This window comes from Triticum aestivum, chromosome 1A, assembly GCF_018294505.1.
Source record: "Triticum aestivum cultivar Chinese Spring chromosome 1A, IWGSC CS RefSeq v2.1, whole genome shotgun sequence".
Taxonomy (NCBI): domain Eukaryota; kingdom Viridiplantae; phylum Streptophyta; class Magnoliopsida; order Poales; family Poaceae; genus Triticum; species Triticum aestivum.
The window spans coordinates 565,945,323-566,015,292 of NC_057794.1; the positions used below are offsets into that span (position 1 = coordinate 565,945,323).

The 69,970-nt window shown below is 45.1% G+C and overlaps 6 protein-coding genes, 1 long non-coding RNA gene and 1 pseudogene across 8 annotated transcripts; 6 read left to right on the forward strand and 2 right to left on the reverse strand.

Moving 5' to 3' along the window:
- Window positions 1-6,633: 6,633 nt before the first annotated feature.
- On the forward strand, window positions 6,634-12,558 carry LOC123068380 (putative protein Brevis radix-like 5). The gene is made up of 6 exons (XM_044490955.1): window positions 6,634-7,804; window positions 7,878-8,094; window positions 9,533-10,929; window positions 11,012-11,530; window positions 11,633-11,946; window positions 12,040-12,558. Exons 3-6 carry the CDS (start codon window positions 10,756-10,758, stop codon window positions 12,119-12,121), a joined length of 1,089 nt encoding a protein of 362 aa, XP_044346890.1. The 5' UTR covers window positions 6,634-7,804; window positions 7,878-8,094; window positions 9,533-10,755; the 3' UTR covers window positions 12,122-12,558.
- A 4,260-nt stretch (window positions 12,559-16,818) lies between these two features.
- LOC123068386 (F-box protein SKIP23) lies at window positions 16,819-19,246 on the forward strand. Its single transcript, XM_044490968.1, has 3 exons — window positions 16,819-16,934; window positions 17,332-17,478; window positions 17,677-19,246. The coding sequence occupies exons 2-3, from the start codon at window positions 17,337-17,339 to the stop codon at window positions 18,900-18,902; spliced, it is 1,368 nt and encodes a 455-aa protein (XP_044346903.1). The 5' UTR covers window positions 16,819-16,934; window positions 17,332-17,336; the 3' UTR covers window positions 18,903-19,246.
- A 2,339-nt stretch (window positions 19,247-21,585) lies between these two features.
- LOC123181488 (F-box protein At2g26160) lies at window positions 21,586-23,487 on the forward strand. Its single transcript, XM_044593758.1, has 2 exons — window positions 21,586-21,736; window positions 21,924-23,487. Exon 2 carries the CDS (start codon window positions 21,929-21,931, stop codon window positions 22,790-22,792), a length of 864 nt encoding a protein of 287 aa, XP_044449693.1. The 5' UTR covers window positions 21,586-21,736; window positions 21,924-21,928; the 3' UTR covers window positions 22,793-23,487.
- A 2,498-nt stretch (window positions 23,488-25,985) lies between these two features.
- LOC123181496 (F-box protein At2g26160) lies at window positions 25,986-27,851 on the forward strand. Its single transcript, XM_044593771.1, has 2 exons — window positions 25,986-26,166; window positions 26,346-27,851. The coding sequence occupies exon 2, from the start codon at window positions 26,351-26,353 to the stop codon at window positions 27,566-27,568; it is 1,218 nt and encodes a 405-aa protein (XP_044449706.1). The 5' UTR covers window positions 25,986-26,166; window positions 26,346-26,350; the 3' UTR covers window positions 27,569-27,851.
- A 3,005-nt stretch (window positions 27,852-30,856) lies between these two features.
- On the reverse strand, window positions 30,857-35,081 carry LOC123068394 (uncharacterized). Of its 2 annotated transcripts, none has more exons than XR_006431704.1 (3): window positions 32,320-32,972; window positions 31,784-31,884; window positions 30,857-31,500 (listed from the first exon to the last, which is right to left on the reverse strand). XR_006431704.1 is itself a non-coding variant. In XM_044490982.1 (3 exons), the coding sequence occupies exons 1-3, from the start codon at window positions 34,891-34,893 to the stop codon at window positions 31,338-31,340; spliced, it is 717 nt and encodes a 238-aa protein (XP_044346917.1). In that variant the 5' UTR covers window positions 34,894-35,081; the 3' UTR covers window positions 30,857-31,337. The 2 variants fall into 2 exon arrangements, 1 of the variants encoding a protein (XP_044346917.1); XM_044490982.1 differs by lacking the exon at window positions 32,320-32,972 and adding an exon at window positions 34,441-35,081.
- Window positions 35,082-35,444: 363 nt separating this feature from the next.
- Window positions 35,445-37,104, forward strand: LOC123181503 (uncharacterized; annotated as a pseudogene).
- A 14,817-nt stretch (window positions 37,105-51,921) lies between these two features.
- On the forward strand, window positions 51,922-53,197 carry LOC123051878 (BTB/POZ and MATH domain-containing protein 3-like). The gene is made up of 2 exons (XM_044474898.1): window positions 51,922-51,972; window positions 52,394-53,197. Exons 1-2 carry the CDS (start codon window positions 51,922-51,924, stop codon window positions 53,195-53,197), a joined length of 855 nt encoding a protein of 284 aa, XP_044330833.1.
- A 721-nt stretch (window positions 53,198-53,918) lies between these two features.
- On the reverse strand, window positions 53,919-57,477 carry LOC123068403 (uncharacterized). The gene is made up of 6 exons (XR_006431710.1): window positions 57,169-57,477; window positions 56,956-57,027; window positions 56,544-56,779; window positions 56,312-56,420; window positions 54,666-54,946; window positions 53,919-54,547 (listed from the first exon to the last, which is right to left on the reverse strand). It is a non-coding gene; the product is annotated as an uncharacterized lncRNA (long non-coding RNA).
- Window positions 57,478-69,970: the final 12,493 nt, after the last annotated feature.

Genomic DNA, 69,970 nt, shown 5'->3' on the forward strand with positions numbered 1-69,970 from the left:
TGTGGCCTTCACAAGTGGGTCTGGTTCGTAATAGCAGTGGCTAATAATAGGAAATCATTAAACATGTTACTTTGAGATATGCATGCCAAATAATGCCTGCTCAGGTGATAACTTTTCTTGGGAGTGTACTTTTGTGATAATTTGGTAAATTTGCATAAATTCAAATCAAAGCAATTGATTCTGCATAAGCTAATTATATGCCACACCACAATCTAAGATAGTTTAACCTCCATTGGTTCATGACTTGTTTTCTGAACATCTTAGGGTATTTGATAACATAGTTTTTAGATAATGTGCAAGAGCTATGCGCTTCTTATTTTAATCCGAAAGCATTACCGATGATAAGAAACTGACCAAGAAAGGATTTCTCAGAAAGTTAAGTAAAAACATACACCAAACCTAGCAACAGGTGCATGAAAGGCGCACAGCTGTACCCCTTCTATAAAAGGTCAATGTCTTCTGTTATCCGTCATGCACAGCAAGACGGTCTGCAACATATTGAAAAAGAATGCTCAAAGTTGTAGCAAACATCTGCACAAACCCTATAATAATGCTCAAGGTTCTAGCAAACATCTCCAAAAACCCTAGCAAACATCTAGCAAACATCAGCAGAAACCCTAGCTAACATCTAGCAAGCATCTACACAAACATATGGAAACTAAAATGCTCAATATTCAGTTCAACATCTGCACAAAACCTATAAAATAGATCTAAGGATGCAGAGATGCTGCCACAGATTAAGGATTAATTTGCTTACCATCAGATAAGCGGGATCCGGAGTTGCTGCCGAGGGGTGCAACAGCATGACGCGGGCACAGAGCGATGTCCTGTGGCCGGCTGGCTGGAGCGGTGGGGATGTGGAGGGGTGGTCAGAAGCGCAGTTGGTTGAGGTGGTTGTGTCCCCGCGGCGCGTCGGTCGGTGCACAACGTGCTGAGTTCTTGTGCATGTCATCCCTCCTCGCCGAGGGCGGCGGCGTCGGCAAGCAGTCGTCGTCCTCGCCGTGCATGCGAGGTTTGGTCACCGCCCCGCGCCACAGATAGAATAGAGAACCACATCAGCACGCTAGAAACATTCGAAGAAGACTAGGAGGGGGCGGATCTGCCATGGGGAGTGTCGTACCGGAGCTGTGGCGTTGCAGATCTGGACGCAACTCCTCGGATCCACCGGCGACATCGCCGGAGAGGAGCACCGTCGTGGATCCGTGCTGAGTGCATGTGCATGTCATCCCTCCTTGCCGAGGGCGTCGGCGTCGGCAAGCAGTCGTCGTCCTCGCCGTGCATGTGAGGTTTTCTCATGGCGCTGCGGCACAGAGAGAACAAAGAATGAGTTCAGTGGCTAAGAAGACGAGGAGGGGCAGATCTAAGCAGCCCGCGTTGAATGGATTTGTGAAGCATGGGTAGTGGCTTACCGGAGTTGTGTCGTTGCAGATAGTGACACGTCGCTGCGGATCTAGCTGCGACATCGCCGGAGAGTAGCGCCGCCGCGGATCCGACCAGAACGGGACCGCATCCATCACCCGCAGGTGCTCCAGGAAGCGCGCCCCGTCCGTCGCGCTCGGTTGCGCAGTCCACAGCAGGCAGCCCCAAGGTCAGTGGATGCAGGAGACCGATGTGGTGGCCGGCGGGCGGGAGAGTGGGTCTTCCTGCTCGTCGACGCGGGCGGCGATGCGGCGGGGGGAGGGGAAAGGGCGAGAGGGTTTGTGTGAGTGAGACAAGAGGAGATGAGAGAGTGAGCGAGACGAGAGGATAAGGTATGTTAGGTAGAATGCGGCGGGGGGAGGGGAACGGGCGACGGTGCGTCGTTTTAGTTCTGCTGCCGCCCTAGAGGCATGCGTGCCAGGTGGGCCGTGCTGGCGGGCCGCGCAATAGGCCCGTCGTGACGAGCATGGTGTTTTTTTTGCTGTTTTCTTTTCCTTTTTCTCTTTATTTTTTTGGGTTTCTGTTTATATTTTATTTCCTATTCTTTTTTATTTTTTAGTTAAACTAATTTGTTTTAATTATAATATACAGCGTTCGTTGCATGTCACAAAAGTGTTCAATAGTATTAATGAAATGTTCATGGTTTTTTAAAACAGTTCATCATCCATTACAAAATTGTTCAACATTTGTTATAAAATGTTCAACGAATATATAATCATTGTGTTTCTTAAATTTGGTAACTGTATATTACAAAAATTCGAAATATGTATTAAAAATTTGTTCAACTTATATTACAAAAATATATAATCATTATATTTAGGAAGATTTTATTTTCTTTTTTCTCTTTTTTTATTTTTGTTATGTTTAAATTTTTTCCCTATACTCTTTTATTCTTTATTTATAATGTTTGGTTTTTATTATAATATACAGAGTTCACTGCATGTCACAAAAGTGTTCAACGGTATTAAGGAAATGTTCATGTTTTTTTGAAAAGTTCATCGTCCATTACAAAATTGTTCAACATTTATTGTAAAATGTTAAGTGAATATATAAACACTGTGTTTTTTAAATTTGTTAATTGTATAAAACAAAAAATTGAAATATATATTAAAAAATTGTTCAACTTATATTACACAAATATATAATTGATTTGTTTTTTGTTTATTTTCTTTTCCTTTATCTCTGATTTTTTTTGTTTATATTTTTTTCCTAAACTTTTTATTCTTTATTTAGATTGTTTCATTTTTTATTATATGATGCATACAAAAATCATATTTATATTTCAGCATAGATATAAAGTGATGGGTTCCGACATACGCACTGATGTAATGGTGACAGTCCACACTGAAACACCACGAGAAGAGGTGCATATAGCTAACCTTACTCTGTATGTATATTATAGATGATAATATGAATGGTCTATTTATATTCTTGTTTAATCAGAATATAGGAGACATGGATATGGACATTGGAGATGCACAGAAAGAATACATGGAGGTTTCAGATGCAACGTCGAAGGAAGGGGCCGGATATTCACAACATAATAACGTCGAAGAGGTTATATCTCATAACAAACCAAAAAAGATGCTAATTTACGTGTTATCCCACTAGGTATATGTTTATATTATTATCGATCTTATTTTTGTGATATTGTCTTTTGTATTCAACTAATTTGGCTCATTTTTTTAACTAAGTTGTCTCACTTTTTATGAATTTGACAGACTATGTTTGTACCCCTAGAGATATTACAGTCATCGAATCAATAAAGTCTGCCCGCAAGGATACCCAGTTCGTGGACATTGGAGATGCCTTGTTAGCTACCGACGATTTGAAATGCCTTATAAAAAATGATATTCTTACATGACGGTGTAAAACCAATTGCACAAACTTTGTAATCAATAATATGAACAATATATAATATCATAAAATATAAATATATCCTAAATGTTGTTTACAGGTGATAAATGCTTACATATATTGCATCCTTGCTCACGACCATCTACAAGACAGGGCGGGTGAAAAGGTACACATTATTAGCACGTTTGTATCTGGCCAGATAAAAGAAGACGGTGAAAGAAACATCGACCCATCAAAATATCATCGCATTGTGCGTCATGTTAATAATTATCTACAGCAAGATATGGTTAGTTGTTGTCTTCATATCCATGCATATATTTATGGATTTTTTATTTAGTTCTTATGTCTAATGATTTATTAATAATTATGTCTAATTGTGATTGTGATTTGTATGATATTTACACCGGTTATTCATTCCGATAAACATGTCGGGCTACCATTGGTATCTAGCAGTCGCCAATGCCAAAAAACGAGAGATCCAAGTATTGGACTCACTTGGTGAGAATGTCAAACGCAATGACCTTGCTACTACGGTAACTATCTATTTTTTTACTCATCTTAACATATGTTTTGTTTGACTTCATCCCTAACATTTCTCATATGATAGTTACGGGGGCTCGAGAAATGGCTGAAACTTGCAGAGCAGAGTCCGGAGTTTATCAGAGGTGATAAGTGGCCCAATCTCAATGTTACAGAATGGACGGTTGAAGAGCAAATTCAGGAGGCAATACAAACCGATGGGTAAGCAATTGTTAAAATGGTTTGTTTATTTGATTCATCTGTGTGATATTCTAAAGCACACTTACCAAATATTATAGCGTATCATGTGGGTTGTTTATGCTGAATTACATGGAATATTGGACATCACATGGACTGTCAGACCAGTTCACCCAGGTATTTCATTTTTATACATTATTTCGTTATTTTATCTGAAAATATTATATAACTTTTTTGTATAATTTTTTTTAGGAGGATATGAAACATTTTCGTCAAAAATTAGCAGTCATTTTGCTTGATTCAGAGCTTAATTTGCTAAAAGGATGTCCCATATACCATAAACCTGTCAGCGAAGAAACTTTAGCTAATTCTGATTTCGAGATCCTGGATAATCCTCCTGACGTAGTCGAAGAAAAACGTCCTGTCCCAGTCACTATCATTCCCACGGACCAACGTCAAATACTTGCCGACCTCTGCAAGTACATCATGTCGATCGATGATGCCGGGTGTTTGGAGTAAACATCATGTATCAATATTTAATATGCGGATGTATATTATTGTTCTTCTTACCATCCAAATTACAGGAAGGTATGGGTCCGGAGCTGCACACCCAATCCAATGAGCTTAAGTTTTAAAAAACTTCAGTGCATACTTAAGATAGAGCAGCCTATGGACAATGATTGCTTCAACACTGCCGTGCATATGCTGGCATGTGATGAGGGAGTATTGTTCACAGACCCTCCTATACACTACATGGATCTACGATTTTGTGTAAGTTATCGTAACTCTTCATTCTATGTGCCATTAGTATCAACATGTTTAAACAATATTTCTTTTTTTACTTAGTCCATGATGCTAGAGTCAACACGAGGTCAGAAGTTTTGTGAGAAGGAAACTATCCAGACATTGGCAACATTATTTGATAGTTGGCCTGGAATGGAGAACGACATCTCATCTTGCAATAAGGTAATAAAATATTTTGTCCATTGTTATGATGGTTTGTTGTTGTTTCTAATAACTCCACTTGTAGATTTATCTTCCCTATGCATCCATCGGCCGATACATATTGTACGTCATCGATAAAGAGGCACATCGTCTATATATTATGGGTCCTATTCAAACATCACAATCGTCAGAGGATAAAAACTTGAGGCATTCACTGAAATTAAAAAGTTTTGCAAGGGATTTCAAAGAAGCACTCGAAATAAAGATGCCTGATTGGAATTATGATATATCTAAATGGCAACGTTTATTTCCGTTTGGTGTTCCAACGAGTGTAGATGGGTAATGAATTCATAACAAGAGTATTTACTTTTGTTATCACTATATTTTTTATATTATTAAATTAAATTTTTTCAGGAATGTGTCTGGCTATTTTATTTTTCATTTTATGCTCTGGTGGAACGGTAAAGAATTGGTGAAGCCGATTTGCGCGGTGAGTATTGTGCGTTACATGTTTTAAGACCTTCGGCGTGAAATTGTCATACTAACTACATGTCTTGTTTCTGCAGGATGAGAATGAATTGAGGAAGCATTTTTTATTATACTTACTAAAACATCGTGGGAATGAAGCTAGAGGAAACTTTCCTGATATTGTGAAAGAATTTCTTAAGCGCATCATCTAGATATTAATAGTTTTATAATAGATGTTCATTTGGAACATCACTCAGTTGTTACATGGACATCTCGTTATTTTTTCTTTTATGTTATCCAATTACATTGCAATAATAGACTTCCGCTATTAAATAATTGTGTTTGTGTTATATTGTTTGTATGTGTGAAATATTTCAAAAGCCCGTGACAACGCACGGGCATTCTACTAGTAGATCTAATTAACCAGCTTACAAAGGAACGAACAAGGCGTTCCAGTTCTTCCATTCCATCTACTCATATAACACTTTTACAGGTACTCCTAAAACACTTCACGCAATTCAAATAAAAAGGAGGGCGCACTAACAGGTCATTTATCTGGTTTTGCCTTTTGATTGTGATTTTCCTTAGAACAAAGTAAAAATTTAGCATGTAGTAGTTTTTAATATTGAAACCAGTTTTCGAAGTCGAGTGAACATTTATTTAACATAGCGAATATTTTATTATGACCAAACATGAATGTTGCCTCGTAGACAGTGGTTGAAACACTTCACAAAGTTACGAGAACATTTTATCTTTGATGCATAATTAAAAATAAAATTAAAAAATGTTTTTTTTGTGTGCTTCCATGAGAAGCACATATGTATTTGTTGTGAAGGCATAGATTTGTTTTCGCGAGAAGCACATCTGTGCTTTGCCGAAAGAACAAAAAAAGTCATGTTTTTTGCTTCCATGAGAAACACAAATTTGTGTCGCACGTCTGTGCTTCTTAAAAAGAAAAAGAAAAACATGATATCTTTGCTTCTCTAAGAAACACAAATTTACTTCTCGTGGAGGCACTGGCTTTGGTTTACTTCCGCGCGCGCTGTGCTTCTTCTATACTACTATTAAAAGAGCAAACATGATTCCTCCTAACTCCACACAGTAAATTGTACACAGGATAACCGCAACCCTTTGATCAAATCAACTTAAACCCATCCAACTGTTCATATTGCATCAACAGTCAGCCATCCAAATCAACGTCCCAGATCAAATGTTCTGCCGAGCAGACGCGCCGTGGTCTGCCAGTTTTAGTCCTCCACGTCCTGATCCTCGCATGCCGCTCCCTGAATCTCCGGATCGATAAGGACCGATTCCTCCTCCCGAGCCGCTCGCGCGGGCGGCTCCGGACGCGCTAACCCTAGCTAGCCCCGCGAGTGCCTCCCTCCCCGAGCTCCCTTGGCCGTCGACGCCGGCGGCGATGGCAGCGCGCTCCGACGGGCCTCCCACGCGCGGGCGAGTGGCGTCATGTGGGCGACGCGGTGGTCTCTCCGGTGTGGAGGTGTGCGATGAGGTGCGTACAGGGAGGCGGAGCACGGTCGCGGGATTTTGGAGGAGGTGCTGGTGTGCGGCGGTTCTCCTGAGAGCGCCCGGCGGTTGTCGGAGGGGGCGGCGCGCCCGGTCATGGAGGCAGCGAATCTCGGCCAGGTGGGCTGCAAAAGCGGCGGTCGGGAGCTGCTGCAGTAGACGGGGCGTGCTTTGCCTCCTGTTGCTGCCGGAGTGGGTGCTGCAGGTGGAGTTGTGGATGGAGATGGTGTTGGAGCGGGTTGGATCTGAGATGGCGCTCGGACCAGCGGCCTTGAGCGGAGAGCTCCATGTGGTGGCGTTGGTTGTTTTCTGTTCGTGGGTTTCAGGTGGCGATGGTTTCAGGTGGCGATGGGTTTCTGTGCGTGGCTGTCCAAAAGGAGTGGGGCGTTCAGCCATCGCTTTGAGGCGCCGGCGCCCATGGCCGTGTTGGTTTTGGATGGTGGTTTGGAGCTGCTTTTCCTCTGGCCGTGCGGAAGGCGGATGTTGGTCTGTGTGCCCATGGCCGTGCAAGGCGCAGTTGTTCTGCAATGTCAGGTTCACGATGGCAAGGTGCTGCTGCGGCGGCGGTGCGATCCTTCACAGATGAGTGGCCACAATTCTTCTCCAGGGATAGGAGATGGACGACGTTACGGATGAAAAGCCTGCCCGTCTCCAGTCTATTTTTGCTCCGGATAAGTGATTCTTCCGTCATAACATGACGAGGTTCTTCAGTTACACACCTGCAACTTATTTTTTTTTCCTTTCTATTTTTGCAGATTTTGAATTCAGTGCAGTAGAGAACACCTACAAAATAATCACAAGGATTCATGAACTCACTTTCGAATGGCAGAAATGTGATGTTCAATTGGCATTAACCCGATTGATTTCTTGCCTGGTAAATCTCCGTTCGTCTGAATCTGGTTCCTCTGCGGATTAATCTAATGTCTACGGCGTCGGATTTGGTGCAGGGAAGGGGAGACCGAGGAGGAAATGGCGACCAAGAGGAGCGTGGGCACCCTGGGCGACAAGGACCTCAGGGGGAAGAAGGTGTTCCTCCATGCCGATCTGAACGTTTTGCTGGACGACAGCCAGAACATCACCGACGACAATGGCATCCGCGCCTCCATGCCGTCCATCAATTTCCTCATGGGGAAGGGTGCCAAGGTCATCCTGGCCAACCATCTGGTGAGCACACGCTTCTCGATCTGTGCCTGTGGTGTTTTACCAAGAGATTTGTGTTGCTTTAGCTGAGAGTGTTAGATCGGGGACTCGGTGTCAGTCTTCTGTTCATCCACTAATCTCTTGGGAGTGAAGGGATGAAAAATCAAATTCTTTCAGCTAATAGCTGTATGTGCGGTAGCCTGTTAGCATTGTGCTTAAAAATCATACTAACAAAAATAGTGAGAATTAACTTAATTTCATTTTCTTAGATTGTTTGTTACCTTTCTACTCAGAAACATACAGAACAGAGTCCTCTGTCCAGTTCATGTGAATTGCTTTTGTATATGTCGATTAGTCATTACAGTAATTTGTAAAACAATTTGTTCAAGTGGCTCCTGCCGCTTGCCATGCCTCACCCGCCGGCCCGTTCTCCATCGGCCCCCGCCCGCCGCCTCTCCTGTGGCACACGGTGCCTGACCCGGCTCTGTTTGTCTGCCTCCCACGTGCTGCTCGTCAGTCGCCCCCGCCATTCAGCCTCTCTGTGTGGCGCGCGGCTGTAGCTGCTTGATGTCGGGAGCAACACCACAGGATGGCCCTGCCGAACCTTCATCGCAAACCTCACCTATAAATTCCTTGCTTGACGTTAGGAGGAAGGCAATTTCAAATCTTCTGGGTTTTTTATTTGATACGCCGTGTGCTGAAGACTGAATTCTAAGTGGTACGACTGGAATTCCCTTTAAGTTCATATGTTGCAATGCTAAAACTGGATTTTGTGTATGTAGTTATTCTAATGTCCCTTGGTTCAACTTTGTATATTTACTTCTCATGTTTAAATGATGTGTGATACTGGCAAGTAGGCGGCTCTACATCTTGCCAATTTAATTTTTAACAGGCATGAGCCCCCTGTGTTCTGGACAAGTAAGGATACATGCATAATTACGTGTTCATGTAGCAATTCTGAGCTAATAGGCATGAGCCCCCTGTGTTCTGGACAAGTAAGGATACATGCATAATTACTTGTTCATGTAGCAATTCTGAGTGAGTCGCATGCATTTAGATTGGATGTTGAAGGGAGCCTGCCATTTTAATACCCTGGAAGAACTATGCAGTGATATTTGGCTATTGCTTTTAGTATTAGAGAACCAATATTAGAGAATCATAGAACCTGAACTGCGGGCTTACTATAGTTTTATGTGACATTCCTCTATGCCATCATGCCATACTGTTCATTTTCAGCAGCCTTTCTATGTTATTTTGTTGGACAATTTTTAGTGTAATGTATAGCACCTCAGTATACGGTAAATAAGTGCAAGCGCGGTTATATATTTTATTTTTCATGTTGTATTCATTTTATTTGCTATGCTACTTTAGCAGTCAAATAGAATTATGCACAAGCTCCAGTTAGTCCTGTGCAGAACTGATGTAGAAGTGTATTCTATTGACTCCTTATTGACTGTTTCAGACTTAGGATCGTAGGGAAAGTGTGGACTGTGGATTCATACCAGAACTGGATTGGCGGCGTCAACAACAATATTCAAGATTTCATGTTTCGTTCATTTTCAAGCATCTCTCTTAAAAGGCAATATATGCAGGTTCATCATTCATGCGAGGGATATGAAAGATGAAACAAAAGTAAAAGGTGTTTATGCCTATGGAGCATCATAATTGTGAAATTGTGTCGTGTTGATTTTATAAATCCAGTATCCTACTACTTGCAGTTTTTGTAGTTCAATCAAATAGTACAATTTTCTAATGATATTTGTTATGGTTAGATATAAAAATTTCAACATTTCAAGGTTCCGTGAGATGAGATGATGGCTCATATGTGTCATTTTGACAAAAGTCCCACTACGGTCAGATCTTTTGGTTCAATTAGATAATGCAATTTTCAAAATGATATGGTGATATGTTCCTTGTCACCTGAATTTGTGCATGAATTGGCTACATATCTGCAAAGCTAACTAAATAAGAATGAGATGAATTACATGTCTGCAACGCTAATGAAATATGAACGAGATGAATTTCCTAACCGCAGTTTTTGCCGGAGCTTACTATGAAAGAAAAGCTCTATGCCAAAATCACCACTCTCCTATTGTTTTTATTTTCATCGGTTTCATTCTTCACCAAGCCATGGAAAATCTCTATGAATAGCATCAACTAGGAGTAACTATGTTTGGTTCTAGGCCGCCCTGCTCCATGTAAGTCGACAAGTCTTCTGCAGTATCAGTCTGCTAACAAATACTCCCTCCGTAAAGAAATATAAGAGCATTTAGATCACTACTTTAGTGATCTAAGCGCTCTTATATTTTTTTACAGAGGGAATATAATTCATCAACATGTTAATTAGTCTACATGTCAGAATCCATTCTCTCCATGCCCTACTTAACTTGCTCTTTGCAGAATTCATATACTATGTATCGCATGTAAAAAAATATGTTTATGCAGAAGATTTTTTTTCCTGATGGTTATACGTGCATTGCACGTGCACGCTTACTAGTGGAAAGAAAGAAAACATAATTCTATATGGGCCGGCCCATTCCTACCCTGGCCGTTCGAAATCCGAAATCCAACCTCTCGACCGCAGCATGCAGCAGGGATTCGAAATCCGAAACGCCCGCGCCGCCCGTATAGCTCGCGCACGAACGTAGCCAAGAAATACGCCGTCTGCATTAACTGCGCCTGCCTATGCGCACAAGCCTGCCTGGTTTCAAAATTTCATCTTCTTCCCGATCCAACTTCAACTCGTCCCGGCCAGGAGAGGAGAGGCCGGCGATCGAGATGCACGCGTGCTTCCGTGGCGGCGCCGGCGACAGCAGGGCCGCCAGGTCCATCAGCGTCGTCAGGGGCTTGGCCAAGAACGTACGTACCCCGTGCCTGCATCTGCGTGCGCGCATTGCTTGCTTCGTGCCTGCTGATCAGTCTGTCTCTCTTGTGTTTTCAGATGAAGGCCATGTCTCTCAAGGCGAAGGCGGCCGGGGGTGTCGGTCATGCGCGGCCGCGGCGGAGGCAGCAGAAGGAGGCGGACCGTGAGCGTTACATGGATGGTTCAGGGCTGACGTCGGCCAAGATCACGCCGGCGCATCTGCAGGACGAAGCGGACGACCGCCGGCATGATCATCTGCTGCACACGGAGGACCGGGACAAGTGCTGCTCTCCTTCGCTGGACGCCGACGACGATGCGGCTGAGAAGGGCGACGACGGCGCCGACGAGTGGGTGGCGGAGCCGGAGCCGGGCGTGCTGATGACGCTGGCGCCGCGCCCCGACGGCACCAACCGCCTCCGGAAGGTGCGGTTCCGGGACGAGCTGTTCGACGACTGGGCGGCGCAGAGCTGGTGGGCGGACAACCACGACCGCATCGTCGAGCTCTACAGCCTTGTAACCCAGTCCGACGGCGATGGCAACGACGACACACCTGCCACCCCGTGCCAGTCCGAGTCCGACGAAGAAGAAGCGCTGCCGGTATGCACGCACGGCTGCGCCTGATCTGATCGATCATTTGCTTGATTCGATTCGACCGACTGAATTGCAATGCTTGTGTTGTGGTGGATTTGGTTGGCACAGGATGATGCGATGGCGGCCGGCGAGCCGTCCAGCGGGAGCAGGTCGAGCGGCACGGCGGGGTCGCCGATACTGGGCCTGGTCACCGCGCCCGACACCCTCAGAGGATGCAAAACGCCACCAACAGTGACCTCGACACCTAAAGCGGTGGCGCCGGCGGCCCAAGAAGACGAGGAGGAGGAGGAGGGCGACATCAGCGACCACCACCAGAGGAACACGCCGTGGAGCGAGTGGGTCGAGGAGTACGAGCCCGGCGTGTTCATCACCGTCCGGGCCTACCCCGATCACCCCCTGCAGCTCCGGCACGTCGAACTCAGGTACCAATGTCCAAGATGAAGAGATTGAGGTGTGAAGCTAGCTAGTAGGTATTGGACTGAGAATGATTGAATTGGTGTTGCATTTCATTGCAGCCGTGAGAAGTTCGGCGAGGTAAAGGCGAGGGTGTGGTGGCAGGAGAACAAGGACAGGCTGCGCAGCTTCTACTCCTTCTGAAGCTCTGCCCGCATCCATGTCCTCGGTCTGGTTACAGATAAACATACCATGCTCATAATCAGCATTGCAAGGTGAAGAAAAGGGAATAATGGAATTATGCTAGTACATGCTACTGCACTAAAAAAGGATTCATACAAATCAACAAATACAGTACACGTTCTAATTCTCTTTTTTTTTTTTGCGAGAAACCTAATACTTGTTCCGGACACTTGGCGAAATTGTGTCTGCGATTCCTGTAATGTTCTTCAGTTGTACTAGTACTTAGTACATTAGTTCTCCCCTCCCATTGATCGACTGGTGATGTGCATATGGTTTCTTTTCTTATAAGGCTAGCCATGGCATAAATTCTGTCCACACTCTTGTTCGCCTAGGTTCAGAGTTTCAGACATAGTGCATAGAGTTTCAGGCATACATACGTTCACTGGTAAAGTGAGTCGCTGGCCTACACTACACGTGGCTCTACGATGCCTATGCAAATACCCAACACATTCAGATTGCCCCGGGCGTCGCCGATAGCGACACCGTCACGATCCTAGAGCGTCTTCAAGGGCTATGCAACAAATGTTTATGTCCGGTTTTGCCGACATGTTAGTGCGTGTTCATGAATATTTTCATATTTATCTGCAAAATCAAGGGCATTTCTACTTCTCCGCCTTAGCGGATTTTAATCCAACAGTTTATATGCGCCATGGAGTTTCAACCGGAACAAGAAGCCGTCGCGGCCGATGTGAGTACTGAAGACTCTGCAACACTGCATGCCACCATGGCAAACCACCGTGCACGCCGAACAACACTAGGCACCGATGACCTGTCAGTAATGGAGGAACTATACCGTGGCGATTTGATTTCAGATACCCCGAATTGATAATCTGATACAAGTTCCCTAGGATTTTAGAGCCAGGCTACAACGACTTGGAGAAGAAGAAGAAGATGACTCGATCCACGAAATGCGCTATAAGGGAAAGGTATTATGTGCGGTAAAGAAATGGTCAGTTAACAAAAGCGTGGTGAAAGTAAGCTCCACGAAATGCGCTATAACGAAGAGAACGGTCGAGTAAAAGTGGATTCTATCGTCGCCGTGAGCTATTGATCTCTTCACACGTCAACCGATCGTTCTCTTCCTCCTTTGAACCTTCAGAGAGCTCGGTGTTGAATTATTCCAAGAGATTCAGTTTTGTCAGGTTCAGAACATCTGGATCCTGAAAATTGCACCTTGCTGAAGATGATCCTTGCCCACAAGGATGAGGAGGAGGAAACCATGAGCAAGTGGTTCCATTGGAGAATTCTGGGAACGTGTACTTGATGGAATCAACATCGTCCCAGGTAGCCTCTTCGAGTGACATGTTCAGGCACTGAACCAGCTCCTGTGTAACCAATTTTTGGTGTCTAGGAACAAGTCTTGTGTCTAGTACCATGATTGGTGCCACTTTTGTCTTGCCATGTGAGTAAACCAGAGGAAGTCCTGGAGCTGTAACAGCCAGGACCTGAGTGTTTCCTTAACTGACTGATGCGAAAGCATCATGTATCTGTGTAGTGTCAGGTAATTGTAGTTTGTGTACCTCGCAAAAAAAAGGTAATTGTAGTTTGCATGCTCAAGTACTCACCTGCTGTAAAATTATGAAGGGGCCATAGAGTTTTGTTGCAAGTTCCAGTCCTATTCTTATACCAAATGCCGCCAATCGGTATGGTTGCATTTTTAATAAACCATGTCACCAACTTCATATGTTACGTCAGTCCTTTTCATATTCGCATGCTTTTTCATTCTAACTTGATCTTCTAACAAATTGTGTTGTAATTGTTGATGTATGCTTTTTTTCCTTCTAAAAATGTTCTAGCCTAAGTGCCTAACTATATACACTGGACCAGGAACGTATATTTCATTTATAAGAGGAGGAGGCAATCCATATAAAATCTGAAACGGGGTGAACTTGGTGGTTGTGTGGTAGGAGGTGTTGCATCACCACTCAACAAATAACAACCATGAACACTTTTTAGGCTCAGCAAAAAACCATACTTCTCAAATAAGCCTCTATCTTTGGTTCATCCTCTCAGTCTGGCCATCTGTTTGAGGGTGATGTGTGGAACTATTTAGAGCAACATTCAGATATTTGAAAATGGTTTGCCAAAAAATGCTGGTGAAAATCATGTCCCGATTAGTCACGGTTGACACTGGCATGCCATGTGATTTGGAAGTGTTGTCTACAAATGTTTGTACCACATAGACATAGTTGAGGAAGACATGAATTCAAAACCTCTCAAGTCATATAGCTGTGAGGAAGTGAAATGCACCCTTTTTCAAATGTTCCCGACTAAAGCATAGGTGCCTGATGGTTATCCGATGCATTCCTTTCAACGACATTGGGACATCTGTGGTGCTGAAGTTTCAACATTTTCCGAATTTTTTGAGGTGAAGAAAGTCTCGAGAGCATCAATATAGATGTCTCTTTCCTGGACACCGTGCAGCGGATTGTCGAGATCCTTTTAGATGTTATCGATGCCTTGAGAACAGTCATCAAGCGCATGAGTGCCGCAATGCCTGGCGTCCCCTCAGCTCCTTGGGAAGAGCTACTGTGTCGCCATTGCCCCGCCTCCCTGTCGAGCACCAACAAGCTCCATCTCCATACAAGGTCCAGGAAGAAGCCCTGCCCCTCTCGAAGGCATTTTGTCGTGATTCTTGGGCATCGATCGTTTCTGCTCCTGCTGGCTCAATGGCCCCGACGGATACCTCGATGCGGCCCACTTTGGAGAGGCAGGCTGAGCTGCTGTGCTCTGAGCTCCTTGGTATGGCTTCCTTTCAGCTTGAGAAAACGGTCCAGCCTCTGCGTGATGTCGTTGACTCTATGAAAGGTTGGATGTTGCGGATGGAGAGCTTCATGGAGCGAGCTGAGGCTGCACTGGGCGGGCTCTCCCTGACGCCGCTTGTGTTTGCAGACTACTCATGTGTTGCACCCTTTGATTGTGCCCGATGGTAGCTTCGACGCTGAGAAGGGAGACGAGCTTCATGGTCGTTTCTCCCCTCGGGCTAGGGCCAGCTCACCGCCATTAGCCTCTGAGGGACTTGACAATGATGTGGTTGTGACTCCGGTGTTACAGATCATGCCCGAGCTTCGAGAGTTGTGTGGGGGCCTGGTTTTGCCTTTGTGTGTCGAGCAACTGCAGGTAGACCCTCCCGAGATCTCGAGTGTGGCTTTGCCACCAACATCACCCCTGGAGTCGAGCTAGATAGCTGATGCTGAGGAGAGTAGTGATTTGGACAGTGCAATCTCTCGCTCTCCCAAGTCCATCGGGCGTCAGGCGTTAGTCATCGAGCGCGGAGTTCCAGATGTTGCTGCCCTTCCCTCATCTGCGACCATCGAGCAGGTGATGCCCGTGAGTGACATGGCCATTGAGCCAAGTGTGTTGGCACCTACTCCAACTCCAAATTCAAATGCTCTCTTCGTGAAGGAACTTTGTGACTTGCTCGCTAGCGTGGAGGTTGCTAGATCTGGTTTGGGCAGGTCGATTGCTTGCCTCCTGACAGGAACACCAATAAGGGGCAAACAAAAGAAGATGGGCAAAGGCAAGAGTGACATCATAGGCAAGGCATCTCTGGTTGCTTGATGGATAATCTTCGGTCTCTCGGCTTGTCCTCTTGGATTGGGAGGTGCATGATGTCTTGTGTTGTGGTGTTCTTGTTGGGATTCACTTGGCGTAGTAGTAGTGTCAGGGTTTATGGATGTTGTGCATTCAGAGAGTTTGGCAAGGGCCGACTGTGTGGTTGGGGGATTTCGTGCCATGTGAGTAGTTAGTCTGTACTCTATTTGTGTAGGTTTTCGCCCGATTTTTCTTAAATTAACTGGGCAATTCTCTTCTTCTTAATTAATCGATGAGGCAAAACTTTTGCCTCCGTTTTGAAAAAAATTTAGACAATTCTTGTCCTAATCCCGTAGGTGAATGATCCCACATTGCTTTCTTGATGGATTGCACCGTATCTCTGTGTGTCTAGGCTCTTGCAAATCAAGACTTGGTGGAGTTGATGAAACAAACTAGTGACCAAATGCTAAATGTTGGATTTCTTCCTGATGGATTCTCTGCCACATATAAATTTTTGTGTCTGTTTTGGTCACTTTATGGGCCATTTAGCTTGCGAGTAGGCCCTACATGAGCATGAATTTCAAAGTCCGCAAGGAACACACATATTTGTTGAATCATCCGAGCCCCAAGCCCAGCCTCAGCCGCAAGGTTATCAGAACTCTTGTCATCAGGCACTTGGTTTCCCTCCCATTCCTGCTATTGCTAAGTTTCGAGTAGATGGAACAGATCATCAAATATTAGATCTTTTAATGTTATCTGCAAGGATTCAACATGACATTACCTTGGATCTTGGGCTATGGTGTGCCCAAGAGTTGTTGATCCATCTGTGCTTGAACCTATGTCATGTCGGGACGGTAGGCATAGCAAATGATTTATTGCTATCCCGTCAATGACGACATCAGATGGATTGCATGGGAACATCTTTTAGAAAATAAAAAAATGGGTCGACATCATTTTATTATTGTTTCTTCATCTTTTAGAAAAGACTTAATTTTATAAGGCACATGCTGACTAAATACATCGATGCATCCCCGCTATAATAAAAGTAAAATACATCGATGCAAAAAAAAAAAAAAACTGGTCTTTCTGTAGGACGCCAGCTCCTTTAATCTCCTCTTGCCTGCGTGTTTAGAAAAAAAAACCTCTTCCACTCTACTCCACTGACGGCAGCGGCGCGGGGACCAGCGCACCGCGGATCGACCCCAGCTCCGGCACCGGGAGGACGGCGCCGCTCTCTCTGGTACCCGACTCTCCCTTCTCCTGACGCCTCTTCCGCATTTCTCGCTCGCTCGGAGGGGCATGGAAGCTGGGGCCTTGGCCGTTGGGTGTTCCTCCCCGCGCCCGCCGTGGTCGTCCGGCCATCAGGCGCTTACGGCAGATCGACGCCTGCTCCGGCAACGGGACGGCGCTGCTCTATGGCGCCAGCCTCTTCCTCTCTTGCTAGCCCGGGTTCTGGGGTTTGGGTTTCCGTCTCGGCTCCCGCCGCGTCCGCTGGACATGCGCGCCAGCCGTTCGACGCATTGCCTCTGCGCGGGGATGTTGCTGTGCCGTGATTTTTCTCGTTGTGTTATGTTGGATGGTCGATGTTCGATGAAAGGGCAGCGATCGCTGATGATTTTGTTTCTTTGCACTTGCAGGGACGATGGCGGCAGAGGAGAAATCACAGTCGCAGACCGTGCGCTCGTGGTCGTCCATCCCGCTTGACCTGGCCGGCCTGGTGCTCCGCCTACTCCACTCGTACGCCAGCCGCGCCCGCTTCGCCGCAGTGTGGTTCGCACGGGGAGGTAATGCTGTGGCCTGTGGGGTTTGGCCGTTTGGGTTTCTGTCCCGCCCCGCTGCGTTCGCTGGCCATGAGCGCCAGGTGTTGGACGCATTGCCTCTGCGCGAGGGAAATGCTGTTGTGCCGTGATTCTTCTTGGTGTGTCTTCAATGTCGGAAAGCGAGGCAACGTTCACTCATGCTGTTGATTCTTTGTTTTGCAGGGATGATGGCGGCAGAGAAGAGACCCAACTTGCAGCCGCCGGTGCTGTCATGGTCGTCCATCCCGCTCGACCTGGCTGGCCTGGTGCTCCGCCTGCTCCCCGCGCACGCCGATCGTGCCCGCTTCGCGTCAGTTTGCCCGCAGTGGCGTGCCGCCGCGAGGCAGCAGCTGCTGCCACCACCACTGCCGCTGCTTGCGCTCCCTGACGGCACCTTCTACAGCCTCCCCTATACCAAGCCCTTCCGTTTCCCTGGCTGCGGCTTCGCCGGGTACCAGAGTGCCTGCTGCAGCTGGCTTGTCTTCCCCCGCGACGACGGGTGCTTCCTGGTCGATCCCTTCTCTAGGGAAACAGTGACGCTCCCTCCTCTCTCCAGCGTCCGACTCCGGCCTCCAAATGCAGTCGCTAAATGGTCGTATGAGCATGGGGCAAAAGTAGCTGACCCTTATGTCACATGGATGCATATCAAGGACTCAGACAAGCTGCACATAAGTAAGCTAGTCGTGTGCTCACCAAATCTTGTTGCTGCCCTTGTCGGCATTGGATACACCAGTCAGATTCTAATGTGCCAGCCAGGGGCCTTGTCGTGGTCAGTACGTGCGTACGATCGGTGCAAGAGGTTTGAAGACATGTCATTCTACCAGGGCAAGATCTACGCCCTCACCAAAGGCGAGAACCTTCTTGTGGTGAACATCAGCGGCGACCAGAGCACCGGGGATCCACAGGTTTCTCGTATTGGACAAGTCATCAAGGGTGATCCATGGTATTCAATTGCGTTCACCAACAACGCTATGCTCTGCAAGAAGCTCTACCTGGTTGAATCCTGTGGGGCAATGCTGATGGTACGCAGGACGATTGTGTGCCGGGTTCCTGAATCTGGGCTGTATGGTGAAGCTGTTGCTGGATGGAGCGCGTTTGAGGTTTTCAAGGCTGACTTTGAGCATTCATGGTGGGTCAGTGTGTCGACCGTGGGGGCTAACCAGGTGTTGTTTCTAGGGCGAAGGTGCTCCAGGGCTGTGTCCTTGTCTCCGTATGGGGTCCTGGGTGATCAGATCTCGTTCTTGGATGATGATGAGGAAAATCGTATGGAGTATGGCTATGACAAGGAGAACGCTTCTTTTGGCACCTATGACATAAGATCTGGCGGGTTCAGTTCTGTTCACCCAGAGATCTCATGGAAGCGTTGCGATGAAATGCGCCTGGCTGCATGGCTCTTCCCTCATGACTGAAGCGCTGTTATTTCTATGCAAGCTGCTACCAGGTTATCGGACCGTGCTATAGATGTTATTGTACAGTGGTTATTTTGCAAGCTGCTCATATGTTATCTATCTTACCATGGTATGTATGGTAGTTACTGGTTGGTATGGTGTTCAGTGAACCCATTCAAGCCATGAAATGCATTAGCAGTACTAGTATGGTTATCAGTACTAATGCCTGAACTCATTATGGTGGTTACTATGCAAGTTGTTAACTGCATGGGTTTTTGAACTAGTACTGTGGTTGTTTCTGTGCCTGCGAACATGGTCTGTTTTATCTGAACTAGATTACTCTGTTGGTTGCAGAGCATCAGTAATCGTCTGAAGTAATTATGGTTTGTTACTGTCTAAGTTATTGCATTGGTTTTCAACTAGTGCCGTGGCTGTTGTGCATATGGAAGATTTGCGATGTTTTTGGCTTGGTGGCCTCTGACTCCCTATAGTGGTAGATTTGCTTTGTGCTCAAGTAGATATCTTGTGATGAGCCTTGTGCAGCTGTGTGGTTTGAACACATATTTCAAGATTTTTTTCAAGTACAGAGCATCTTTTTGCTGTCCACACAGTTATTAGACAGTGGAACATGTGCGTAGATAATATTTTGAATTAAATATATTTATTTGTCATTTGCGTTTGAAAACAATACTGAGTCATTTGCGTGAGGTTTGCTTTTAATTTTTGGGTGAGTACAACATTTTTTCTAAAAGGAAAATCATCTGCCCCCTCCGTTTCCGCGTTTGCTGGGTCACCCAATAATCATTTTTTTGTTTTTTACTTTCCTTTCTATTCCCGCTTCTATCTTTTTTGTTTCTTTTATTTTTATATTTTTATATCTCTTCTCTTATCATTATTTGTTTATATCTTCTTTGAATTATATTTTGTATGTTTCTTGTCCTTCGTCTTTACAAAATATTTCAGGTGATAGTTTTTTGTTGGGCAATTTCAAAATAATTTGTTTATTGATGACTTGATCAATAAAACTTTTATTTTTTTAGAATCAATATAACTTTAATTAGTTCTTTCTTTCCTCCTCCACAAGAAAAACTCTTTCTCCTCCCGTCAGTGCCGCCGTCAGTCTATCCCATCTCGGATGGCTTCTGGGCCATGTAGGTGCGGAGGATCTCGGCCCCTCGCCGACGGGAGGGACCCCACTCTCGTTCTTGTTAGGTTTAGCGTCTTGGTTAGGGTTGTGTGGCGGCGGCGACGTCCATTCGTAGGAATAATGTCTCCCACGTTCTATCCCCACGCTGATGGTGCGTCTAGTATCGTTGAATGGTGTGTGGAGGTGTGTCTTCGTCGGTTCTCGTGGGATTCGGTCGGTGCTGATTTTCGATAGTTCTGTTTGGATCTGGTCTTCGTTCGTCTTCATTTGAGTATTTATAAGTTTGATCCTTTCGATCTAGGACTTTCTTCATCAGCGATAGTTGTTGCTCTGGTGTGTTGGTCTTACGGGGTCTTAGCACAGCAATTTCCCTATTGTCTACTACAAAAAGGTTTGTTCGGCTTTGGTGAGGGAGGGGCAATGACGGTCTTAACCCATTTTGTTTGTGAAATTAGCATGTTGCGTGGTTCTTAAATAGATAAACACATTTGTTTATTTATTTTGTGGGAGAAGATAAACACATTTCATAGACTAACACTTCAAAAAAAAAAACACATACAGAACATTAATATTTGTATACCTAAATGTATTTTCCACACTGACAACATATTAGAACCATATTTAAGGATATTTATGAAGAAAATCACAGCACACGAATTTGTTCCAATTATATTATATAAATGTGGGGAAATTATTTTCTCTCCCACACGGAGCGCTAATTATATGCTTGGTGTAGATGGCTTGAAGATGAATGTATGAGAATAGGGCGACTGAATCGAAAAGTTGGAAGGGTTTCTTCAAGTTGCCTTCCAACACATGGAGGTCAATGGCAGACAAAGGATGTGTTGTCCATGTCGTAGATGTGGAGAAAACAAGAATGGTAAGAACAAAGATGAATTTGAATATCATTTGTGGAAGAGGGGTTTTAGTGATGGTTATACGCGTTGGACATAACACGGTGAGGATCTGACGGCAGTGACGATACCAAAGATGTTCATAATGAGAGAGATGGCGACGACGCACATGTACCGGGTAAACACGGAGATGAATAAAATTAAGAAGACACGAATGAGAAAATCGAAGGTAGTGAGAATATAAGGAGATGTTGGATGACATGCATGATCAGATGGTGCAAGACAGAAAGTCCAAATGAGGTAGAAAAGTTTGAGCAATCATCCATGGAATTGTAAACCCCTTTGTATCCTGGCAGCGAAGAAAAGCACACGCGCCTTGCAATCGCACTAAAAAAATTCTAAAGATCAAAACAATCCACAATTTGGCCAAACAAAAGCGTCGACACATTGTTAAAATATCTTGCAAAGGTTTGGCCAAAGGCAACAAGTTGCCTAAGCAGACCTCATAAATGTTTAACAAATTATTATTTTGTAAAATGTAAATACTTGTACTAGTTCAAATCTCTAATTAAGGGTTTTGGAAAAGAAAATGGTTTTAAGATGCTGTTTTCCAAGAGCTGGGGGGCGCCGATTAAGGGCCCGGTCCATATAGCTGGGCCTGGGCTGCACACATCCCTCGAAAATTACCCTCAGTTGGTCACACACAAAAAAAACTTACCCCTCAAAAAAAAAAAACTTGGTCCCGTTCGGGAAGCCACACTCCACTCCGGCACCGGCGTCCCCGGGGTGCAACAGGAGTGGCAGCCTGCCACCGGCGTCCCCGCTCTGGCACCGGGACGGCGCTGCTCTCCCTGGTACCCCGCCTCTTCCTTCTACTCACCCACCTTTCTCCTTCTTCCCTCGATCGCCTACAGGGGGTGTCTCTGTCCCTGCATCCGCAGCGTCTGGTCACGCACACCAGCTGTTCGACTTATTGCCTCTGCGCGGCAGAAAAACGTTGTCTTGCCGTCATTCTTTGCTGATGTTGTTTCTTCTTTGCAGAATCGATGGAAGCAGAGAACAAGACGCACTCGCAGCCACCGCCGTTATGGTCAGACCTGCCGCTGTACCTGGCAGGCCTGGTGCTCAGCCTGCTCCCCGCGTACGCCGACCGCGCCCGCTTCGCTGCGGTGTGCCCGCAATGGCGCGCCGCCGCGAGGCAGAAGCTCCAGACCCCTGCGCTGCCCCTGCTCGCGCTGCCAAACCGCACCTTCTACAGCATCCCCTATGATAAGGCCTTCCGCTTTCCAGGGTGCGGCTTTGCTGGGTACAAGAGCGTCTGTGGCAGCTGGCTTGTCTTCCCCCGCGACGATGGGTGCTTCCTTGTCAACCCTTTCTCCAGGGCGGTCGTGACGCTCCCTCCTCTCTCGAGCGTCCGACTCCGGCCTCCAAATGCAGTCGCTAAATGGTCACTTGAGCACGGGTCAAAATATGCCGACCCTTACCCTACATGGATGCATATCAATAAGTCAAAGAAGCTGCACGCAATTAAGCTAATCCTGTGCTCGTCAAACCTTGTTGCCGCACTGGTCGGCGTTCAACACACTAGTCAGATCCTAATCTGCCAGCCAGGGGCCTTGTCGTGGTCGGTACGCGCGTGTGATGAATGTAAGGATTTTGAAGACATGGCATTCTACCAGGGCAAGCTCTATGCCCTTGACGATGACGAGAACCTCCTTGTGGTGAACATCAGCAACGACCAAAGCACCGGCGATCCACAGGTTTCTCGGATTGGAAGGGTCATCGAGGGCAAGGCGGATTTCAGGTTATACTATGTTGCGTCTGAAGAGAACGGTTTGCCCGTCAAGAAGCTCTATCTGGTTGAATCGCGTGGCATGTTGCTGATGGTACGCAGGAATATTTGGTGCTAGGTTCCTGAAATTAGACCTGGAGGGCCTCGTAAAGCTATTGCTGGACAAAGCGAGTTTGAGGTATTTGAGGCTGATTTTGAGCACTCGCGATGGATCAAGGTGTCGACCATGGGGGATAACCAGGTGCTGTTTCTGGGTCGAAGGTGCTCCAGGGCTGTGGCCGTGTCTCGGTACGGGTTGTTGGGCAATCACATCTTCTTCTTGGACGATGATGACGAGTATCGTGTGGACTACAGTTACGTCGAGGAGAACACAGAATGCAGTGCCTATGACATGCAACTCGGCGACATCTCTTCTCCTCATCCAATGATTTCCTGGAAGCGCCGCAAGGAGATGCGTCTGGCAGCATGGCTATTCCCCCAGGACTGAATTGAAGGTGTTGCATTGTTGTTGGGTTGTTGCTATATATAAGCTACTCCCATGCTATCTGACCATGCGATAGATGTTTATTTTGCTGGCTGCTCACAGGTTAATGGTATGGTGTTCGGTGGTCTCATGCAAGCTGTGAAATGCGTTAGTATAACTTGCTTATGCCGTTAGTTGCCATGTGTATCAGTAAATTGCCTGAACTAAATATGGTGTTTACTATGGAAGCTGTTGACTCCATCAGTTTTCAAGTACAATTGTGGTCATTGCTATGTCAGTAAATGATCTTAAAATGCATCATTGCTTATCTGTATCTTCCGTTTGATGATATCATCCTTTGCGATAATTTTGCACTCTGAATTGGTAGATTTGCTTGCGTGGTTTGGCTAATTTGGAGATTCAGTCACTGCTTGAGAGTAGTTTATCTGTGCTGCCGCAGTTACTTTCTCAGCCCCCTTCACCGGTCAAAGGCGACATAAATTGAAATTACTATGCGTGATAAGCTGCCAGGCCATGTTACCATGTCGTGGATTTGAAGAGTACAAAGTTGTGATGAGCCTTTCTTTTGTGTATAATCGTGATGAGCCTTATGTAGCTGTGCTTGACCAAGCATGAATGTTTTTGGATGAGTGCAGTTTGTTAAAAGGGATCATATGAATGGGAGCACTGTTAACTACTCCCTCCGACTGGTCTTAAAAAACGTCTTACATTATAGGATGAAGTAAGAGTTTTTTATTCATACGTGCCCTCCTTTTGCTTGGTCGCCCAAAAACTACAATTTGTTTTTCCTTTCTTTTCTTGCTTATATTTTTTCATTGTTTGCTTTTTAATATGTATTTGCATCACTATTTTTTATTTTTAGTTTTATGCCTCTCTATTTTTTTTTCTAATTTCTTTTTTTCTAAAATCATTGTCCTTCGCCAATATATAAGCCATTGATGTTATTTTACAGGTGATAGTTGTTTATGCCTCTCTATTTTACCATGTCGTGGATTTTTTTTAAAACGGTGGCAAAGATTGCCTTATCTACTAATTAAGCAGAAAAGAATTGCCCAGGGCGGCGTAGTAGTTGTGGCTGGGTCAGGGTGAAGTGTGAACGGACATAGAGAGAGGGTGAGAGAGAGAGAGATCTAGGTACACCCGCAAAAAGAGAGAGAGAGAGAGAGATCTAGGTTAGGATATGTGCGTGTGTGGCTGCTGAGTTGGCTGCCTAGTCAGCTTTGACTTGGTCAAAACCAGTTGACCAGGCTAAAACCGAGTAAGGGTTGTGTTTTGAACTGTTTGATAAGTTAAGGGTGTAGTATGGCCGGTTTTAAAGATGAGGGTTGTAAATCAAACTGCCTGGTTAGTTCAAGGTTGAAATGTGGATTTTTCTCAATTTGGAGTTGCAGTCGATGTTCCGGGGTACTTTCATCTGTGTGGTCGCAGTTAATTTTTTTGTCCCCTTCACGGGTCGAAGCTGACATAAATTGAAATTGATATTTTCGCTCCAGGGTTGTTTTGCACTACATCTGGGAGCATCTTGTGCACTCATGCGTAATGAGTTTATTTTTCTACACATATGTCCAGAAAATAATATTTCAGAGAGATACTGTTACCCCAGTAGACGGATTCCATAGCCCTGCAAATATATTAAACTTGGAGCATGATCTGATTAGCTAAGTGTTTTCCAGTACCTATCTGCTCATGTTTGCCGGGAAGCTTCTGAACTCACATTTGATATCCGCTCTTTGCAAGATGGATCTCTCTTGGTTGGCGAGCCCAGCAAGATGGATCTCTTTCTTGGAGTTTCATTTTTGGTTTTTGCTTCTTCTTCATCTTGCTTTTCTTTCTCTGTATTTACATTTTTTAATTCTGTAAATTTATATCCATGTGTGTTTCTTTTCTTCTTCTTGTTAGTAGTTGCTTTATTCTACCTTTTCTTGTCCTTTTTGAGGATCTTTTCTTCTTCTTTTTATCCCATCCACAGGTGAAAAATTCCTATTGCCACTCGTTGTGTGGAATAAGCATGGTCAACATAATTTTGAATCCTCATGGGGCCGAACCATTTTAGCTAGGGTGGGATTTTTTTATTTCTTATTATTAGAATTTCTTTTTGTCTTCACTTTTATGGATTTCATAAATTAATTTATCGGGGTTTCCCTTTTTGCTTCATTTTTCTTTAATTCCTTTACTGCCATTTTTATTTTCCGGTCGCTAAAATTTGTATTTATGTTTTTCTGCATCATTTTCTATTTTTACGAATTAAATATGTATACATATATTTATCTAATGCATGGAGTATTTTTTTCCCTACTAATGAATATATATTTAGGTATTTTAAAATAGTTATATCTGTGGATAGTGGAATATATTTAATTATTCTAACATATTGTACCTTTATATCCATCGAAACATTTTTTTCAGCAGGGTTTTATTTGCCCATGTGTGTCTAACAAAATATACACATCATGTTTGTAAATTATTTCGAATAGTAAAAGAATTTATACAAAATTTAATATGCACCATCTTTGCATTCCATGAACCTTTATTTTTCTTTAAAACAAATTAAAATTATTCACAGATTTCGTGGGGCCAAACGTCACTAAGATATAGTAGCCCGGATGACCTTTGAATTCGAACCATGTGACATGTGTGGTAAGCAATCCAAACTATTCTGAAAAAAAAAAGACCTTTGAATTCAAACAAAAACAGATGAAAAGAAATTCTGTAGTTTTTATGTTAAGTTGAAGACGGTCACGGCCATTTCAAACGTTGAATCGATTGGGAAATAAATCCCCCGGAAAAAAGAAAAAGAATGGGAAATAAATACATTTTGGCTGAGCCATACAGGTAGGTTGGCTGGGCCTGGCTTGAGCCATACAGGTAGGTCACCCGCTCCCATTCGGGCTTCCACGCTGCACTCCCTAAAAAAAACTCCACCCGCACAGCAGCCAGAGCGGCGAGCTGCTCACCGGCGAAGCGCGGCGCGGACGGCCAATCGACCCCGCTCCGGCGCGATCTCTCCGGTACCCACCTCTTCCTTCTCACCTCATCGTCCGGCGTACTCTTTTGCTCGCTCACCGGAGTTCTCTTCCTTGCTCCCGCCATTTCCGCTAGCTATGCACGCCAGGTGTTCGACGTATTGCTTGCCGGGTCTGGGACTGGTTGCGATGTACGATAACATGATCTTGTTGCTTTTCTGCAGGACTGATGGAAGCAGACAAGAAACCACGCTCGCAGCCCCGGTCACCGTGGTCAGACCTCCCGCTGGACATAGGAGGCGTGGTGTTCAGCCGGCTCCCCCGGTACGCCGACCGCGCCGCCTTTGCTCTGGTGTGCCCGCAGTGGCGTGACGCCGCGAGGCGGCAGATCCTGACCCTGCCACTGCCGGTGCTCGCGCTCCCAGACGGCACCTTCTACAGCATCTTCTACCCTACGCTCTATTCCTTCCCTGGCTGCGGCTTCGCGGGGTACGAGAGTGTTTGTGACAGCTGGCTCGTGTTCCCACGTGACGACGGCTGCTTCCTGGTCAATCCATTCTCCAGGGCCACCTTCATGCTCCCTGCTCTCTCCAGCGTCCGACTCCGGCCTCCAAATGCAGTCGCTAAGTGGTCACTCGAGGATGGGTCAAAAGTTGCTGACCCTTACACCACATGGATGCATATCAATACGGAAAAGCTGCACATAAGTAAGCTACTCCTGTGCTCGCCAAACCTTGTTGCTGCACTGGTTGGCATTGGACACACCAGCCAGATTCTAATGTGCCAGCCAGGGGCCTCGTCGTGGTCAGTGCGTGCTTATGATCAGTGTAAGGGGTTCGAAGACATGGCATTCTACCAGGGAAAGCTCTACGCCATTGCCAATGACGAGAACCTCCTTGTGGTGAACATCAGCCAGGACCATAGCACCGGCGATCCACAGGTTTCTCGGATTGGACAAATCATCAAGGGTGAGCCATGGTATCCAGCTGTGTTTGAGGACGACACTATGTGCTGCAAGAAGCTTTACCTGGTTGAATCGCATGGGGTGTTGCTGATGGCACGAAGGACAATCATGTGCCAGGTACCTGGACCTGGAGCGGTGCCTATTGAAGTTGCTGGACTGACTGGGTTTGAGGTTTACAAGGCCGACTTTGAGCATTCACGGTGGGTCAAGGTATCGACCGTGGGGGATGACCAACTGCTGTTTCTAGGGCGAAGGTGCTCCAGGGCCATGTCTGTGTCTCAGTACAGGTTGCCTGGTGATTATATCCTCTTCTTGGATGATGATGAGGAGAATCGTATGGACTACTGCTACGACAGGGAGAACACTTCTTTCGGCGCCTATAAAATGGGATCCGACGGTGTCCTTTTCCCTCATCCCTATATCTCCTGGAAGCTTTGCGATGAGATGCGTCTGGCTGCATGGCTCTTCCCTCGGGACCGATGAGAATGAGTCGTAATGCTATATATATGCAAGCTGCTCCCAGGTTATCTGGCCATGCTATAAATGTTGTTGTTCCGGGGTTATTTTGCAACCTGCTCATAGGTTATCTATATATCTGACGGTGGTATATATGTATGGTGGTTGGTATAGTGTTCACTGGTTTACCTACAAGACGTGAAATGCGTTAGTAGTATTGCTACTATCTATCTATCTGAACTTTGTTACTCTGTTTAGTGTTGTTTGTTAATCAGCGCTTGTCTGAAGTTATTATGGTGGTTTTTGATTAGTAACGTGGCCTATGAAAGATCTTAAAACGCACCATCGCTTATCTGAATCTTTGTCACTGTGGTCTCTCTTTTTCTTTCTTTCCTTTTTTGCGATGAATTGGCATGGTGGTCTTTTTTTTTTGGCTGAAATTGCTACAGTACCTTGTAATGCATCCTGAGCTGCTTGTCAGGTGCGTTTGATTTGATTTGAGATTCAGCTAGTCAGTGCTCCGGAAATATTTTATCTGTGCAATTGCAGTTAATTTATTGCTCCCTTCACCGAGTGATAGTGACAAATTGGAATTGCCATACCTGACAGCCACCTTTTTCGTGCTGTGATTTCAAAAGCACGAAGTTTATTTTTCCCGCAAAAAAAGCATGAAGTTTATTTGAGTGGCTACTTATGAACCCAGTGATGCTAAAATGGATATGCCTAGAACAGAGAGGGGTGCAGTGCCATTAGAATGAACTGTAGGTGTTGTTTGCACTGCGCCAGAGAGCATCTGGTGCATGTCTCCTTTGCTTATTTCATACTCCCTCCGTCCAAAATTATCGCGTCTTAGATTTATCTAGATACAGTTGTATCTAACACATCTAAGACAAGTAATTTGGAATGGAGGGAGTACTCTTAGATTTCTATTTCTACAATTGTGTCCAAAGGATAATAGTTTTGTAACTTTTGTTACCCCAGTACACGCAGACCATAACCCTGCAGAACAAATTAAACTTGGAACAGGATCAGATCAGCTAAGTGATTTCCAGTGCTTATCTAGCCATGTTTCCAGGAATCATGTTAAATATGTATGCACACCTGGACCTAGATTTATTAACATTCCGGCAATCGCATCTTCTTCTTGGATGATGACGACGAGTATCGTATGGACTACTATTACAACGAGGAGAACACATCATACGGCGCCTATGACATGACTCAGCAGCGTCTCTTCCCCTCATCCAATGATTTCCTGGAAGCGCCGCATTGAGACACGTCTGGCAGCATGGCTCTTTCCTCAGGACTGAAGTGAAGGTGTTATATTGTTGTTGGGTTGTGGCTATACAAGCTGCTCTCATGTTATCTGACCATGCTATAGATGTTGTCCAGTGTTTATTTTGCAATCTGGTCACATGGTATATCTATCTGACATTCTGACTGGTATGTATGGCGGTTGCTAATGTGTTTTGGTGGTCCCATGCAAGCCGTGATATACGTTGGTATTTAACTTGCTTACCCTGTGTCCCTGTCAGTTGCGATGTATCGTCAATCGTCAGTTGTCTGAACTTAATACTATGTTGCTATGTATCATCAACATGTTAAATGTATTGGTTTTCAATCAATACTGCGGTTGTTGCTCTGCCTATAAAGATCAAAAATACATCTATCTAAATCATGTAGTGATGGTCCCTTTTTTTCATGTGATGTCGACTCCCTATAGTAACTAACTCTGTAGTGGTAGATTTGTTTTGCAAGTTGCTCAGTTTTTATGATATTTAACTTGTGATGAACCTTGCGCGGTTGTGCTTCTAGTGTAGTTTGATTGAATTTGGGGATCCAGTCAGTGGTCCGGGGTAGTTTCATCTGTGCATTCGCAGTTTTTTTTTTTTTGTCTCCTTCACAGGTCGAAGCCGACATAAATTGAAATTGATATATTTGCTCCAGGGTTGTTTCCACTGCATCTGGGAGCATCTGGTACACTCATGCGTTTGTTTTTCTACACGTGTCCAGAAAATAATAATACAGAGAGATATTGTTACCTCAGTAGACGGATTCCATAGCCCTGCAAAATATATTAAACTTGGAGCATGATCTGTTTAGCTAAGTGATTTCCAGTACCTATCTGGTCATGTTTGCTGGGAAGCTTCTGAACTCACATTCGATATCCGCTCTTTGCAAAATGGATCTCTCTTGCTAGGCGAGCCCAGCAAGCATCTCTTTCTTGGAGTTTCGTTTTTGGTTTTTTGCTTCTTCTTCGTCTTGGTTTTCTTTCTCTGTATTTTACATTTTTTTCAATTCTGTAAATTTATATCCATTTGTGTTTCTTTTTAGTAGTTACTTTATTCTATCTTTTTTTCTTGTCCTTTTATAAGGAACTTTTTTTCTTCTTTTTATCCGGTTGCCAGGTGAAAATCCTATTGACTCACACTCGTTGTGTGGAATAAGCATGGTCAACATAATTTTGTATTGCCACGGGCCTGACTAATTTTAGCTAGGGCGGGACTTTGTTTTTGATTTCTTTTTTTGGAATTTATTTTCTTCTTTTTATGGATTTCATAAATGGTAATGCTAACTGGTGAATGTTCGCTGAGAAGGAACTCTCAGGGAATGCACACGCAACCACTTGATCGGGGATCAAACGATGACAGGTTTTGGAAAATATTGCCTTCTCTAGGAAGGGATTTCCATGCTTGTCTGAACAAATTGCCATCCCCTACAACTAAAATTGTCATAGAAATCATTCGCAAATGACATCCTCCCCAGCGAACGTTCCCAGCTAATAGGGTCCTTTCATAAATTAATTAATTTGGTTTTCCCTTTTGTTTGTTTTTTCTTCAATTCCTTTACTGTTTTTTGTTTTCCGGTCGTTAAATTTGTTCTTTATGTTTTTCTGCATCATTTTCTATTTTAATGAATTAGACATGTATGAATATATTTCCTACTAATGAACATATCTTTACAAAATTTTAAAAATAGTGATATCTATGGATAGTGGAATATATTTAATTATTTTATTATACTGTACATTTTATATCAATCGAAGTAATGTTTTTACACAGAGTTTTATTTGTCCATGTGTGTCTGAAAAAAAATTCACATCACATTTGTAAATTATCTCGAATACTAAAACTGGTTTATACAAAACTAGTAAATGTGCCCGTGCGTTGCAACGGGAGGAAAGAAAACTTCACACACCTCTAGCGACCTATCAAAAACTCTGAGGTGCAAGTCTCTATTGAACTTATTCAAAGATTAGATGTGACTTGCTGAGATAACAACCAGGTACCTTGAAGATTCTCACCAGAACACCCAAGCAAAAAAGAAGAGTATTTGATAGGATTGTGCTTTCATACACAACAATCAGGTATGTGGTTAAGCTCAAAGTAAGCTATACTGGCAGCTAATAATGATGCAAACTCCTTAGTTTCTGATCAAGCAGTACGCCTTTCCACTCCTCTATCCCTTTCAAAAGAAAAGAGAAAGATAAGGTTAAATTCAGATGTCCTGTGTTGCATTGATGATCTGGTAGATCCTTTTCCTATGCAATATCTCAAGCCATATATGATCGCTCTTACTCTGAACTGCAAGAGAGCATCCCGTGTCCACACACCGAGATGCACGAGCACATGCGCGCTTGCGTGCGCCTACAACTTACCCCCTGACGGACAACTCCCGTCATGAAACTGGAGCACGGAAACTGAATTGACCAGCAGCAGAACATCAAACAGTCTAAATTCAATGCACCAGAGGAGTATGTTTTATCTCTCCCGTTGTTTCTGTCCTCACGAAATCCTCACTTCTCCTTGTCGCCATCCTCCACATCAAGTGCCCCCGACCCTTCTTTGAGGCAACACAGCAGGCAGGCAGCAGGCTGGACACAGCAGCGAGAGAGGTAGAGGATTGAAGAGGGCTTCACTTCCCGGGTTTTATGGGTCGCTGAAGCTTCAATGAATGACCTGAAGAGAAAGGGAACACCAACTCTCAACATTCCAAGTAATACAAACTAAAATAAAGTAAATTCATGCACAACGATGAATCATGTGACAAAAATTTTAATCAGACCAAATGAGTATTTTATTATCAAGAAAAGGACATACAATTCCTAGTATCGTGTGTCAGTTCCGGTATACTTCATCAGTTTACTCAATAATAACATTACACCAACTTCAAAAATTAAGTACCATAGTGGAACTTAATGAAAGTATCAGAGAATAGAACAGGTCTATTGATTACGCGTACTTGATTGTTGCTCCTTCTTTACCAATAATTCCACCGCAAGAGCTATTAGGAACTACAAGTCTAAATTTAGGCCTAGCTTCAGCTTCATTGGATTCTTCACCCTGGAAAATAACAGGAGAATATCAGTTATCAAACAATGGCAACATGGTCCTACAGACATGACCATTTGCAAAACAAATTGTTTTACCTCTGATAATAGTTTCTCCAGAACCAACTCCATGGCCTTAACTACTTCGTCAAACAGTCGAGAGACCATTATGATTCTATCATTTGTACCAGGGTAAAACTCATGGCTGCGCGATAAAGTGGGTATGCTAGCAGCTATAGATTATTACAGCGACAAATTGCAAACTACACGTAATAACACCGACCCGACTGCTTTCCTAGACTATTGGCTGCAATGATTTTACTAATCATGAATAACATATTCTAGTATTAAATAAAGAAAACATGCAGCTTGGATTCGACACAAAATTAGAGCATTGCATTTGAAACAGACATTAGGGCTGGTGTATCAATTTGGATGCTAGCCATACCATCAACTATAAATCTTCCTGCGTCTGCATCTTTCAGAAGGATACTATACTGTTGTGATACATAACAAACAATAAATCAGAAGTTAGATCCATCAGTGGATATGCTAGGATGTCTAAGGAGAATAAATTTTCCATTCATTCTATACCTTTGCAGACTCAGCTACAATTTCTGGAAGTTCATTAGCCATAACATCATTCAAAGCCTACATCCAATTTGCAACCAGAACTACCTATATAATCGGCATTTAATTATACAGTTTATGCTAAGAACCTGAGTAGCAGTAGAAAAATGAATCACCGAATGGTTATTTCACAACATTGCTCAAGCCTTAACATCATCAAAGCCGGCGACGAACTTATAACCAGAAGTACCTAGTATTATTTTACTGGCTTATGCTAAGCATCTTAGTAGCAGTAGAAAGAGTAATCGTTAAATGGTTATTTCACAAGGTTGCTCAAACTGTAAAAGGTCGTATTTCTATCAGTTCTGGACCTTCTGGTGACACCAATAAAATGTAATTTCTCGATCTAGTCTGAAGTCTATAATTGTCCATGGAAGAGAACAGAAATGTAAATAAAATTTATTATGAGCATGCTATATATTGCTTTTTGCCAGCTCATGATTCAATATGTTCAAACAGCAAAAACATGTGTTCTTTTAATTCAAACTACAATGTCGAGCAAACCTACCAAAATTTATCTTTTTCTTCTTATTTTTATATTTAAATTTATATATTAATTAACTCCATGGCATATAAATTCCCATGCTAAAGGAAGCGTTCCAAGAACCACATCACCTGCTCCCAAGTGAATCTCTTATGAATCAACAACATACATGAAGCTCGTAGCGGGTGCTCTGGAACAGGGTTTATCATCTATGAATAGAACTTCGTTAATGGTATAAGAGACTCCAGAATGGCTGCTCTGGAAAGTACTTCATGTAGGTTGCTGATCAAATAAATAATTAAACATAAAAAATAAGAAGAGAAAGCATGGAAAAAGATGTTATTTGAGTAATTACTACCAGGCAGAAAACTCCTACTGTCCATGAATTACAGATAATTCTTATTGTACCATGAGTCATGCATGAACAAAAATCCCCTGCAAAGAACTACAGAAATACTGTAAGAAATTGTAGAAACTGAATTCATGTATTGACAGAGATCCAAAGTCCGCAAGATGATAATGAGGGAAACACCAATGGACTGAAAACATTAGCAAACATAGACGCGACAGCTTTTTGGCAAGTCCCAATTCCCAAGCCTAAATATTAAGGAACACGTGGCTAACTACATCAACTTGTTTACCACTATTCATGTCAGGTGACACCACCATCCTCCTCGCCACGCTGCTGATTGCTAGATGTCCCCATCTCCTTGTTTTTTCTCTTGTAGGTCAATCCTCTTGTTGTAATGTTTCACGTGGCATACCAGTCCTCTCCCTGAGTTATCATCCTTGCACATCTTTACCTCCGATGCTTCCCCTCCCCATCTTATTGTTGTCAATCAACTCATCCTCAAGACTGAAAGGAGCAAACCATCGGATTATTTCCCAGAGAAATGGACTGGTCTTCTTCCCATCGGTGTCCTTCTGCTACACACGCAACTTGGACCCTTGTAGCCATTGCGTTGTGCCAGTCTCCAGAGATGGTGGCAGCAGCGCCTTGTGCTCGCCGGCGTCCTCCTTTGAGACTTTCTGCCATGGTCATGGACGCCCAGAACACCGCTGTCGGAGCAGGCAAGGGAGAAGAGGCCGGGTTCTTACCATATCCGCCATTGCAAGGTAACACAACTGGACGAATCAATTACTTGCATCATGTTTCTTCTTCAGACATGGCACAACCCTTAATAGAGGAGGAGAAAGCGACCTTATGGGGTGAGTGACCGTGGTTCGGCTGGATGAATCTGCCGGCGTCGAGCTTGAGTTCGGACTCGATGAAATTCTGGTTGAGCTTGTCACCACAGGCCAAGCACACCCTCAGCAATTAGCTCATGGAGCTTGGTGCAGCGTTGTGGGCCGATGACGCACGGCAATGTGGCATGGCTGGGAGGAAGGGGGTCCAGTGGGGCGCCTACCAATTAAGGAACAATAGCAGTAGCCAAAACGCGAGGAGACGCTCACCTGGGCGAGAACCGCCGCGAAGGACATCCCCAGCGGCAGCGCGAGGCCCTTGCACGTCGTCACCGGCGCCCTTGCCGTCGCCTTCGCCGCCGTCTCCTCTCCGAGCGGACAATGGTCGCCGGCGCCGCCGCAGGTGAATCCCCTTGTGCGGCCGGGAGCGCCGAGAGGCCGAGCCGGTCGAGGACGCGGAGGAGGAGGTCCTGTCGGCCTCCGGGGAGTCGCCGGCGACGTGGGCAACCCCGTCCATCGAAAGGGGGGCCGCTGGAGTTCAAGCCCCGCCGCTGGACCTCCTCCCGCACCTCGTAGATCGCCTCCACGCCATCCCCCGAGCAGGATCCGGCCCCTGCCTCGCCTCCTAGACCGGATCTGGCCGGAGATCGTCGTCATCGCGCCCGGCATCGTCTGCATCGCAGCCCCATCTCGCTCGGAACCGGCGAGGAACACCGCCACCATGTACTTGGAGTTGAAGCTTCGCCGCTGGACCTCCTCCCGCGCCTCCTAGATCGCTCCAGCCTCGCCTCCTCGATCGGATCTGGCCGGAGATCGCAGCCGCCGCGCCGGACATCTTCTGCATCGTGGCCAGCCTCGACCTGCAGCTCGTCTTGCTCGCCAGCAACCGAATAACAAAACACAGGGTCGTTTTTGTAAGAATGACGTATATCATATATCCACTTAAAAGGGGACTGCGGGTTGAATAACAAAAAGGACAGGGACTATTTTGCAAAATCGCTAGCGAAGACGGACGACAGAAACCCAATTTTCTTTATTATTAGGTAAAGATTTTAGTATGCACCATCTTTGCATTCCATGAACCTGTTTTTTTCTTTCAAGTCTCCAGTAATACAATCGACATTGGAACTCAAATAAAAACATCTGAAAACGAAGTCTCTTTTTATTTTAAGTTGATGAAGACGGCCACGAATGGGAATTAAACAAGAACTATATTTTCCTATATTTTGTCTTTTTTAGGGGTACTACATTTTGTCTGAAATGCCCGTTGGATGAGCGCTGGGCTGGGCCTGGGCTGCACTCACTTGGTCACCCGGCCCCGTTCGGGCTCCACGCTGCACTCCCACTAAAAAAACCTCAAGTCGCACAGCAGCCAGAGCGGCGGCCAGCGGGGTACCCACCGGCGCGGCGCGGACGGCCAATCGACCATTCGACCGCTGCTGCCGGCGCGATCTCTCCGGTACCCACCTCTTCCTTCTCCCCTCATATCCCGGCCTACTCTTCTGCTCGCTCACTGGAGCTTTCTTCGCTGCTTCCGCCGTGTCCGCTGGGTATGCACGCCAGGTGTTCGACGCATTGCTTGGCGCGTTTGGGGTGGTTGCGATGTTCGAAGTACGATATCATTCGATGATGTTGTTGCTTCTTTGCAGCCTTGCAGGAATGATGGTAGCATACAAGAAACCACACCCGCAGCCACAGTCGTTGTGGTCAGACCTCCCGCTGGACATAGTAGGCCTTGTTCTCAGCCTGCTCCCCGAGTACGCCGACCGTGCCGTCTTTGCTGCGGTGTGCCCGCACTGGCGTGCGGCCGCGAGGCAGCAGCTCGTGCCCCCGCCACTGCCTCTTCTCGCGCTCCCAGACGGCACCTTCTACAGCATCTTGTACCCTAGGCTCTATTCCTTCCCTGGTTGCGGCTTTGCAGGGTACGAGAGTGTCTGTGGCAGCTGGCTCGTCTTCCCACGTGACGACGGGTGCTTCCTGGTCAATCCATTCTCCAGGGCCACCGTCACGCTCCCTGCTCTCTCCTGCGTCCGACTCCGTCCTCCAAATGCAGTCGCTAAGTGGTCACTCGAGGATGGGTCAAAAGTTGCCGACCCTTACATCACATGGATGCATATCAATACATCGGAAAAGCTGCACATAAGTAAGCTATCCCGTGCTCGCCAAACCTTGTTGCTGCACTGGTTGGCATTGGACACACCAGCCAGATTCTACTGTGCCAGCCAGGGGCCTCGTCGTGGTCAGTGCGTGCTTACGATCAGTGTAAGGGGTTCGAAGACATGGCGTTCTACCAGGGCAAGCTCTACGCCATTGCCAATGACGAGAACCTCCTTGTGGTGAACATCAGCCAGGACCATAGCACCGGCGATCCACAGGTTTCTTGGATTGGACAAATCATCAAGGGTGAGCCATGGTATCCAGTTGTGTTGGAAGACAACACTATGCCCTGCAAGAAGCTCTACCTGGTTGAATCGCATGGGGCACTGCTGATGGTACGAAGGGCAATTTGGTGCCGGGTACCTGGACCTGGAGTGCCTGGTGAAGTTATTGCTGGAGTGAGCGGGTTTGAGGTTTTCAAGGCCGACTTTGAGCATTCACGGTGGGTCAAGGTGTCGACCATGGGGGATGACCAAGTGCTGTTTCTAGGGCGAAGGTGCTCCAGGGCCATGTCTGTGTCTCAGTACGGGCTGTCGGGTGATTATATCTTCTTCTTGGATGATGATGAGGAGAATTGTACGGACTACTGCTACGACAAGGAGAACACTTCTTTCAGCGCCTATGACATGAGATCCAGCAGTGTCCTTCCGGCATGTCCCAGTATTTTCTGGAAGTGTTGTAATGAGATGCGTCTGGCTGCATGGCTCTTCCCTGAGGACCGATGAGAATGTGTCATAATGTTCTATATATGCAAGCTGCTCCGAGGTTATCTAGCCATGCTATAGATGTTGTTGTTCCGGGGTTATTCTCCAACTTTCTCATAAGTTATCTATCTGACTGCGGTAGTATATGGTGGTTGGGATAGTGTTCACTGGTTCCCCTACAATCCGTGAAATGCATTAGTAGTAGAAAATAGTAATATTGCTGCTGTCTATCTGAGCTTTGTTACTCTGCTAAGTGCTGTTTGTTCATCAGTGCTTGTCTGAAGTTGTTGTGGTGGTTACTACTATGGTGGTTTTTGATTACTAAAATGGTTGTTGCTGTGCCTACGAAAGATCTTAAAATGCATCACTGCTTAATCTTTGACTGAGTGGTCTCTCTTTTTCTTTCTTTCTTTTTCTGCGATGAGTTGGCATGGCATTCTTTTTTTTTTTTGGCTGACTACCTTGTAATGCGCATCTTGTGCTGCTCGTGAGGTCCGTTTGATTTGATTTGAGATTCAGCTAGTCAGTGCTTCGGAAGTATTTTATCTGTGCAATCGCAGTAAATTTATTGCTCCTCTTCACCGGTTGACGGCGAAATAAAATGGAATTGCCACACCTGACAGCCACCTTTTCGTGCCGTTATTTCAAAAGCACGAAGTTAATTTGAAAGGCTACTTATGAACCCAGTAATGCTAAAATGGAGCAGACAGGGGTGCAGTGCCATTAGAATGAGCTTTGGGTGTTGATTTGCACTGCGCCAGGGATCATCTGGTGCATGTCTCCTCTGCTTAATTCATACTCTTAGATTTCTCTTTCTATATTTGTGTCCAGAAAACAATAGTTTTGTAACTTTCGTTACTCCAGTGCACGCATGCCATAACCCTGCAGAACAAATTAAACTTGGAACATGATCAGATCAGCTAAGTGATTGCCAGTGCCTATCGGGTCATGTTTTCAGAGAAGTATGTGGACTCATGTTAAATATTAATGCACACCTGGACCTAGATTTATTAACATGCCGGCAAAGTAGTCAACAAGGTGTTTCAGTTTTTCCATCTATTCCTAAAAGTACTTTATCCCGATCTTGAAAAACCGAAGAACTAGCTTCATTGATTGGTCCTTTTTTTTCTTTTCCTTTTTGCTCTCATATGTATTGTTTCTTAATTATTATTAAAAAATTGAATGAAACCTACCCGATATAATGGGTTTATGCCCTTGTGACACAATCTAAAATCTCATCAATTCCAGGCTTCGGGCTTGTATCTGATCATTTGATATTGTTCTACTTATTAATATCACATGTTCCCTCTGTAAAGAAATATAAAAGCGTTTAGATAACTAAAGTAGTACATTTTTAAAAATAATTATGTTTGTTTATCAAATGCACTTTTTTTGTGAGGAAAAGCATGTTCGAAGATTCCTTAACTTCTTGCATACTAGTAAGTGTACACGTGCAATGCACGTCAAACCATGCAAAAAAAACTTAGTGGGATATTTAAGTGATGAGTTAGTTCAAACGTGAGCAATGTGGGTGTCAGTTTTGGCAAATTAGTGTCTAAAAAATGGTTTGGCATAGCAGGGAGTGATATATCCTAGTCTGTTATAACTGTTAGGAAAAATAAGAAACGAATAAAAAAATATCATATTAATAGGTATTTCATTATTGAGAATATACACAATAAAGATTACATCAACCACAGAGTTATGAATTCACATTTCATATGATACATTTCCATAGAATTTACATATATACATGAATCAAAGGTCGACAAAAACAGACGTGCATCATGTCAAAAACACAAGTGCCCATCATCGTCGCGATGCGCTGCAACAAATAAGAGTAAAAAAACCAAAGCACCATTCCGATATTCGATTTTGAAACAGTGGGGATAGGTACCTCTTCATTCAGAAGAATATGATACAATTTATTGCCTTGATTGATCACCTGAACTTATTTCAACCTCACTGTTGCAGTGAGGATGTCCCTTATACTTGCATGTGACTGCTCAATGCTTGTAAAATCCCAACACAATGAAGAGAATGAGACCAAAAGCTATGGACAAAAAGTCGTAGAGAACAAATATGAATAAGACAACAAAATTTATGAGGTCAGGTTCTAGAAAACATTTTGAGACAGAATAGAGACAGAATATCATTTTGGCAACCTTGCTCATATGTTTTAATCAGTACAGAGTATGTACCTGAAACAGATTGCCTTTCACCACACCTTTTTTCTCCATTGATGTGCTTCTCTGTAAATGAAAGCCTATGGACAAAACAACACCCAGATTTGAGAAGCATGGAGGTTACTTTTAGTAGAAAACACAAAAGGGGCAATCATATTATCACGCTTTCTATTTGGAGTATTGTGATCAGTTAAAATAACCAATAGAAAATCATTTTATTGTACAGTATAAATCATGTTGCAAGGTAGATCATTTTATTGTACAGTAAGCTCTCCAAAAGCACCTAATTTCAGTGTACAATCCGAATTGGTAAGAATACCTATAAACATATAGGCATGGAATTTCTTAGTGCAAAGATTAAAACAACAGAATTGTGTAAACTTACAAGTTTTGCAGATTTTTTCTGAAATCGATTATTTTCTATCAGATTATTTGCTAGAACTAATATAGAGTTGGGATAGTTGACATTGATGATTAGTAGTACTACTTGGTATCTATCAATACTAGAAGAACGCCCGTGCGTTGCAACGGGGCCACATTAACTTTAAGAGTTCAATATTAATCATGTTAATAGTATATTTGATATTCTCATACATATCCATCTTATTAGGTACGGGATGTAGAGGTTAATTGTTTCCTTTATTTGGATCAACTTCCAAGTTCCAAGTTCTAAAATTACCCACGTACATGAGAACTAAATAATTTTAGTTAACAAAAGAAGACTACTACTCATGAAAAGTTAATCTGCATATTCTCCTTGACAAGTTAAAAAGGTCATATATATGTTTGCATGGCTCTCTATTCTGTAAGGTTATTACATAAAACTCTTGTTCAATTAGAAAAAAGTTATAATAAGCAGCAAACATTAAAAGAATAGGTGTCTGATTCCAGGTCGTGCTTCTCCAAATGAATGTGTCACTCACCTAAAGAACTACCAGATTACGACCAATGCCAAAATCTGGGTTGTCTTCTCCCAAGAAATTTGTACAAGCCCCTCGTCATTCTTTGTCTGATTGCATCATCTAAACCAGGCTAAATATTTTTACTTTACCCATGTGAAATTATGCATCAAGTAATCAGGTAAACAAGTATAGAATGACATGCAGATGTAACCTGACCTTTCACCTTGTTAGGGAGTCCCTTCAATCCAAGAATATACAACATCCAGAAAAAATAAAATCAATGTCATAATTAGTAATCATTTTTCAGCAACAAAAGATAAACAACAATTGGATTTTTAAAACAAAACCCACAACTACACAAGTATATTAGCACAAGTGTGGATCCTGTCCCACTATTCATTTGTTCACAAAAAAGTTCAGAATAGCAATCTTGGCGAGCCCCGTGCAAGCATCCCGTGATCTCGGCCAGGATCGATCTGCATGGCATGCTGTCGATTCTTCCAAGAGTGGGCGCTGAAAGGAACGATCCCGAACCTGCATTGTCAATCGGACAGAGCTGCATCGGCCTTCGGATCAGAGCGTGAACGGGATCGAGGAATTTGGAGGAAGTGAGGGAGTAGGATGGAAATCACGAGAACTCACCCGTATCTTGGGTCGTGTTAGTTCTTCGGGGGCTGCCACGGGCTGTCCTCGTCGCCATCGGCGACTCCGCCACTATAGCGCCATGAGCGTGGGATTGAGGGACGAAGGGAAGGAAAGAAAGCGGATTAATGACGTACCTGATGTTTGGTATGTAATAATCGGGTTAATTACTGTTATAATTCATTAAGTTTGTTTCTTTATATTACACTTTGGCGCTAGGAAGGTGGGACTCATATTGTAAAAAAAGGGAAGTTCGCACTGATGGATGAGGAGATCTCTTGCCTACGATTTCAATTACCAATTACCGAATCAGGCTACGCTGATTGCTCTCGATTTACTAAATCAGAACTTGCCAAAATATTTACATGATTGAATTGAATCGACACCTGCCAAAGCAAGCACGAATAAATGGAAGGAGAATCGGACGTGATTCGGTTTTAAGTGGGAAGAAGAAAAAGTTAAGGTGGGAGGGGTGGTGAGAGATGAGACAAAAATAAACCAAACCAAAAAAACCGACGAAACTGGGAGCCTCGGTACGAGGTTAGGCCCTGGAGTGCGTGGGGCGGGTGGGGGCCTCGGTACGAGGTTTTTTCGGTTCGTGGCGGCTCAATGTGAGGTGGGAGCAGGTACCAAAAATAACCATGAAAGGTGGGACGAAAAAAAACCTGGAAGCGAGACTACCAACTGCTCCATTAGGAGTAGAGATTGTTAGTCGAACTGAGACTGCTTACAACCATTTGCTATAGAATTTACAGGTGTACTGAAGGATATTAATCAAGAGCAGCCAAATCATTTCATATATGAAGCGAAAATCAAGAATTACTGGCATTAAGGTAATCAGTGAAAGCACATACCCGAACAAAATTTGAAGCAACCAATTTGATTACATCAATTATAAAGAGTATAGATACATCAATTATAACTGGAACTGAAGATCAGTCACACACTTGTTGAAATGGAGCAAGGTGTGATGACTTAGATTGTCAAGGATTCAGAACATGAGTGAGAATTTGAAGTACGAAGAACATACCAGGATCCTATGGGGAGAATGTGGTGGGGCCTGTCTAGGCGATTGGGCAACCGCAGCAGGTCATTGAACTTGGGAGTCTTGGCCATCAAATCCTTGACAATCTCCTCAGCCTTGTACGTCACATTACCAGCTAAGGGAGGCCCTGTATTACAGCAAGAGGTGTTCAGAAATCAGATCTTGAAAATAATGCTACACTGTATGCAGAATCATGTCAACTGATATAGAGGGAGATATGACATATGAGTCAATCGCCGAAGCTGCTTGCTGCGGAGCATGGCCACGAACATCTTGTTAAGTTTCACGGTGTCGAGGTGAGAGTTGGGTTACTTCTTGAGGCTGCACATATAATACAGATATGGGCAGAGAACATACCTTTACTATTGATGACTGCAACGCAGGGGCCGCTCCACCACGCCACTTCTCAGGCTCGCTTGCCGACTGCGACGCCGGCTAGGAGGCCTCGTGTGCCGCCCACCGGAGGCGGCCACCGCCGGCTGCTGCGGGTTTGTCGTGGCTTCCGTCACCCCACATTGCGGCTCGACGACCCAGATGGTAGCGAGATCCTGGCAGCCGGATCACACCCTGCACACGTACGCCCTCCATCACCTTGTCGTCACCCCGGACTTCTTGGCCCGCACCGACTCGTCCCCCATCCCGCCCACCGCAGCCGCTTCAGCTCGACGGGGTCGAGCAGGCGCTCCGCGGGCGTCAGCTCCCGCGCTTTCTTCTCCTGCTGCAGCGGTGCCTCGTCCCTCGCCGCGTACCACAGGACCGACCTCCCATTCCCATCTCCCCCTGCCTACTCTTACCGGTCTTCCTCGACGGGACGTGAAATAAGGGAATGGGTGCTAGGTCTCGAAGAGCCCAAGGGAGCGGACCAGCGGATGATCCCGAGGATGGCTCGGCGAGTGCAGCCGCCAGGGACGCCGACGCCGAGGGGATTCTCGTGGCCGTCACAATCGCCAGCGGCAGCATCCGCGGCAGGGGAGGACGCGTTAATTGTGCCTATTTTTCTGGAATTGATCGCTTTATTATTTTTTTCTGGCCGCGGACTACAAGGGTTCGATAGATATGGCAGAGTTTCGTCCGCCCACGTGAATTGCTAGACGTACACAGGTGAGGGTTAAGTTTTACGTTGACGGTTAGATCTAATTAGGTGGATCAGATCGTGTGGTGATATTTTCTCTCGGTAGTTTTGTGTACGTGTTTTCGGGTGCGTTTAAGAATATGTTTGCTTGTTTAATAGTAGTAGAGATATAAATAAAATCCCATGTGGCATTTCGCTTTTTAAAAATGTTTGATTTTATTTTTTTACTCACAGGTTCTTACTTCCTCACTCTAAATAGTTTTTTTCTTCTCCAAGTTCCACTGCTGCTGCTTCAAGGTATTGGGCCATGTTTGGATGTTTGGATCAGCGAGAGCAGGCCCATAAAGCTTGGCTCAATAGCACTCATTGGTCACATGGTCCCGTTCGGGCAAGCCACTCCACGTTTCTCAAAAAAAAAAAAGGGCAAGCCACTCCACTGTCCACACTCCACTCTCGCACGACAGCAGCGGCGGCGGCGGCGGACTACACACCGGCTGCGGCGCGGCGCGGACGGCAAATCGACACACACTCCCGGCGCGGCTTCTCTGGTACCCTCCTCTTCCTTCTCCCCTCACCTTACCGTCCCCTTGTGCTCGCTCAGGGGGATCCGTCCCTGCTCCCGCCATGTCCGCTGGCTATGCACGCCAGGTGCTCGACGCATTGCTTGCCGCGTTTGGGGTGGTTGTCAATGATGATGTTGCTTCTCTTCTGCAGGACTGATGGCAGAAGAGAAGAAACCACACTTGCAGCCACCGCCGTCGTGGTCAGCCCTCCCGCTGGACCTAGCAGGCCTGGTGCTCAGCCTGCTCCCCGAGTACGCCGACCGCGCCCGCTTCGCCGCGGTGTGCCCCCAGTGGCGTGCGGCCGCGAGGCAGCAGCCCCAGACCCCGCCACTGCCGCTGCTCGCGCTCCCGGACGGCACCTTCTACAGCCTCCTCTCCGGCAAACCCTTCCGCTTCCCTGGCTGCGGCTTCGCTGGGTACGAGAGCGTCTGTGGCAGCTGGCTCGTCTTCCCGCGTGACGACGGGTGCTTCCTGGTCAATCCATTCTCTGGGGCCACCGTGACGCTCCCTGCTCTCTCCAGCGTCCGACTCCGGCCTCCAAATGCAGTCGCTAAATGGTCAGGCCACAGAAGTGCAAAGATTGCCGACCCTTACATCACATGGATGCATATCAATACATCAGAACAGCTGCACATAAGTAAGCTACTCATGTGCTCGGCAAACCTTGTTGCTGCACTGGTTGGAATTGGGCACACCAGTCAGATTCTAATGTGCCAGCCAGGGGCATTGTCCTGGTCAGTGCGTGCTTATGATCAGTGTAAGAGGTTCGAAGACATGGCATTCTACCAGGGAAAGCTCTATGCCATTGCTGATGACGAGAACCTCCTTGTGGTGAACATCAGCCAGGACCATAGCACTGGTGATCCACAGGTTTCTCGGATTGGACAAGTCATTGAGGGTGAGCCATGGTATCCAGCTGTGTTTGAGGACAACACTATGCGCTGCAAGAAGCTCTACCTGGTTGAATCACATGGGGTGTTGCTGATGGCACGAAGGATGATCTTGTGCCAGGTACCTGGACCTGGATGTTAGATTTATAATCCCGTAGGATCTACTTAACAGATCGTAAGCCAGACATTAGATCACCTAATAGCACAGATCAGAGAGATGGATTAGGTTCTTACCACCAATGGAAGCAGCCATTGGTGTCGACGGTGCGAAGTCCCGTGCCTGCTCGATGCAGGCTTGATGCAGGCTCGGTGAAGAGGCTCGGTGAAGATGCACAGATCAAGCCTGCATCGAGCAGGCATGGGACTTCGCACCGTCGACACCAATGGCTGCTTCCGTTGGTGGTAAGAACCTAATCCATCTCTCTGATCTGTGCTATTAGGTGATCTAATGCCTGGCTTACGATCTGTTAAGTAGATCCTACGGGATTATAAATCTAACAATGGTGTCTTAGCATGGTTAAGCCTAGATTAGATCCCTAAGATGATCTGTTTAAGTTTGATGATCATGATTACGACCTAATGATTAAGGTTAGCCCTCTGTTAAGTCAAGTCCTAGGGTTAAGAGGTTTCTGTTTAAATGACTAATCTGCTACTGGATCAGTGCTAGTTCCTTTATGATTATCAACAAGTTATGTTAGTTTACCTGTATCACGCTTCCGCTTCAAGTAAGGTTAATTAGCACTGGTTTTGTTTCATGTTAAGAATATAGAAGGAGGGGAATCAGATGAATCACTCGTTTTTTCCCCTAATTATGAGAAACCCTAGCCCTAGAATTTTTTCCCCATTCCGAAATCCCAAAATCAGAGTTAAAATGTTGAAATTAAGAGAAAAAGGTGACGGGCTCACCCAGATGACGCCGGCTTTCGGGGTCCGCACGGCCGCCGCCGTACGCGCACGCCATGGCCGGGACGCCGCCGCCCTTCGGGGTGGCGCGCGGAATGAAGCAGCAGCCGCCGCTGCTGCGCTCACGCACGCGCGCGTCGCCTGGCCTCCGCGCCTTGCACGCCGTCGTCGCCGCCGAAAGCTTGCGCCAGCGACCGCTGGCGAAATGCCCCGCAGCCGCCGCCTGCTCGCGCCACCAAACGCCGTACTCGCGACGCCCGCAGCCACGCTCGCCGGAGGAGCGCGCCGGACTCGGTCCGCGGCACGCTGCTCCGTCGAACGCAGCCACCGCGCCGCCATGGCCGTTGTTGTGCGTCGCCGTTCCGACGATTGCGGGAACGAAATGGGGAATTGGCCCCTAGGGTTTGACCCTCGCTCGTTTTGCTCCGTGCGGGATGATCGCGGCCATCGGCCCGATCGGACGGCCGAGAGCGACGGGTGGCTCAGGGCAGGCCTTCGGGCATTATACGGGCCGCCTTCGCGGCTGGGCTTCGGCCCGAGTTGTCTTAGCCCGCAGAAAAGGCGTTTTTTTTTGTTTACTGGGCTAGGATTTAAAGAGCTGCCGTGGGTTTTGGGCTAAAATTGAAGTTTCTGTGCGTTTTCTATTTATTCAGTGTGTTTCCGTATTATGATTATTCCCAAAATGTTCTTGCACTGTTATAAATAGAAAATTGACAGAAAAATGATTCTGAAAATTATGGTTTAGTTTTCTGAATGAAATGGAACCAACGAGAAATTTTATTTAGAAAACTTTTATGAATTAATGTTTGTGTCATTTTATGGCACATTTATGTTCATCCCATGGTAATATCAATAAATGGAGAATTATTAATGTTGGAAAATTGATATTACACATGAGATTAATTTGATCATTTTTGTAATACAGACCAACGTTGTTTTACATTTTTGAATCATTTCGTTAATTCCTTATTATTTTCTGCCCAACGGTGATATAATTTGGAGTTAATTTTTGCATGAAAATTGATCAAACCAACGTAGGTTAATTTTTGTGCAATTTAATTTAATTATGATGTTCTTTTCCTTTACTTATGATATTTCGAAACATGACAGCTTCCGGTTCTCGTGGCCTCGAGATCGAGCCACTTACTGGGAATAACTTCCAATCGTGGAAGGACTCGTTGCTTTTGCACCTCGGATGGCATTAGGTTGACCTCGCACTGAGGGAAAGTAAACCAGTGGAACCTGCAAAGGGTGCCACTGGGTATGCTGAGCTTAAGAAAGATTATGATACTAAAGTTGAGAAGTGGGAGAGGTCAAACAGAATGGCGCTCCTAATTATGAACTTCTCCATCTCGACTGAGATTAAAGGGGCTATTCCTGCCAATGAAAGTGCCGCCGAATATTTGAAATCGGTGGAGAAACAATTTAAGGGCTCCGAGAAAGTGTATGCAGATGAGCTTTTGCACAAGCTGCTTGCAAAATATGACGGGCATGGAAATATGAGGGAGCACATCTTAAGTATGAGCAATGCCGCAGCAAAGCTTAAAACCATGAAGTGTGACTTGAACGAAGAGCTTCTGGTGCTCCTAGTTTTTAGGTCACTACCCTCACAATTCAATCCATTCAAGATAAACTATAACTCTCTTGAAACCAAATGGAAACTATCTGAACTCATTGCACATTGCGTTCAGGAGGAAGAGAGAATGAAGAGTGAGCAGAAAGATCAAGCTCTCCATGTTAACTCTGCAAAGAGGAAGCATGAGAACCATGCTCATAACAATAATGTGCCCAACAAAAAGCAGTATTCCAAAAAGAATCCTCCACAGCCTAAGCAATGCAACGAGGCAAGTTGTTCACGTCCCGCACCTTCAGCGGCTACTTCAGTTAATCTTACAAATGCCGCTGGAGAAAGACTTTGCAATTTTTGCAAGCAGCCAAATCATTTCAAGGCGGATTGTCCAGGTTTTCTTAAGTGGCTGAATAAAAAGGGTAAGGATGAGATCACTCGTGTAGATGAATCTCTATATGTTGATTTTTCTGAATCTACATGGTGGATTGACTCAGGTGCGACTGTTCATGTCGCAAATTCTTTGCAGGGATTCCATATAAGCCACACCCTAAAGGGAACAAGAAGACTTAATGTCGCGAATGGGAAGGAGGCTGAAGTTGAAGCCGTGGGCTCCCTCACCTTGAAGTTGCACACTGGTTTCCTACTTCAGCTCAAGGACATTCTTTATGTGCCTACTTTGATTAGGAATTTGATTTCAGTTTCATGTTTAGATGATTTTGGATTTCATTGTACCTTCGGGGAGAAACAATGTTTTTTAAAGTATTGTAATAAGGATGTTGGTCTCGCCGTCCAACGAGGCAAACTTTATATGTTAAATCTTTCCGGTTATCCTATGTGTGTGAATCTCTGTGAGATGAATATGAATGAACGCAATCATAAAAAGAATGGGAAAAGTATCAATCCTTCTTCGAAATTGTGGCATCGTCGCTTGGGCCACATTTCGAGGGGGAGAATGGAACGATTGATTAAAGAAGAAATACTTCATCCGCTAGATTTCTCTGATGCGGGCAATTGTATTGGTTGTATTAAGGGAAAATATGTGAAAACAATTAAGAAAGGAGCAGTAAGAGCCACATCGGTCCTTGAACTTATTCATACTGACATATGCGGACCTTTTAACGTAAAGTCTATGGATGGTTTTGATTCCTTCATTACCTTCACAGACGATTTCTCTCGCTATGGCTACATTTACCCCATACGTGATCGATCCGAAGCTTTGGACAAATTTAAGATTTATAAAGCCGAGGTTGAAAATCAACTCAACCTAAAGATCAAAGTAGTACGGTCTGATCGCGGGGGAGAATATTATGGCAGGCATGCTCCTTATGGGCAAATTCCAGGACCGTTCGCAAAATATCTTGCTGAAAATGGAATAATTGCCCAATATTCAATGTCTGGTGAACCTCGGCAAAATGGCGTAGCTGAGCGTTGCAATCGCACTCTTATGGATATGGTACGTAGCATGCTTAGTCATGCGAACTTACTAGTAAGCCTTTGGATGGAGGCATTGAAAACAGCTGCACACATCCTAAATCTTGCTCCAACTAAGTCAGCACCGAGCACACCTTATGAGATGTGGGTGGGAAAGAAACCGAGCTTGAATTACTTGCGAGTGTGGGGCTGCCCGACTGAAGCTAAAGTATTCAATCCACATATTAAGAAATTGGACCCAAAGACAGTCAGTTGTTTTTTCATTGGGTACCCTCATAGAGGAAAAGGATATCGCTTTTATTGCCCAGGTCATACCACCAAGTTTGTGGAAACCAGGCAAGCGGTGTTTTGTGAGGATAATGAAGTCACTGAGGTTAGGGCGATTGATCTTGAGGAGAAGCGGGTGTACGTTCCATCCCCGACTATCCAACAGAACTTTATCCCTATGCCTAATATGCATGAGACACCTACTGGTGATCCCGAACCTGAAGTGGATCCTCAATCTGATGAGGAGCCTCAGCATAATGAAGATCCTCAGCATGATGAGGATCCTCAGCCAAATGATGATCCTCAACCCAATGATAATCGACAACCTTCTCGGGCAAGAGAAAATGCACATACTAATGAGCCTATGAGAAGATCACAACGGGAAAAGAAAAAGGCCATCTCTAGCGATTATGTCACTTTCATGTGTGAGGATGAAAATGACATAGGGAAGGCACAAGATCCGACCTCATATAAAGAAGCCACTAAAAGTGAAGACTCGTCCAAATGGTTGGTAGCCATGGAAGACGAATTGAAATCTATGAGCTCGAATGATGTTTGGGATTTAGTAGAAGTTCCTGATGGAGCCAAAAGGGTAGGCTGCAAGTGGGTCTACAAAACCAAATATGATTCCAAAGGGAACGTCGAAAGGTTCAAAGCGAGACTTGTAGCAAAAGGTTTTACACAGAGAGAAGGAATCGATTATAAGGAGACCTTCTCGCTTGTGTCATCCAAAGATTCTTTCAGAATTGTCATGGCACTTGTAGCTCATTATGATTTGGAGCTGCATCAAATGGATGTCAAGATGGCATTTCTGAATGGTGACTTAAAAGAAGAAGTTTACATGACTCAACCTGAAGGTTTTGTCGTGGAAGGAAAAGAACACATGGCATGTCGTTTAAAGAAATCCATATATGGCTTGAGGCAAGCTTCAAGGCAGTGGTACCTCAAGTTCGACGAGATTATTAGAACTTTTGGTTTTAAAGAGAATGAAGTGGACAACTGCATATATGTTAAATTTAAAGGCAGTAGGTTCACATTTTTAGTCCTATATGTGGATGATATTCTATTGGTTTGCAGCGATAAAGATATGTTGCATGAGACCAAGAGATTTCTGTCCTCAAAATTTGACATGAAGGATCTCGGTGAAGCCTCGTATGTCCTTGGCATCGAGATTCATCGAGATAGGTCCAAAGGAACATTAGGACTATCGCAAAAGGCATACTTTGAGAGAGTACTAAAGAAATTCAATATGCATAAGTGCTCTTCATCACCTGCCCCCATAGTTAAGGGCGATAAGTTTGGGACTTTCCAATGTCCGAGGAACCAAAATAAAACTGATCAGATGAAGTCGGTTCCTTATGCTTCAGCTGTCGGAAGCATCATGTATGCTCAAGTATATACACACCCTGACTTAGCTTTTGTAACCGGGATGCTTGGCAGATTTCAATCTAATCCAGGACCGGACCACTGGAAGGCCGCAAAGAAAGTCTTGCGTTATATGCAAGGTACTAAAAATTTCATGCTTACATATAGAAAGTCCGATAACCTGTAAGTTATTGGTTATTCAGACTCTGATCTTGCCGGGTGTGTGGATAGTATGAAATCCACGTCAGGTTATATATTTACACTCGCTGGAGGAGCCATATCAGGGAAAAGCTCCAAGCAAAAGATAGTTGCCTCATCTACGGTGATGGCAGAATATCTAGCATATTTTGAGGCCACCGGGCAGGCTGTATTCCTAAAGAATTTCATTTCCGGACTTAAAGTGGTTGACAGCATTTCCAAACCACTAACATTGTACTGCGATAATGAACCCGCAGTTTTCTATGCGAATAACAACAAGTCAAGTGCTGCTGCCAGGCACATTGACCTAAAGTACCATGTTGTTCAACATATAATCCAGGATCAAACTATTAATGTTAAGCATATCAGTACGACACGTATGCTTGCGGATCCGCTTACTAAAGGCTTACCACCCAATATATTTCGTGAGCATGTAGCCGGCATGGGATTATTGGAAGCCTCTTGATTCTGGAATTATGGGACCGCTAATATAAACCACTCCCAATAAGAAAAATGTTTCCTTTTTGAAATAGGATGTGTGCTATGAATATTGAGGTTCAATGGCTTTTCATCGGCTGTTGTAACACCTTACTCTGGTATATTATTCCTATGGAGAATGGACAAAAATCATTGAGCCTAACGATCAAGGGGGAGAATGTTGGTATTGATCTAGAGGCCCAATGGGCCAAAACGAAAATAAAAGACCAGAAATAAAGTTACGTTAAAGAGAGAAACAAGGAGGCCACGAACCAACGTTCGTACCCCTCGATCTCAACTTACGCACCCTGATCGGGGGCACCCTAACCAACTATGGTTTTGGTCCCCTGTCGCCAGCGCACATAAAAAGATGGGGGAGCAGCCGGCACCTACGCTAGACTAGTTCTCGTACGGTTTACTCCTGCTCCCTACATCCCTAAACCCTAACCAATCTGGGGGAGCGCTGCACGACGGGGGACCAAAACCATAGTTGGTTAGGGTGCCCCCGATCAGGGCGCGTAAGTTGAGATCGAGGGGTACGAACGTTGGTTCATGGTCTCCCTGTTTCTCTCTTTAACGTAACTTTATTTCTGGTCTTTTATTTTCGTTTTGGCTCATTGGGCCTCTAGATCAATACCAACACTGGAGTGTGCGGCGAAGTTGTTGCTGGACGGTTTGAGGTTTTCAAGGCTGACTTTGAGCATTCACGGTGGGTCAAGGTGTCAACTGTGGGGGCTGACCAAGTGTTGTTTCTAGGGCGAAGGTGCTCCAGGGCCATGTCTGTGTCTCTGTGCGGATTGTCGGGTGATTGTATCTTCTTCCTGGATGATGAGGAGGAGAATCGTATGGATTACCGATACGACGGGGAGAACACCTCTTTCTGCTTCTTTGAGATGAGATCTAACGATGTGTATTCCGCTCATCCATTTATTTTCTGGAAGCGTTGTGATGAGAAGCGTCCGGCTGCATGGCTCTTCCCTCAGGACTGATGAGAATGTGTCATAGCATTATTTATATGCAGCTGCTCTCTGCAGGTTATTTATATGTTGGTGTTGTTCCGGGGTTATTCTGCAACCAGCTCTAGGTTATCTATCTGACGGTCGTATGTATGGTGGTTGGTATAGTGTTCAGTGGTTTCCCTACAAGCCATGAAATGCATTAGTAGTACATGTATTTTTCTGAACTTTGTTACTCTGTTAAGTGCTATTAATCAGTGCCTGCCTAAACTTATTGTGGTGGCTACCACTGCTATGGTAGTTTACAATTAGTAAGGTGGTTTTTGCTGTGCCTATGAAAGATCTTAAAATGCATCACTGCTTATCTGCATCTTTGTCATGGTAGTTTCCCTTGTTTTCTTTCTTTTTTTGCGATGAATTGGCATGGTGGTCTCTTTTTTTGGGCTCAAATTGCTACCTTGTGCTAGTTGTGAGGTACGTTTAATTTGATTTGAGATTCAGCTAGTCAGTGCTTCGGAAGTTTTTTATCTGTGCAATCGCAGTAAATTTATTGCTCCTCTTCACCGGTTGACGTCCAAGTAAAATGGAATTGCCACACCTGGCAGCCACCTTTTCGCGTCGTTATGTCAAAAGCACGAAGTTAATTTGAATGGTTATTTATGAACCCAGTAAGGCCTTGTTCGGTTCCATGAAAAATGAGAGGGATTGACAGGGATTGGCAAGGATTAAATCCCATCTAGTTCAAATTTTCTCCAAATCCCCTCCATTCCACTCCAATCCACTTGAGGAGTGGCTTAACCGAACAAGGCCTCATGCATAAATGGATATGCCTGGAGCAGACAGGGGTGTAGTGCCACTAGAATGAGCTGTAGGTGTTGTTTTGCACTGCCCCCAGCCCCAGGGAGCATCTAGTGCACCTACACGCATCCGTGCAAGCAAAGCACGTGACTTCTGTGAAAACAACGATGGCTGGGGTCGAAGTCGATTCATGACAAAAGAGGACCTTGACAAGTCGGAGCATCTCAAGGATGATTGTTTCGCCATCCGGTGCGACTTTATCATCGCTGAAGCCGCTGCTACTGCCTTCATTGAGGTGCCGCCATCTAACTTATGCGAACATCTGAACCATCTCTTTGCGACCAAGGTTGGCGCCGATGTGATGTTCGAGGTCAGCCAAGAGAGTTTTGCTGCTCACCGAAACATTCTCGCGGCCCGTTCCACCGTCTTCATGGCGGAGCTCTTCGGCCCCATGAAGGAGGGGATCACGGCAGGTGCCATACAGATACAAGACATGGAACCCAACGTGTTCAACGCTTTACTTGGTTTCATCTACACCGACTTGATGCCCAAGATGATGAAGGTGGGAGGAGAAGCAGAAGCAGAAGAAGGTGGAACCGATGAGGTTACTTGGCTGCGACACTTGCTTATTGCGGCGGATAGGTTTGATCTCCAGCGGCTCAAGTCAATGTGTGAAGAGAGGCTGTCGGAGCACATAGATTTCAGCTCGGTGACGGCCATCCTTGGTCTGGTAGCACAGCACCATTGCCGCGGACTTAAGGAGGCCTGCCTGGAGTTCCTCAAAGTACAATCTGCTGCAATCTTGGAAGGAGTCATGGCGACCAGCGACTGGCAGCGCATGTCTGCAACTGACCCCTCTGTTCTGAACGAGCTCATCGCCAAGCTTGCCTTGAAAGCGTAGTTCGTTGGTTGTAATGATTGCAAGTCGCTGGAGATCAGTTTTGTGCATGATAATGGTGATGCTAATACAATTGCTCGCATAATTAATCAGTTTTGTGCTATCTCTGGTCAGACTCCCAACTGGAATAAATCTGCTATTTTATTTAACTAGGAAAATTGCCCGTGCGTTGCAACGGGAGAAACAAAACCTCACACGTGATTATCTAATATGTTAAAGCACACTACTGTGCAAATTGAGAATATGGTTCTTTGGTGTGCTGCCTGGAAGATAGATTAGTAGCGGCTGCATTAAACCAGGGTTCAAAAATATCTTGCTCGATGATGGGCTAAAATAGTGTCGGATTTATTTACAGTGGCTAGAATATTTGTGGATACCATCCATCCACTTGTTTGACTGCAGCAAGTGAAATCATTTATAGAGCCTGTGATTTCTTGTGTAAAATCTTACTGGTATTAAACCCAAGAAATCCCTCGGGACACTGTATTTTTTTATGTGTAGGACATCGATTTATTTACATGACTGTTTCCTCAGTAAACTTTATTACTTACCTACAACGTGACTGTTTCCTCGGTAAATCCATTGACACCTTTCTAAACAGCTACTTATTCTGAAGCTCCAGTCATAGCCATTTGATCAAAAGCAAAGCTCTTCAGGTTGTGTTTTCTCCACCCGAGGAATTTCAAGCAGACCCATCAGCCTGGCTCCTAAGACAAAAGAAATATACACCATTTCCTACCACAAATAAGATAAACATGTTTGTTCTGATTACACCCATTCACATACTATTGAGACTTGAGATCAGTAAGGACACAACATAATTAACCAATAACACTACACGCGGACACAAAAGCTAGGAGATGCACACACAAACCAAGCTGCATTTGATAGCAATCGTACCACCAGATGGTCTCCAGCATGGGTGTCAAGACCACCGCCTCCATCTCGTTGCGGTCTTAAACAGAACCACTTTCAGATGCATGTACTTGTAAGCTAGCTCTGCATATAGCAAACAAGAGGTTGCACATGCTGCAAGAGCACCTGGCCTGGTTAGTGTGCTGGATAAGCTTTGCACATAAGTACCCTAGTGATAAGCCTTGATCATGGTCTATGTCATCGTCAGTGCATGTGAAAATCTCCTGAAGTGCCTCACAAGTCATATGACTGAAGCGCACCAGCGGAACCAAATGAGAACTCAAGATCTTACGTCTTTCTTCTAATTCTGGTATTGCACACGGGCCCAGTTGAGCAACAGACGGTACAAGACATCTTCATTTTTTCACATGTAGGTCAGTGCTTGAAAATATGGCTTCAATCCCAGCAAGTGGCATGTTCATCACTTCATTTCGGAACCTGAAATAATACAAACCAAGCCTTGAGTACACTTCATACATGATTTTGTTTCAACAATGTGTACACTTCTGTATGAAAAGGAAAGAAAAGGTGGCTCCATCCAATGGGGATCACACACTTATTCATATCACTGTATTTGTTGGCAAGGAAATCCTTAGCTGCAACTATCAAATGGTGAACTTCAACTGCCATCGAAGTGAATCATGGATAGTCTAGGTAGAGCAGCGCAGATTCTGTGGTCATATGAAAGCTTGAGAGCAACTGGCTACAATGCCTCATGCAAGAGAGAACCTCAAATTTATCGGCATCCATTAAGATGTCAACCAGAATAGCAGGCTCGGTTGTTTGTTAACTTTCCACTGTACAAAAAGCTCAAAAGCTCCATAAGGGCATTTTCCTCTGTTCCAAGTAGAATAGAAAAAAAGCATAAGGATTAAAGAAAGGGTTGTGAATGGTTATTTAAGTATGACTGTTGACTTTTGGTATTGGGGAAAGCTATAGGTACCGAACTGTAGACCAAAAATCAATTTAGTAGGTAAAATCAAGAAGTGAAAATAGACTAACCATCATTATTAGAGATAGTCGAAAAGTGGTGGAAAAACTCATAAATGTAAATGCATTCATCATTACAATTAATCAATATTTCAGTTGTTCGTCTGCCTCATCATCCTTCTCTAGTTGTCATAAACAAACTAAATATCTCTAGTGAAAAAAATAAACTACATATAAAAATCTTACAGCTGGGCAAGGACTATAATTCCAGGTGCATACCTTTTCTAATACACAATGGAAATCTATAGTGGGAACAACTCTATTACCATTACTGGACATAAGCCCATAATATCCTCTAAATATAAAAGGCATAAGCAACAACACACAAAAATAACACTTCCTTACGTCTTTGTAAATTACAGATTAGCAACTTGACTCCATTTGATAATAAAAAATAACATTGTTTCTTTCCGACCATTAAAACTGAATATGACAAAAATTTAGAATATATAGGGCCAAAATTTCCTACAGGAGAGAAGAAACTTGGCATCCTAAATACAGGACTTTGTGCAATGTTTTAGAAATATAGCTGAATGCAAACCATGGTTCAGATTCAGCTCAAAATTCAGATAGACACTTTTTAGTTTAATTTAAAATGCATCAAGACAAAAATTAATACTCCCTCTATAAACTAATATAAGATATTTCAGGTAACTACTTTAGTGACCTAAAATGTCTTATATTTGTTTACCGAGGGAGTACATTACTGCAAGGTCCATAAGTGAATCTCAAAGAAAACGTCCATGGGCTGAACCAACATGTACACCCAATTCTAGACTACATATACAGTTTTCTAGCAAAGACAACATAACAATGTTACCTAGAGTGGTGCTCCAAGGGATTTCTAGACATACTATGACTAACTCCTCTAGCACAATTATTGAGCAGGTGAACTGATGCAGAGCAACTACACAGTTTAGTCTCAAAGGAGATAGAATATGTAGAAATAGCTTTCAAAATCCACACATAATAAGCCTGTACATGCGAAAGGCAAAAATTGCAGGTCAATGGTCCACTTAAGATAATGCCCGCGGTGTGGTCTTCTGAAGAAGAAATAGCTGCCTAGCTGGGAAACACCTAAAACCTGACGTGAAAAATAAGTTGATCCACCTGAATGGATACAAACATTACTTTCACATACACAGTGATTGGACTCGGAATCAGGCACTGGCATATGCAAGCATTGGAAAATATTTGCGAGAATCACAATACCTGGGACTCAATAGTTTCTTCAGAAAAGTACCCATCAAACCAAGATTTAATATACCATCAAGAATGTCTGCCATAATTTCCTCTGTCATCAGGAATTCCTGCCAATGTCCTGTTATACCATCAAGAGATTTAATAGAGCTATCTTGAGATCAAGCAATGGAGTTCGGAGCTGTTGTTCGCTGCAGGTTTATCATATTATCGGACATTCAATCGTCTCAAGCACATAACCTACTTGCGCAGGGCAGTCCGCGCTCCAGTCCATGACATGATGCATTGGACATCACCGAACGATCTCCGGGGATGATGGAGTGATGGTAGCTTGGCTAGTTCGACAGCCCCCTGTTGTCGGTCTCCGGCCACCCTCATTCCTTCGCAAATGTCGCCGGCCGGCCACCGATGACAGCTGACCGTTGCTGCTGAACTTGGCCTCCAATGCTTCCTCTAGCCGCCTCCTTTAGTTTGGCATATCTGCAGCGTAGAGACCAACACGATCATTTACCCCATGTAAAGTGCAATTTGGAAGAATGCAAATGTGTACACAATTACTTCCACTGTATACATGGAAGTAGCGATGCATTGACTACAATACCCTGATTAAAAAAGTAATGAGTAACAACTCAAGTAAGAAATCAAAAACATTGTACCTGATATTCAATAATGGGAAGTGCACATGATTAACTTGTGCTACTTGCGCTCCATCATCAACCGATTTTGATCTATCATAAAATAAATGTCACAACCTCTGGCATCAGTAGTGGCATATCATTGTCACTTTGACCAATTACCAGAACACAAACAAATCAAATCTGACCCTACATCTCTCTCTATAGCCAATAGGGAGAAGCATCATCACTCACCTCGTCCACCGACGCCACCCGTGCACGCTCACGTCCCCGTGTTGACCACCATGGTTGAGCCTGCTGGGAGTAGAGGTGGGGGTGGAACAGGGAGGGAGGAGGGAGATGGCGAGGGAGAGATGGAGAAGAGGGGCCGCGCGCGGCAGGGCGGGGCGGGAAGTGGCGGCCGCAGGGGTCGCGGGGCGGGGCGGAGCAGGAGGTGGCGGCGGCGGGGACGGGCGGCGCACGGCGAAGCGGAGCGGGGCAGGAGGTGGCGGCGGGCTGGAGGTGGAGATGGGATCGAGGAGGCAGGGTGGTGCGGCGGCTGGGCTATTTTTTTCCTTTTCTCTCCTTCGTACCGGTTCCGCTTGACTTATGACGAGGACCGCGGGTTAATTTCTCATAAACGAGGGGACGTTTATTATTATAATATATATATATATATATATATATATATATATATATATATATATATATATATATACATATATATATATATATATACATATATATAGGGAGAGATAAAAATAAAAACACTGATAATCAGTTTAAGAGTTCGGTTAAAAATATTTTTCCTGCTCCGGATATGAACCTTAATAATTTGCATCTTGGGCACCCTCTTATTCTCCCAAGCAAGAATAGAGCTGTTGCTTATGAATTTTTTTTTGCGGGTGAAAGGAGTGTATATTAATTAAGTAGTGTGTCTACACTCAGTTTCACAGATCATACATAAATCCTCTGGCCCAGAGCTAAACCAAATGGCCGTACGCTGAGAAGAACGTCCCATATGTGCCATATAGTGAGCAGCAGCATTGCATGGCCTGCCTGCATGCACGAATTTGTGACATCGGATGCCATGCAGCAGGCTCTTCACCTCCTCTACCATACTAGCCACAGCTGATCGATTCATGCATATGTCATTCAGCATGTCCACTGCTTCTTTACAATCAAGTTCAATGATCAGGTTGTTATCAGTGTGAGCGAGTGCCAGACCGATTCCTTCGAGGCAAGCAGCTAGCTCCGCCTCAAGCGGCGAGTAGCATGAGCGGAGATAACGACAGGACGAGAAAATCACAGCTCCCTTGTCGTCCCGCAACACCATTCCAGCTCCTCCCGTACTCTCTCCATGCACATAGGAGCCATCCACATTGAGTTTTGCCCATCCAACAGGAGGCTTCATCCACCTAGGCCCCTCTGTTTCAGCATGTGGCGACCTGGTCTGAATGTTAGTTGGTTGGCCTGCACACTGTAACACCATCTTACCCTTCGTAATATCCCCCTTGGGATACTGTTTTATGCACAGAAGGGACTCAATATATCCATTGAGAAAGCGTCTCGACGAGTGGCGCTGGCTTGTGATGTGTGACCTCATTCCGGCAGTGCCAAGCACGCCAGAAAGTCATCAAAATGATCATGCGCTGGGTCTCATTGCAGCCGGCTAGGAGGTGTAATAGCCACTCCTTCCCGGTGTACTGAATATCAGCTCGAGCTGGTAAAGGCCAAGACTCCCTCATGGCGTCCCATAACGCACCCGCCATCGGACATCTGCATACGGCATGGAAAGTATCCCCCCGTTCAACGCCACAAACAGCACACATGTCAGTTTTTTCGATGGTTCTACTTTTTTTATTTTCCATAGTCGCAAGGGTATTTGTAGCCAATCTCCAACCAAAAATCCGTACCTTTGGGGGAGCAGGGCACCCCCACAATGCCTTCTAGACGGCACGATTGCCTTCTGGTGCCCTACTCGTGGCGCACATAGTTGTGCAAAGTTTCTCGTCGAGGCCGAGTTTGTAGGCCGACCTGACGGAGAATATGCCTCGCTTATCCGGGGCCCAGGCCAAGATGTCGAGCATGCGTGGCGCCGGTCTCAGCTTGAGAATCTCATCAACATCTGGAGCGACGAAATGTTGTTGGAGTAGTTGTACGTCCCACTCGCCGTGGTTGTTAAAGAGCTCTGCAACGCGCCGGAACCTGCATCTTCCAGGCTGTGAGATAGGTCTATAGGAAGCTGGCCGTTGGAGCCATGGATCGCGCCATATGCGAACTTTCTGCCCATCGCCAATGCGCCAAAGAAGACCCTTCTTTAGGAGCTCAAGGCCATACGTGATGGCTTGCCATGTCGACGACGCATTGCCTGTAAACACGGTGTCCTCCAAGCGTCCATTAGGGTAGTATTTAGCCTTCAAAACCTGAGCGCAAAGACTTTCCGGGTTAATTAAAAGCCTCCATGCTTGCCGCGCAAGCAAGGCCTGATTGAAGATTCTGTAATCCCGAAACCCAAGCCCTCCCATGGCTTTTGGTCTGATGATATGATCCCAGGCCATCCAGTGTGTTTTCCGCTTTCCCTTTTCTGAGCCCCACCAATAGTTTCTGACCATGCGAGTAAGATCATCGCACACAGAGAAAGGTAGTTTGAAAACCCCCATGATGTATGTGGGAATGGACTGAGCAACCGATTTTATCATGATCTCCTTTCCACCTGAGGCCAGGTTTCCATCACCCCAAATACATATTCTTTTGAGAAGTTTCACTTGGAGGTTTTGGAATCTACCTCTGTGCATCCTTCCTTCCGGTGTTGGCAACCCCAGGTACTTCTCCTCAAAATTTCCTTGCTGTACATCCAATTCCCTTTTAACATCTAGTTGCTCACTAGTAGGGCAAGCTTGTCCAAACAAGATCGAACATTTTGCCGGGTTTATTAACTGTCCTGTTGAGCCTTCATAAGCAAGGATAATCTCCTTCACCGCTGCAGCTTGCTGAATTGTAGCCTTAAAGAATAGTAGTGTATCATCCGCGAACAATAAATGTGATACTCCCGGTGCTCCCCGGCAGATCTTGAGAGGTTGAATGACATTTTTACGCACCCCCTGTTTTAACAACTCGGAAAGACCATCAGCGACAAAAAGGAACAAGAAGGGCGATAGAGGATCACCTTGCCGAAGACCACACTCCGGTGCGAAAGATTCTAAGAAGGTTCCGTTGAATTTTACAGTATATCTCACCGTGGTGACGCACGTCATAATCCATTGCACCCACCGATGAGCGAAACCCAACTTAATCATCACTCGCTCCAAGAAGCCCCAATCCACCCGATCATATGCTTTGGATAAATCCAATTTGTATGCACAATAGCTGTTCTCCGGTTTCTTTTCCTGATGTATGGAGTGTATGCACTCAAAAGCCAATAGAGCATTATCCGTTATGAGCCTCCCTGGGACAAAAGCACTCTGAAACGGGGATATAATCTCATCCAACATAGGCCGCAGTCGATTGACTAGACACTTGGCAACTATCTTATAGATAACGTTACAAAGACTAATGGGACGGAACTCTGTGACTCGAGTTGGTTCATCTGTTTTTGGGATAAGCACAATAATAGCTTCATTAACACCTTCCGGCATGATACTAGTTCGAAAAAACTCTCGGACCACCTTAACCACCTCCTCCTTAAATATGCTTATGATTTTATTATTGAAAAGTTTAAAGCTATACTTAATAGCTGCAAGGCCAACAGACTCTTCCATGCTGGTAGGCGTAGGCTCACTCTTATTAAGTCTGTCTTTGCCTCTCTTCATGTAGTGATCTAAACGCTCTTATATTTTTTTACGGAGGGAGTATATGTCAATTAATCTTTTGAGCAAAGGTACTATTGCTAAACTTACTTCTATCATTACGAAATTCTGGTGGACTGGGATTCAAAATGACAATGACTCCAAGCCTATATGTTTTAGAGCTTGGGAAGAGATATGCAAACCTATGCATGAAGGTGGGTTGGGCATCCGAGATTTTTCTCTTGTTAACAAATCTCTTGTGGCCATGGCTGCTTGGAGAATCATTAAGAATCCTTCATCTCTTGTTGCCAAAATTCTCAAAGTTAAATACTTTCATAACACCTCCATTTGGAAACTCCATATTTCTTCTCGTAAATCTGCCTTTTGGGCCTCCGTTATTAGAATTCTTCCGTTAATGCTTGATTCTTGTCGATTGCAAATCGCGAATGGCAACACTTGTATCTGGACAAGTCCTTGGTACAAGGATTGGAAGAACATTCATGATCACTTAAAACTGAATCTGGATAGGCCTTGTCCTAGCGTTATTAGTGATCTTTGGCAACCCAATACCAAACTTTGGGATGCAGATAGGATTAGCACTTTCTTTGATGATTACTTAAAAAATGAAATTATGAACATTCCTGTCCATAATGCTAATCTGCAAGATACTATATGTTGGACTCATACTCCTAGTGCAGATTGTACTACAAAGAGTGCATACAAGACTTTTATGCAGGAGACTCAAGGTGCTTCTACAAGACGAGGATCACACATCACGGATCAGGAAATAGCACTTCTCAATCAGGTTTGGAAAAACAAATCCATTGCTCCCAGAGTTAAAACCTTTGTATGGAGGCTTATTAGAAGGGCTATAACTTCTGGTTTAAGAGCATCTAGATTTTCCACTCATATTAAAAAAGAATGTTGTAGATGTGGACAATTAGAAAATGACTCACAACTTTTATTTCATTGCAACTTTGCGAGATCAGTTTAGTTTAAATTTGGCTTCAAAACCGATGCTCTGGACACTAACTTGTATCCTTCTAATGTCATTCACTTGATTTTTTTTCCACCCAACATTCAGAGTTATATCGAGCCACAATATTTACTTTTCTATGGAATATTTGGAAAGCTAGGAATGATCTTTTATTCAAAAAGAAAGTTTGGACTCCTTTGCAGGTGGTTTATGCCACAAAAGCAATGCTAAATGCAGGTCTAAAGGAGAACATTGAGGAAAATGGCAGGATCTCAACTAGTACTAATAAAAGAAGTTTACCATGCACAAAATTGTCCTTGCAACATGCAGGTCCCCTGGCTTATGTTGATGCGGCTTTTAATCCAACCGTAGCAGGAAATGAAGCTTCATTTGGAGTATTCCTGAAAAACGAGGATTCCAATCACTCCATTTTCATACAAGCAGCGGCATCGAATGTGTTTTCTGTTTTGCAGGTACTCTTAGCTGCTTCGGTTGTCAAAGCCTTGGGCTGGAACTCGATCTCTTTCTTTTCTGATTGCAGGACTTTGGTTGAAGCTGCCGAAGCAAGGGATCTAATGCAAAATCCAGGACATTGGACAATCAGACCATTACTTGCAGATTTCTATGATATTACATCGAGCTTAAGCTCTTTCAAGGTCACACATATTCCAAGGATTAATAATTTCCTTGCTCACCCTCTGGCAGAAAAGGCTTTCTCATGCAGATCATCCTCTTGTTGCTCTATTCGATGCAGTAAATCCTCTACGATGTAATTTCAAAATGGCTTTCGAAGCCATTTCATTTCCTTTAGGAAAACTACTGTCTGTACACTGTTTGGGATGTTGATGTAAATAAAGTTAAGCCCTCTTTGAGGGCTTCAGGTTGCCAATTTTTTTTTTACTCTACCAGCTATTGTGGAATGTGGTGCTGATGCATGATCTTAAGATTGTAACGCTGGGAACTAGCGAGGTGGGACCAAATAAGTCGCGCTCATACAAAGCAGCTGCGGTGTAGATGGGCCGAGCCTGTCTTGGAGCCCATGCAATCGAGTCGGCGGCGGCCGCCGAGGTGGTCGTGGTCGGCGGCGGGGTCTGCCCCCGGAGGAGTGCAGCCGGAGCCAGGCGGCACAGCAGATTCGTGTGCTTCGACTGAACTTGAAGGCTCTTCAGAGCATTTTGGATGTGTGCAGCAGAAGCCGTTAATTTCTTGGCCCCCTTCGCGGCTTCACCGATGGGATCGAAGGTGACATGAGTAAATCAGACCTGACAAGCCATGTCTTCCGTGCCGGGGATTAACCATGGACCGGAGACACGCGGGCAGGCACGAAGTCAATTCGAAAAGCCATTTAGAAATTGTGTAGTGCAAGTGCAACGATCGATATTATGCAGGGCACAGAGAGGAGTGTAGCACCGGTGCCGGTAGTACGAAGTGTAGTAGCGGTGGTTTTGGACTGCATGCAAGAGCGTGTCGGAAATGTACGTCACCGGTGTTGATACTGGGACTGGCTACACGTCAATCGCCTGAAAAACAGAAAACGGTCAGTCGATCCTCCTTCTCCGGCATTAACCGTTCGATCAAGATCCAATGAACGCTGGTCGTCTTCAACCTTCGACAGATCTTCTTCCTCTCTCTCACCCGTTGATCCAGCCCAGCCCTAACCGCCGCCCCCCACCGCATGCAGCCGGCGGCGCTCTGGATCGTGACCGCCTCACCGCCCCACCCTCCCCTGAACCACCCCCATCGCCGGTCTTCCACCACCGCCGGCCATCCCTCTAGCCCCCTGCGCCGAGGTGTTTCTCCGGCGAAGTCTCACACCACCCCCACCCTAAACCCTAAGATAGATATTGGGATAGCCTGTCCAGCAAGCTTCTTCCTCCCGTCTGGCGAGTTTCTTCCTCCCCTGCACCTTTTTCTTTCTTCAACCAAAATCGATTGATCCAAAATTCGAAAGTCAGGCAATTGACATGTAGCTATTGTGGTGGATACTACATGTCTCCGTATAAAAATGCCATCGCCATTTACTCCCCCTTATCTCAGAAGCAGGTCGTAGTAGTAGCAGACTAGCAGTATATACTATTATTATCTTTAATCCAGTGTTCAGTGTAGTTATTTGGCCATGTTTCCCGGAAGTGCGCTTGGAGACCATGCATGGCGTCCACGCATGCATGTGGTGGTTAGCAGTTGGTGCTATCTCCATCACGCTGGTTTATCTTATTTTGACATGACATGCATGCATGGCGAAATTATGGGCCGGTTCATATCCAACACTTTGATCGATCTACTCCAACTTTCTGATCGCTCATACGTATCGCTGTGCGCACAATTCCTACCAGCATTCACCCGTGCCATGGAATGCAGCTCGAAGAAGGGAGGATCGATGCACCCAAAAGCATGCAACGCCCAGTACGTGCACAGTAAACTTGGGCTAGATCGATGGATAGATGGTAGTAGATCTCATCTCCCTTGCAGTGCAGGAGGTAGCGTTCTCCGCTGCCACCCCTCCGTAAATACTGTCGCGTCTGCCACGGCAGCGGAAAGTCTCAGGAAGGCCGAGATTCCCGACGCGGTCGCCTTCAAATCAAATTCAATGGCGGGCAGGCACGGTGACCACGCCCGGGTTGGTCCTCCCGTCGCAGTTTCCTCCGTCCACGAAGTACGGAGTACGTGCGTGCGTTCCCCATGCAGGAGGCTCTGCTCTGCTCTGGCTTGGCCTGCCCCCCCAAAATCCAGGAGAGGAAGCCCTCCCGATCGGTGCTTGGGCGGCAGGGGACACAGCCATTGCTTTGCCATGGTCCATGGACTGGACACCATACGTGCGTGCGTGCGTGCAGGCAGTTAATGCATCATGCACGCGTTGCACCGCGGCTTCCTCTGGAAAAGCTTGCAGCTCGCAGCGGGAGTTGCACTGAACCACGTTAGCCCGTGGAACGCGTAGCGGCTCCGCCACCGTCGTACGTTACGTCGCTCGGAAGAGTGGCACGGAAGCGTGCAACGACTGGAATGAAGACTGAAGCAGAGAAACAGGAGGAGGACGGAAGGGGAGCAGGTGGAATAACTGCTGCCGCTGAAGAATTTAAGACGCGCACGTACGTTGGATGTGTGTGTTTGGTTACATGCGCGGCGCACGCATCGTAGCTAGCTCCTCTGTCAGCCACCCACGGGGCGACACATAGACCGGCTGCGCAGGCGTGCACGTACGCTCAGTACGTACACCGGTCGTCCGAACGCTCAGCACGTACGCATGCGTGCGGCCTCGGGGGTCGCGCAAACGCATGCATGCATGCGTGGTGTGTGCATGGGTGGGATCAGGTGGATCGAGCGTGCAAGCATGGAGGACGATGCATGGCGTGCCGCCGAGCGAGCGTGCGCGCGGCGGTCGGGACAAGGAGGAAGAGCCGGCACCGGCGCCGCGCGCGGCCTGAGCGACACGCCACGGTGCGCGACTGGAAGGTCCAGTCAACGATCGATCGGCACACCGAAGATGCCGGGCCTGCCAAGTGCCAACGGCATCATCCGGCATGTCAACATGCACACGCACGGATGCCCCAGGCTTCATGTGGAAACGGACGCCCAAATGTACGTGCGGCGGGGCCGGTGCTCGCATAGTATACTACCAGTATGACCCATCACGGACGACGCCTAAACAAATTAAGCCGCGCCGACCGATGCTCTCTCGCCGGCAGCTCGCGCTAGCTGTACCACACGGCGTCACGGCACACGTCCGCCGCGGGCATGCAGGATGCTGGGCACAAACCACGGATCCATGCCGATGGGCGCGTCCAGTTCATCGATCACCTCCGCACGCGCACCAGCAAACGTGAGTGATCACGCTCCAGCTCGTGCGCTGCGCATGCAATGCCGCCGCGCGCGCGCTGTACGTGCCGCCCAAGTGCTGCCTATCGAAACCCGGTCTCCGGCCGCTCCCCCGGTCTTCGTCTTCCCCGATCGGCCGACTTAACTCTTGAGCAAACGACACACGCATCCGCACGGGCTCCCGTCGTATTCCCCGGCCGCACGTACGTGCCATTTACTGCTGCTCCTTCTGCGCTCGTCTGCGCACCAACTGCATCCCATTACAATAATGCACGCGCCATCCTCTTCCCTCGCGTGATCGGCCGGCCGGTACGTCACGGGACGGACTTCTCCTGCTGAACCCAACCCAGGCGTGCGTGGCCGAGGCCGTACGTGCGACCAGGGAGGAGAACGCAAAACCGATCCATGTCCTGCAACGCTCAACTGAAAATGCCATTCAGCGTTTCGAAAGAAAAAAATGCCATTGGCAGGGCTGGTGGATGGAACTCGGGTGAACTAAGAGCAACTCTACAGAGTCGTCATATCAAACTCATCGGCATAATAATCGTCAAGAGTGTGGTTAGGTCTCAATCGACTGAGATTTAACCAAGTCTCAGTCAAGCGACATAACATGCTACCCTCGCAAAAAAAAAGTGACATAACATGCAAAAGAGAAAAATAAAAAACAGAAAAGTATTTTTTTTTGCATTGATCTCAATGTAAATTTTATGGATATAGCACCGATTGAGACTTAACGAAGTCTTAGTCGACTGAGCCTTAGCACGACTGGATCGCCAATATGGTATCTCGGTTGAAAAATCCACCCTTGTTTCCCGCTAGAGCGTGCACATTTGCGGGTATATAGACCCCCATCGCCCCCCCTTAATTTTCGGCGCAACCAGATGCCCTTCTCTTCCTCCTTCCCCATCGCCGCCATGATCACCCCATCGCCCCCTTCGCCGGACACCACCTCGCAGCCATCTTCCACCTTCCACATTGCCGCCACACTAAACCCCATCGACCATGTTTGTGCGGTCGCGCCCTCCCTGCGGACCTGTCGCAAGCAGGACGAAAGAGGACTGCACTAAGAGAGTAATCTAGAAGAGGTGTGACACTACTCGAAGTGGGTCGAGGACGACGTGCACCGTAAGGCTCAATCAGCTGTCGGCCACGCCCGCCTACGCGCCTCCTTCGAGTAATTCGACTGCATGTCGGTGGCCGCCATGGCAGAAATGGACATCGTGCTCATGCCGGCCTTCAAGATTATTAAGGTTGATGTGGCATTATCCCGCATCCAGGACGCACCGCGTTCGTCGGCCACATGGTCATGGAAGTCGTGGCAGGCGAAGCCCCCCTCCCACCTGCGAGGTCACTTTGAATAGGAGGAAATGCATGTAGTTCAAATAACATAGAATCTTAGTTGTAATCCTTCTTCAAATCAATTTTATAAATCCATGTTGAAATTCTAGTGAAAATCGATGTTGAAATATGGTACAGAAACTTTCATTGTTGAGGTTGGGAATGAAACTGAATTGAAGTCTGAATGACAAAATGGGGCGCACATGTAAGAAAAATACAGAGGTTTCCATTTTGGCGATTCTGTGTTTGCGCATAGCGGCCTCGGCCTCCATATTCATAAGGAGCGCACTCCATATCCCATATGGAGACTATGCTAAGCAACTTTTAATAGTCTCCTTATGGGCAGCCTCCATACCGCATATGGAGCATTCTTCATATGGATATGGAGGTTGCCAAGGCAAACCGCAAACACAGAGTCATCATAATGGGCCTTCATATTCTTCTTTACATGTAGGCCCTGCTTGTCATTGACTACAACATTTCTTCCCTGATTCCCCATCGAGAGCACATGTAAGAACTTGAGTGCTTGGCTCATAGGGGTAGTGAAACACATGAATCCTACTCGGAGGATGAACCCCATCGAGAGCACATGTAAGAACTTGAGTACTAAATATAGGCATAGTAAAACCAAGTGAAAAAGTATAATTAACAAGTTAGCATAACATTATGCCAATGTAGAGTCCAGTCGCATACCTCATGCATAGGAATTGTAAAATTCATGCCATTTAACTTTGAAAGTAAGATCAAAGATTTCTTTTCCCTACCTTTTTTACTCCACTCCTTTGAACAAAGGAATGAATAATGTTGTTAAATAAAAAGTTCCTATTTGTATACATTTATTCTAGTTTTCTTATGAATCAAACAAGCACTTAGGGCCTCTTTGATTCACAGGATTGTTAAAACATGGGAACAAGATGAGCACAAGAATATGATTGTAAAAACAAAGGAATTTGCATAATTGTGTGTTTGATTTGCAGGAATAGGAAAAACACATGCATGAATCTGAAAAGACACGATCAAATTTAAATTAAAACACGTGCAAAGGTAATATTAGATCAATGTTATATTTTCCGGGTTCCTTTGTTATAGAGTGCAAAGCAATCCTTAGGAAAAGAGAACTTTTCCTAAGGATTCCAATCCTATGAATCAAACCAAGCACCTAGGAAAACAAGGCAAGGATTGCTTTGCACTCTATTTTAGAGGATATTTTTCATCCATTCCAAACTCCCTTTACAATTCATTTGATTCAAATGAACTTTATAGTAATTTTAGAGGATTCTTATCCTAATAATTTTTCGTGCACACGTTGTATGATCGTATGATTGAAATCCTTATAGAAAATCCCTAAGGATCGCTTGGAATTCTATTTTGACGGAAATTTTCATCCACTCGAACCTCTTTGCACAATTCCTTTATTTTTTTCCTGTGGCATCAAACACTCATTGTTCCAAGTTCCCGTGATTAACTAATCCTATAGGATTCGACATGACATGTCACTCCAATTCTGAGTTTTTCCTATTCATGTGTTACTAAAATCATGCGAACCAAATAAGCCTAAAATTCCTTTGTTTTCCCCATGAAATCCAAACCAAAGGAAAAAAATCCCTGCATTTTCTTGTGACCCATTCCTTTGAATGAATGTTATTAGCATAGGATCCTAAGTTTTTTCTCCACTATTGCTATGGAAATATTGGTCTGACTTGTATTCTGGAATTCTCGAAACCATGTTAATACATTTCTGGAAAAGCAAGCATGGATTTTTAACAAAATGACATTGAGCTATAGCTCAATGCATAATGCGCACACAGGGCGACAACACGTTTAGTTATCATCACCGTGTGTAATTCATTTAATATTTGTTGCAAAATATAATATTTTTCCTTTTGTAGTTTATTTGACTACTTTATTTTGGAAGTTTTGCTAATTTGGAGGCGACTAATAATCAATTAATTTAATGTCATTACCAAGAACCATTTGGCATTGGCATAATGGATTCATGCATGTGCAAAGTGACGAGAATATCTTGCTCGGGCGATCATCAGGAATTGAATAAGAAATAACTACTAATTTAAAACTGACTAAACTATAGTCACTATATTTTTATGGCATGTTTGGAATGTATCAATAGTAAAAATGCAGGAATGCAATCAAAAAAATAAAGGGTCGTTGAGAGCACAAGAATTCTGTCAACTTGGGTCTTCGGTTCATAGGGCTAGGAAAACATACGGGTCTTACTAATCATAGTCTTGAAAAAGTATAATTAACATGTTGTTATAACATTATGCCGCCGTGGACTCTAGTATCTTACCTTGTGAGTAGGAATTGTAAAATTCTTGCCTTTTAACTTTGTAAAATTCCTTCTCCCGGGAGCTGTTACACCTTTCTCAAGTTTGAAAGTGAGATCAAATATTCTATTTTCCGTCTCTACTTCTCTTTACTCCACTCCTTTGAACCAAAGGAATGAATAATGTCGTTAGAAAAAAATTCCCATTTCTATTCTTTTCCTATGAACCAAACCAGCCCTACTTATATGGTTTGACCATGTGTTACTCCATCATTATTACTGTATACTACTCCCTCCTTCCATCTATATAGGGCCTAATGCGTTTTTCGAGGCTAACTTTGACCAAATGTTAGAGCAATAATATATGACATGCAACTTAAACAAAGCATATTATCAAATTCATATGTGAAAGGAGCTTCCAATGATATAATTTTCACATTATACATGTTATGTAATATTAATCTTGTTAATAGTCAAAGGCGGTTCTTTAAAAACAAATTAGGCCCTATATAGATGGAAGGAGGGAGTAATTAGTATGCCCACATCATAGTCTCCGGTGCAAAAGTACTACTAGTACTGCTAATACAAGGCCATGCAGAAAGGCAGTACTTTTGCATGCCATGCATGCATTCCTTGCTAGGCAATCTAGAGAGAATCAAATCAGTAGTGACTGCACCTTCTTCCACTTCAACACCTCAACAGTGTGCAGTCAATCTCAAGCAAGCAAAGCAAAGCATCCATCCATGAGTAATGAGCAGTAGGACTACTACCAGTCTAGCGCCCTTTAATATTCCTCCCCTCCCTATGCAACTTTGCTGCTACTACTAGCCTACTGCTACATCCACATCCCATTCACAC

Bases quoted from the DNA above. Each gene is read 5' to 3' on its own strand.
- LOC123181488 (XM_044593758.1), top strand. From the start codon at position 21,929: ATGGAAGCAGAGAACAAGACGCACTCGCAGCCACCGCCGTTATGGTCA.
- LOC123181496 (XM_044593771.1), top strand. From the start codon at position 26,351: ATGGAAGCAGACAAGAAACCACGCTCGCAGCCCCGGTCACCGTGGTCA.
- LOC123068380 (XM_044490955.1), top strand. From the start codon at position 10,756: ATGCGCACAAGCCTGCCTGGTTTCAAAATTTCATCTTCTTCCCGATCC. The intron at 10,930-11,011 runs GTACGTACCCCG...TTGTGTTTTCAG, and splicing joins TCAGGGGCTTGGCCAAGAAC to ATGAAGGCCATGTCTCTCAA. The intron at 11,531-11,632 runs GTATGCACGCAC...TGGTTGGCACAG, and splicing joins ACGAAGAAGAAGCGCTGCCG to GATGATGCGATGGCGGCCGG.
- LOC123068394 (XM_044490982.1), bottom strand. From the start codon at position 34,893: ATGGTGGCGGTGTTCCTCGCCGGTTCCGAGCGAGATGGGGCTGCGATG. The intron at 31,885-34,440 runs GTGAGCGTCTCC...GTTATTTTCCAG, and splicing joins TCGCGGCGGTTCTCGCCCAG to GGTGAAGAATCCAATGAAGC. The intron at 31,501-31,783 runs GTACGCGTAATC...CTTTCTCTTCAG, and splicing joins AAAGAAGGAGCAACAATCAA to GTCATTCATTGAAGCTTCAG.
- LOC123051878 (XM_044474898.1), top strand. From the start codon at position 51,922: ATGGTGGTCTCTTTTTTTGGGCTCAAATTGCTACCTTGTGCTAGTTGT. The intron at 51,973-52,393 runs GTACGTTTAATT...CACTGCCCCCAG, and splicing joins TACCTTGTGCTAGTTGTGAG to CCCCAGGGAGCATCTAGTGC.
- LOC123068386 (XM_044490968.1), top strand. From the start codon at position 17,337: ATGGCGGCAGAGGAGAAATCACAGTCGCAGACCGTGCGCTCGTGGTCG. The intron at 17,479-17,676 runs GTAATGCTGTGG...TTTGTTTTGCAG, and splicing joins AGTGTGGTTCGCACGGGGAG to GGATGATGGCGGCAGAGAAG.